Here is a 50785-nt window from a genome sequence, read left to right as displayed (position 1 = left end):
ATGTTTCAATAGCTCGAGGGGAGGACTTACTCGGTTTCGCCTGTCGGGTCAACAAGGCTTGTGTGGATGATGAGCTATCGGCCATGACAGAGGAACAATTTAAGTGCCTTATGCTGGTGAGCGGCCTGAAGGATGAAGAAGACCGTGACATCCGTGTAAAGCTTACGGAAATTACTCTGCAACAACTATCAGAAGAGTGCAACCGCATTGTAACACTGAAGGAAGACAGCGCCAAGATTGAAGCGCCCGGACACGATCGCGTTCTTGCCGTGCAAAGTGGAAAACCAGCTAACCAACGTTTTCGGCGGCCTACAACGGAATCGGGACCCAACACGGCGTGTTGGCTCTGCGGAGAGCTTCATTGGGTCCGCGACTGTCCTTTCCGTTCCAATAAGTGTAGCGCCTGCCACAAGGTCGGCCATAAAACCGGATTCTGCAAGCCGAACCGTTTCCGACGCCATTCCGAAAAGCACCATGGGTAGCGGCGTACAGCAATCCGGGTGGTCACAGTCGATGTCCGTATGGTGTCGGTTTCGAGATGCAGCTCGACACAGCTTCAGATATAACCTTATGATGTAACCAACACAACTTTTTTCGGAACATTTCCCACGCGGAACGGAAAGCACACGAGATTGCATGAACTCCAAATCCTATTGCTTTCCAATCGCAAGCATTGCACACTCGCTCATCTTCTTGGTTCTCCCGCTGCCTATAAGCTTCCCCCAGTCCCAACGTCCACCATCACCGCCATCACCCCCGCCGGTTTCATGTCAGTTGAGCATCCCGGGCGGTGAGGAGCTCCCTTTGTGATGGACCTGCGACGACACGAGCGTGCGGTGGTGGGTTAGGATCTGCGGGGAGATGGTTGAGCGGGGTGCCACGACGCGGTCCCCCTCGTTGGGCGAGTCCGGCGTGCGACATTGTTCTTTGCCTCCTGCGCGCTATTCCTTACAATTCCGAGCGAGACAAAGTGAGCGAACCGAACCGGAAGGTGTCCGTGGCGGGCGTTGATTCCATCCATCGGGAGTCCGCACCAGGTTACCAAGCAGGATTCATGGCCCCGGGGAGAAGGGAGAAAGAAAACGGCTAAACCGAAACGAAAACCAGACAGAGAAGTGAGATGAAGGAAATCGTAAACATCAGCGCAGTGGAAAAGTCAGCGGAAAAGGAAGAAACGCCGGTCGATTGACAGGACGTTACCACGTCGGCCCCAAGTGCCGCTTAACACTTTGACGTCCGCACAATTCACGGTGTCGCAACGCTTTACGACTAGTTCCTCCGTACCTGGTCGCCCTGTTCAATGATTCTTTTGATTATTCGAATTTACGTACGAGCAGCAACGCATCCTGTGAAATTTGTTTACTTTCCATTTGATGTTTGTTTACATCCAGTAGCCTGTGGTGCGTGTCAGGAGATAGCGTTGACAGCACACCAAAATGATGTGAGCGGATGAAAAACAATACGAATACCATTACACCTATACGTGTATCCAGACGGCAAGTGTTACGAATGGAGGCGCATGGTGCTTCATGCCAGATCCCGGAGTTTGTTCCGCGAAAACCTGGTATTTCCAGGTGCGCTCGAGAAGATCCCATACCACCTGTTAGCAAATAAACAGCTGTCAAGAGTTGACAGATGCGAGGGTAACCTAGGTCCCGAGTATAAGGAATGTAGTTGCTGCCTATATTGGAACTCAGCAGGCCGGACAACGGATTAAAAGTACAGGTCAGCCCTACGATAAGCACTGGCCAACGCAAGAAGATAAGGAAAACTCAGTAGCTGCGTTACAACGTAAACGTTGCTGGTTGTGGAAGTTGGATGAGGAAATGTGCAGATTTCAGTCGTGCTTGTGCTTGGTGAATTTAATTACACTGTACCCATAAATACTACAATACAAAACATGATGAAACATTCTGCTGTGTACTCACTTTTTTGGTGCGTGTTTAGGGTGCGACCGCACAATTTTGACCATATCTCGGGTACCCAAACTCGTATCGCGGCCAAATTACATCAAAATGAAGAGGATAGTGCAAGAAACAATCCCTCATTTTTACTTTTTTAAAACATTGGTTCCTTACAAAGTAAATGGCCTTTGTAACTATTTTAGCCTGCTGTGTACTGACTTTATGGGTACAGTGTAGTTGTATTTCGTTACATTTCCTGCCAAAAGTTTTTGAAAGAGTTTCCAAAGTGTATTTTCAAAGTCTTGATCTCAGAACGAAAAACGAAAAGGGTGATGAAATTCGTGTTCGACTGAACTCAGTGGAGTGAGTGAAGCCACACCCTATGTGTCAGTATATAGTGATAACAAGATAACACTGCGGATGGATTATGTCTGAGCCGGACGTACAGCTAAGTTGGGTACCTTGAACGGGTCTGTTACAAAGCATGTTGGGCAGTCGACGTGTAGACCTCGAGGCAATCGATCACGCCTCATTTTTAGCTCCTTCAATAGAGTCACCAGATCACACTGTTCTTGCCAGAGAAACGCGTACACCGAGTGGTAACATTTTGGGTGGCCAGTGTTTTCAACACAGAAACTTCAACACGACCTGAAGTGTGGCTTGGTACGAACCATACTCATCCAGAAGAAGTGCGCCAACTGGGATTCTTTTCCATTCGATTTTTCACTGCGGGTAGTTGTTCAGTGAACCTAAAAGTGAAATATCTGACAATTACAGAATTATACGAATTCGCATCGAAAAGACTAAAGTAAAATCTTCAACATCAGCATAAACACTTAAAGGCGTAAGTGGAGCAAAACGTCCTCTAGAAGCTAAATTCGCAATTGTACAATTTTCGTTCGTCTTGTGTTTGGTGGATTTATTTGGTTGTCACCTTATTTGCGGCGAAAGGTTTTTTAGAGTGCTTTTCTACCGCTTTCGAAGTGTTCTTACAGCGATCGTGACTTTGAAAGCCGCTCCCTATGGTAGTCCGCAGGTGATATCCAGAAAATCCGCATACGCATGTAGAAATCGAAATCAACTGGAAACTGTTATCGTTGAAACATTGACAAAAAAGTGTTACAGCTACTCAAAGTGGTCTGGTAATAATCAGACTGGGGTTTTGGTGGATCAGGCAAGGAAGAGATAACAAGTGATTGCAAAAAAAAAGCATCGGCTGTATCAGCGACCTAATGCTGGAAGTCATTCCCTGGTAAGCCTGACAAAGCACAGCGCAATCTCTGACCTGAACGGTGCTTCTTAGCTTATGTGATTTGTAACGTACTGTTTGCTATATTTTCGAATCTGACGTGATTTTGTGATGAATTAACGTTTCAGTGACGTAAGCAGCTACGCTGAGTGCAGATATTTCTACAGAAAATCGTGGGACATACCACTTCTCCAAAACTAGCTATCATAAAGAACGTGAACATTGTAAATTGTTTGTCAACTTCAGTGTAAGTAAAAGAAATGCAAACTCAGTATGATTTACGTAGATACGTTTCAGGAAGAATTATTCTATTTGTAGCAATTTTATTTGAAAACATGGGATCATAAAAATATTGTCCATTCGCGCAACGGAAGTTGGAGACAGAAAAACTCATTCTGCTTTGTCCTTTCGCTGCTCGGTTTTAATTGTGTTGAGGTACAAATTATGTTCTCAGTGTCTTGAGAACGGGTTGTCTCTTGTGTCATATTTAAATTTTATCATCGTGCAAATTAGATCCTTGGATTAGCAAACTCCCATGGTATCCAGGGATTCCCGAGCTTCTGTGCTGGGGGGCATCGTATCTCGCCGTTAGTTGGATTGAATTAGTTAGTTGAAGCTCACTTAAGAAAATCACTGAAGTAAGCTTAAGGAGCAATATTGGCTAAGCTATCAAATTCAATCATTTTGGATGTAGATATTTTGTCGAGTCGCGGGTTAGTTCCTTTGCACTTTATAAATGCTTTAAATATTGATGGTGAACTCACTTCTGTAGTCGTCCAAAATGTTGCACCTATCTTTTGTCAAAGAGTCAGCACCGATAACAACATCGAGGAACACATTCGTGCCAGGGTGCTGGCAGTCAACGGTGTCATATTACAGTCGTACTCGTCCACTCTCGATAGCTGTGAAGACGGTCGAAGCCGAGACTATGTCGGACATTCACAGACCCAGTGTTCGCATACGCTTACGATACATGGACTCTGTCTAAACCTGACAACACGCTCTTTGCCGTGTTCGTGCCCTGATCATGGTATCTCTAGTGCTCTGATGTAACCTACGAACAGGGCGTTTCAGGATACCGGGGGTATGTACAACAATGCACAAATATGGAGCTCTGGTGATAGCTTGATCGCAAGTCGGCGAGCTCGCGAATGTAATGTCTACAACGGAGGTCGTCCCGGAGTTGGAGTCCTTGTGGGTAGGCGGCATCAGCAAATCCTGAGCTGCCCTGCTATTTTGGAGGTTAAACTGCACTACTTGGTGCATTGTTGGTGATTCCAGAGTACTGACCTTGCCACAGTGGAAACATTGCCTCCACCGATTCTCACTCTTGCACGTCTCCGCGAGGTGGTTGTATCCATCACACCGAGCGCGAAGGACTCGTCGTTTCTCGACCTATGCAGGGAAGCGACAAATCAGCCTAAGTTAATGTTGCTTTCAACCGATCGCGTGCACTCACCATACAAACTGACCGCGGTCTTTTTCAGCTCTACGATTCGGCTTTCCCAATCTCATCACAAATGGTCGAATCTTAGTGCCGTAATTTGCAATCATTTTCCTGGCCTCTCAAATGTGCTACAGTCTTTTGCTATTCTGGCCTTTAGCTTTCTCCTTATCCTGGAAGGTTCGCTTTCGTTGGGATGGTTTGCCGTTGGCGCTGCCAAAGAAACTTAGAGTTAGGCTAACCGGCTTTGCTTGCCAGTGTTATCAGCTTAAATTTTGATTGAAATTTTGAAAATTGACTTACGATATTATCATTCATCTTATCAAATTTGCAAAAATAAATGAAGGAGTGTATAATTTTGGTACGAAAATACAACGCATCTTAATTAACAAGAAATGAAGCATTGTCGGTCTCAAAGCTGAGCCGTGTAATAAATCATTTGTTGCTTACATAAGCAAATTGTGTTAAATTCTTTGTTGTTTACTTTTTAGAATCTTTATTTGTTTGAATATCAATTTGATTCGGAGATAGATGCTTATTCTATTGTGATTTTGAAAACAAAAATACGTTAATCAACATAAAAGCTAAATTTATTCTACACGCCATACAATATAAGTTATTACATTGAGTGCTGCAAACAATGAACTAAGTTTCTTAAACGTCTCTTTACAGGCTATAAAAACATAAGGAGCTGAAGTTATTTTACGTAACGGGTGAGGAGAAGAAAGAATCGATAAAAATAATCCTTACACAAGGATACTTGACGCTGATTCGACAACAGCATCGGATCTCGGCAGTTTAAATCTAGAAAATCAGCCAGCAGAGGTTAACTCGGATAAAGCAATGGATCCATCCCAGCAAAACCCCGTAGTCCCCGCTTCGCCAACGAACGATGGTGCCAGCAATTCTGGAACGCTCGATAAGAGCGATTCTAACAACACACATGGAGGAAAGGATAAAGCACCAAATAACTCCAATGCTTCTGCAAAAAAAAAACATGAAGGAATGATAAACAATCTGATTGGTGCAACCTATCAGCAAATGCTGTCCATACCGGTCGTATGTCGAGTTGCTACGCTGATTCGAGAAGAAAAGCTGTTAAACTTCACAATAACCAACGAAGATGACATGGGCGGTTTGTTTGACGACATCCTATTTCAATCCGGCGATGGAGACCTTTTCATCCAAGCTAAGCACAAGGAACATAAAAGCTACACCATCACATGGAACGACCTTCTATCGGATGCAAGTGAGCAGTTTGCGATTAGTAAGTACTTGAACTCTTTTCTACAGAAGACATGGGATAAGAGGGAAAAGCCGCTCGTACTTGCGCTTTGTACAAACATTGGGCTACACGAAGATGTTAAAATGTCTCTTAAAGAATACAGTTTTGCCGAAAACTTAGAAGTCGTTGATTCTATTCTCAAGTCTTTCACCAATGATGCCTATAAAATTGATTTGAATATCTTGAAAATCGAAACCAAAACTAAATTATTGGACTACTTAAAACAAAATTCGGAATTAGGTACCCTCGCAAAGTTGATTGCACAGCATATTTTCTCGAAAAAAAATGTAGATTTTCGCAACGATTCTGTTCAAACAAAATACCGATCTATCATAGAAAACGAGATTGCCACAAAGAAAAGTAAAGGCCCCGAATGTTACGAAGTAAACGCAGAGTTTTTCAATGGAAATATGGAATTTGAAAGACTTTTTGAACACGAGTACAAACTGCAACAACAAGAGCAACTCATTCGGGATGATATAAAAAAGAAAGGCATTACACTTAAAAAGGCAAACCCAACGGAGCCTGAGGACAATAACAATTCAAAACGAATCTGCAATTCGGATGTATCTGATCTTGCAACTCATCTAGCCCAGCATATTTACCACCAGAAAGATATTGATTTTCAGATTACTGTATTCCAAAAATACCGATATGTCATAGAAAAGTTTGCCACAGACAAAAAAAAATGTGAAGGTTGTTACGAATTCGATGAATACCATTTCAATAAAGTAGGTTGTAAGGATTTCAAAATGTTGTTTAATGTGGAGTATCAAAACCTGCTCAAACCAGTGCTTCTAGACATTTGGGAAGATGTTCAAATAAAAGGCATACGGCTGAGAAAAAAAGAAAAAAAAACAGACAAAAGTGGCAAAAAAGAATTACAAAAACAAAAAGAAAACTCTCAAATCCAACCATCACAACAAGTAAAGGACGAATTACCAAAACAAATAGAACATGATCAAATCGAGAAGTTTTTTAAATCATTTATAATAGTTTCCAGTACAAAACACGAGGAAGACCAAGTCGTTGCCAGTATTCGTGAAAGCGAAGTGTTACCCGAAGACATAAAAGATCCACTCTCTTTGACGTTTACTTTCAACAAACTTGGGATGTGGATAATGGAGAGGATGAAAGACAAAAGCAAGAAGCCTATAGAAAGACAGGATATAGATGAGTTGTTCAAGTATATTGAATTATTGTCTCAGTTCTCGCAATGCAAAGGTATATCAAACTTTAACTATAACAGTTCATTTAACTTGGGATTCCAATGCAAACAGGAAGTCTTGCAACAATTCCAATTATACAAAAACCTCCTTTCGGTGCTTGCAAAAGTGAAAGATAATGAAAATGTGGAATTCAAAGTGGATATTGATGTGTACAACTACCCTTCGTGGGTTGTACCTCAAATTATAAAGTCTATCGATTCCAAACTGGATTTTTTATTTTTAGAAGACATACAGTTTGAATCACGGAAAAGGCAGATAATAGATTGCTTTCGTGCGTTGAAAAGTCCACTTATTTTGGTGATTGAATGCAAAAGTTTGCCCAATATTAAAGAGTATATAGAAGGGAGGGTTGAGGACATGTCATCAAAAACAATCAAAAAGATTATACTTATCGGTAAAACTGATAATGTTACAGGGATTGAAAGGGATCTTCTTGTCCGAGATCTGACGGACGAAAGTAGAGAACAAGTCATAAATCAAACCAATCAGTTCTTTGGAACCGAAACATCAACCAGTGTGCTTTTCCATGACGAAGATAAACTTTACTATGTTTTAGATGTCCTACAACTTTCCAGTGGGACAGGAATAAAATGTAATAAGTTGAAGGAAAACTATGAGACAATTAAAGAATTATTCATTCATAGAAAATGGAAGCGATGTGATAAAAACGAATTACGGGAAACTGAGAGTTGGAGCTTTTGGGATGCTAGAAAAGAAGGTACAGCTCTTACCCAACTATTTCCTAACAGTGAAGCTGAGAATAGCATCAGTTACGAAACATTTTTGGATTGTAACAACGAAAAGTTTAACAGGATGCGATTGCATAGAAACAGTGAATACACACATCCACCACCCGGTGTTGACGGCCGTAAAGTGCATCTAATTTTCAACGAAGCCGGATCGGGGAAATCATTCTACCTTACTTGGTTAGCTACGAAGCTGCAGGATAGGAGGCCTTTATGGTGGATTACTAAGTTCAATCTAAACGAATATTGCATGGTATTCGATCAATTGCAAAAAAGGGATGAATGTGAAACTATGGAGGAACTGATCTCGATCAGATTTCTTTGTCAGCTTGTCTGCTTAGCTTGGTTTGTTGATAACATGTTTCTAATGGATTCAAATGATAAATTGAATAAGGCTAAAAAAATTGCGGAAACACTTGATTTTTCGAACGGTTGTTTGAAGCTGGACAAAAACAAAACGAAAACCGTATCATCTGAGGAATTAATATTACTTCGAATATTTGAACAAAAATTCAACAGCAAACAAATCGTTATTTTGATGGATGGGTTTGACGAAATCGCTCCACATTACAAGACGGTGGTGCTTAAATTATTATCCACGCTTAAAACCTTTGATGGAATATGCAAGGTGTACCTGTCTAGTCGTCCGTATGGTTTGAGAAACGAAGTAGAAACCGCATTGAAGAACTGCGAATGCTACCGTTTAGAGGAATTCGACCAAGAAGATCAACATTCTTTTATTGGTCGATATCTTTTAAAGAACTTTGACGAACACAAATCATCGGACGATAAAAAACAAGCAATGACATGTGCTGTTGTTCTTTTAATTTTAGCAAGTATGCTGGGAAACCTTATGGAAATCCCTCTATTTTTATCGATTGGAATAGACCTGATGATGCCTATGGTAAAAAAGTATATAAATGTAGAAGAAAAAACAATTTACAAACAAATCATAGAAGATTGTGAGAATATTTTTGAACCTCTCAGCATGGTGGAAAGTTTTGTTGAAAAGAAGCTTAACATCGTGAACATTGAGAAAACGGGTTCAACTATTGCTAGTTCTAAAACGCCCGAGGCAATGAATAATGCAGAACAAAAACTAGAAAAAATCAAAGAAACTCACGCACTCTTGGCTTTGTACGCAATTTTGTACAAAGATGGTATCGAGAAATTATTGACGGTTGAAACTCAAAACACTGCACTCCGGTACATGGAAAATGTTAAGAATGGTTCAGAAAAATTGGGTCTAATCGAAGGAGTAGTAAAAATCACACCAATCTTCAATCACAGGTTATTTGCAGAGTTTTTTTCTGCTCTGTGGTTTTATTCGAATCAAAATGTTACCGGTGTTAAAGACTTTCTGAAACGTGAAATTTATGAGTACACGTTCAGAATAGAAATGAAGCAATTTTTAGACAGAATGATTTGTAGGAAAAGTTCACTTCATATGGCAGTTCTTGATGGTTCAAAGGGTAACATGGAGAGAATTTTAACTGAAAACCCAGACTTCATTACTGCAAGAGACGATTGGGGAAGAACTCCGTTGCAACTATCATTCTTACTTCCTCCATCTGAAGCCAATAGAAAAATTGTTGAATTCTTATTGCATTGGGTTGATGAAAATAACGCGAATATACAAGATACATATTTCGAATGGTTTCCATTGGATTATGCATATTGCGCTGACATCCCTTTTACTTCTTCTTTCAACTGGAAAGCCCTAACCAATTATGAAGGTCCTGATTGGCACTGGGTGCTGACATTATTAAACAAAGGAGCTTCCATCGATACTCCTGAAATGTTATCTAGATTTTCTAAACAACAACGTCACAATACGGTCATCGAAGTGTTGATCTATGAATTCTGTACAGACAGAATTTACACAGCTAAGTTTGAAACGTTTTTCACGAAACTAGTAAAGAATTTAGGATCAGAAAAAATACTAAATTTGAAGTTATCGATGGATGCGATGAGTGACATTTGCTTGATGAAAAGGGATTCGAAGTTCTTTAAAAAATTTAAAGAAATAATAGGAAAAATGGCGGAAGACTTCTTCGGTGATGTACCAATTTTAAAGTTTTGCGTCGTGATTGATTCTGTAATGTTCAAAATTATCATTGAAAACTCAAATGGTTTTAAACTCAAACGACGTAATGAATATCATTTCAAGTTAGCATTAAAATATCGTTCGATTAATGTTCTTCATTGTTTGATCACACATCATCGACAATATTTGAATGTTATAAAAGACAATTTTAAACGAGAGTTGTGGGAATTGCTTGCATATTTGCAAAATGATGAACAGAAGTTCAAATCTTTTTTCCACGAATATTGCACTAGGCATAACATCATTTGCCGCGAAGACGCTCTACATCAATCTAAAGAATGGAAGAGAGGATTTTCATCAAAACACGAGCTTATGGAAATTTTTCCTACAAAGTTTGAAATAAGAGACAATACCGGTATTGATAGTGGTACGGAATTTTTGATTGCACGAGCATTGCACCTTGAGAATGTATCCGCAGTCGAATATTTATTGCACAAATCAAAAACAGATTTAGACAATCGTTTTATTAGGCAAATTTGTCTAAACTGTAAAATTGAGTGGCGTTGCCAACGCTCCTATCATTTTCTTCTCGATAACAGCGTAGATCTTACTGGCGCTGATGAAAAAGGTAGAAATTTGTTACAATTTGCGGTAGGTTACGGTGATTCAAATTTGGTAAAATGTCTCATGGAACATTACGGTTTCCAACCGAAGGAAATAAATACTAAGGAAAACAATTGGAACGCTTTCTTCTACTGCGCAACAAGTTTCAAAAGGGGAGATAACAACGTACGAGCTGATGGTGATGATGTTTTTGATGATGATGATGCTGATGGAAATAAGTCACGGGATTATAACATAAAAAATATCTTCGATTATATGCTAAACAAAGATCCTATGGATTGTTTTAATCAATTGGATGTGAAAGGAAAGAGTGTTTTTTATTATGCAGCTAAGAACAACAGGAGGATTTCTAATCATATCATTCAAAGAAGATTTGAGAAGCAGTTGAAGGATTTGAACTCAGATCAGATTACTGATTTGATAGAATTACTTAAAGCAAACGGCTTGAATGCAAAGGACATATTAGAACATCTTCCAAACACACATTTAGATGATGAGACGAGATGTACATTGATTTGTGACACTCTGAAATCAATCGATGAACTTCAATACCACGATGAAAATGGTAGGAATCTTTTACATATTGCCATTATGAAAGGTAGGTTTGTTTTGGGAAAATGTCTTATTAAAAACTATACTGTTAATGTTAAGGAAATCAACAAAAAAGAAAACAATTGGAACTCTTTCTTCTACTGCGTGTGCAAAAGTAAAAATGCTGCAAACAAACTGGAAATATTCACTTATTTGATGGAGAAAGACCCTTTCGACTGCTTCGGTCAACTGGATTCGATGGGAAAGAGCGTCTTTTGGTATGCGAGGGCTTATAATGAAAAAATTAGTGTGGATATTTTCAAACGAGAGTGTAAATTGCAGGAACATCTTCCTATAGAAGAGCGAATTCCTGTGTTGATGGACAAGTTAAAAAATTCTGACCTCAATAGCTACGACAAGATTCTTCAATTTGAGCAAATTAATTTGGTTGATGAAAAGTCGGTAAAGATCATTTGCGATTACTTGAAAACAACTGGAGAACTGCACTACAGAGCCGTCAAAACGAACAGGAATCTTCTGAACATCGCTTGCATGGAGGGTTTATTAACTTTGACGAAATGTCTCATTGAACATTATGGTTTCGATGCAAAGGAAATCAACAAAAAAGAAAACAACTGGAACGCTTTCTTTTACTGCGTGTGCAACAGTAAAAATGCAGCAAACAAACTGGAAATTTTCACTTATTTGATGGAGAAAGACCCTATCGACTGCTTCGGTCAACTGGATTCGAAGAGAAAGAGCGTCTTTTGGTATGCGAGGGCTTATAATGAAGAAATTAGTGTGTATATTTTCAAACGAGAGTGGAAATTGCAGGAACATCTTCCTATCGAAGAGCGAATCCCTGTGTTGATGGACAAGTTAAAAGATTCTGACCTCAATAGCTACGACAAGATTCTTAAATTTGCGCAAAATAATTTGGTTGATGAGAGGTCGGTTAAGATCATTTGCGATTACTTGAAAACAACTGGACAACTGAACTACAGAGACGAAAAATTGGGCAGGAATCTTCTGCATATCGCTTGCATGGAGGGTCGGTTAACTTTGGCGAAATGTCTCATTGAACATTATGGTTTTGATGCGAAGGAAATCAATAAAAAAGAAAACAACTGGAACGCTTTCTTCTATTGCGTGTGCAACAGTAAAAATGCTGCCAACAAACTAGAAATATTTACTTATTTGATGGAGAAAGACCCTTTCGATTGCTTCGGTCAATTGGATTCGGAGAGAAAGAGCGTCTTTTGGTATGCGACGGATAATATTGATGAAATTGCTGTGGATATTTTCAAACGAGAGTGTAAATTGCAGGAACATCTTCCTATCGAAGAGCGAATCTCTGTGTTGATGCACAAGCTGAAAAATTCTCGCCTCAATAGCTACGACAAGATTCTTAAATTTGTGCAAAAACAATTTGGTTGATGAGAGGTCGGTTAAGACCATTTGCGATTACTTGAAAACAACTGGAGAACTGAACTACAGAGACAAACAATGGGGCTGGAATCTTCTGCATGTCGCTTGCATGAAAGGTTGGTTAACTTTGGCGAAATGTCTCATTGAACATTATGGTTTTGATGCGAAGGAAATCAATAAAAAAGGAAACAACTGGAACGCTTTCTTCTACTGCGTGTGCAACAGTAAAAATGCTTCGAACAAACTGGAAATATTCACTTATTTGATGGAGAAAGATCCTTTCGATTGTTTCGGTAAACTGGATTCGGAGGGAAAGAGCGTCTTTTGGTATGCGACGGATTATAATAAAGACATTGATGTGAATATTTTCGAACGCGAGTGTAAATTGCACGAACATCTTCCTATCGAAGAGCGAATCCCTGTATTAATGGGCAAGTTAAAGGATTCTGACCTCAATAGCTACGGCAAGATTCGTAAATTTGAGCAAAATCATTTGGTTGATGAAAAGTCGGTGAAGATCATTTGCGATTACTTGAAAACAACTGGAGAACTGGACTACAGAGACGAAGAAACGGGTAGGAATCTTCTGCATATCGCTTGCATGATGGGTTGGTTGACTTTGGCGAAATGTCTCATTGAACATTATGGTTTCGATGCGAAGGAAATCAATGAAGAAGAAAAGAACTGGAACGCTTTCTTTTACTGCGTGTGCAACAGTAAAAATGCTGCCAACAAACTAGAAATATTTACTTATTTGATGGAGAAAGACCCTTTCGAAAGAAAAGAAGAGAAAGAGCGTCTTTTGGTATGCGACGGATAATATTGATGAAATTGCTGTGGATATTTTCAAACGAGAGTGTAAATTTCAGGAACATCTTCCCATCGTACAGCGAATCCCTGTTTTGATGGACAAGTTAAAAAATTCTGACCTCAATAGCTACGCCAAGATTCTTAAATTTGAGCAAAATCATTTGGTTGATGAAAAGTCGGTAAAGATCATTTTCGATTATTTGAAAACAACTGGTGAACTGAACTACAGAGACGTTTACTGGGGCTGGAATCTTCTGCATATCGCTTGCATGGAGGGTTGGTTAACTTTGACGAAATGTCTCATTGAACATTATGGTTTCGATGCGAAGGAAATCAATGAAAAAGATGACAACTGGAATGCATTCTTCTATTGCGTGTGCAACAGTGAAAATGCAGCAAACAAACGGGAAATATTCACTTATTTGATGGAGAAAGACCCTTTCGATTGCTTCGGTCAACTGGATTCGCAGGGAAGGAGTGTCTTTTGGTATGCGACGGATAATATTGATGAAATTGCTGTGGATATTTTCAAACGAGAGTGTAAATTGCAGGAACATCTTCCTATCGAAGAGCGAATCCCTGTGTTGATGGACAAGTTAAAAAGTGCTGGCCTCAATAGCCACAAGATTTGTAAATTTGAGCAAAATAATTTGATTGATGAAAAGTTGGTAAAGATCATTTGCGATTACTTGAAAACAATTGAAGAACTGCACTACAGAGAAGAAGAATTGGGTAGGAGTCTTCTGCATAGCGCTTGCGAGGAGGGTTGGTTAACTTTGGTGAAATGTCTCATTGAACATTATGGTTTTGGCATTATGGCAAAGGAAATCAATGAAGAAGAATAAAACTGGAACGCTTTCTTCTACTGCGTGTGCTACAATGGAAATGCTTCAAACAAACTGGAAATATTCACTTATTTGATGGAGAAAGACCCTTTCGACTGCTTCGGTCAACTGGATTCCGAAAATCATAATGTGTTTTATTATGCTTTGTTGAATAATGTTCACGTTGCAGAGTATTTTATTATACGCAAGGAGTTGCCTGCAAATAATTCTGTTTCGGTTAAAGAATGGGCTTCGATGTTTACAAATCGCTTTAGGGAATCAAACCTAACGAGGACGACTATTGATAGGTTTTTAACAGATTGGAGGCAATATTCTACTTTGGACACAAAGCATGAAATTTATGTCGAAATTAAATCAAATTTGGGAATAATGGATTGACGTGGAATTAACAACAAGCACAAGCGATGTGATTTATATTAACGAATTCTGTACATCAGTCGAGATAAATATATGCGGCCGCAAAGTCAGATACGTTCAATTTGATCGTTTTGTTAATTTTAAAATAGAAATATTGTAAATTTGATAAAACATGAAGTAAAATATCCATGTTAAACAAAATCTAATCATAGCCAAAATTGTACAAAAGCATTGTTAATGTAAGTACAAGAAACTTGTTGAGCAATAAACTCGCCTTGATGCACTACCTCCTATAAACAACATGCATGATAGTATTTAATCAAAATATCCGAAAGGTGTGTAGATTTGTGGTGAGTTCTTCGTTCACAGGAATTTGGTAAACCTCTTCAAGATTCAAAATCTGTAAATCGAAATGTCGATTTTTCTTATCCACGCTAAGGACGTTAAAGTGTGGTTCTAGTTTATCAACCCTCCTATCGGTTCCTTCGCTTTAGGTGGGCATAGTAAGTATCAAGTAGTTGTCCAGTGTCTTATTTACCTATTTACCTTTTGAACGTTTAGTTTTCTTTCTACAAGGAGTAATTAAATCAAAAGTTCCCGGCCGATCAAAAGCAAACTCCCCGATCGGATCCTGGGTCATGTCCACTTTGGAAGGGATTTCGTGGGCCGTTTTCGAGTCGAGATCGTGTAGCACTTCCAGGTTGAGCTTATCGTCGATGTGGTACCTACGATCGCATCTCGTCTTGAGGTTCACGTGCAACGTGGAGGCCGCCTGGACATGAAGGGAAATAACTAACAATGATATTTCCTAGTTTTTCCGGATTTCTCGATGTATGCGTTACTTTTACGGTGCTCGTTTTACAAATACAGTTTTGCTTTTTTTCTGCATTATTATACATTTTACATTGTAATTACGAAGTGTTAAAGTTACTGCAAGAAGTTGTACAGACAGAAGGTATTTACAATATTGAATGGTTCGTGTCTATCTTTTCTTTTTTTTGCTGCACCTCGATTTTGCTGATCAGCTAGCGTCAACAAAGCATTTTAGGATGAACTGTAAAACTATGCGATAAGAAGAGCCGACCACTGAACAAACACCGGAGGTGATCAAATCACTAATGTGTTTGTTCGTTTTGAACATTTCGTTCCTTAAGCTAACTCTTGGTCACTATCATATTCGGTTCTATTAGATCCAACGATTGGATGCTTTTGGTATTTCACTGAAGTAATGTTAGTTCTGACGCTCCTCGATTAAACCAAGCACACCAAGTGTCTTACTATGCACCTTTATACAAGCCTATTCGTGCAGAACAGATGCCAATAAATTAGTAAACAGTCAAGTATCTACATGTTTCAAATGCTAGATTTTTACTACCAATCTGCATTCATTATTGGATGTCCTCATGATTCCCTAACAATGCAAACAGTAAATCATTCTTCTACCAGCAGAACTACAGCCATATTAAACCAAATACTTTCATCGTTACGTCTACTTCTTACGTCTCGACGGCGTGGGTTCGAATTCCAACCGAGACCGGACCCTCCCCTGTACGAGAGGACTGACTATCCACGTACAACAGGGAAACAAGTCTCGTAAGCCCTTAACGGGCAGGCATGACCAACAAGGTCGTTACGCCAAATAGAAGAAGAAGAGAAGTGAGGTTTATCTTGCATTTATTATTCCCTTAAGCTGTTGCTACAGTTCCTCATCTTTAAACAACATTTAGTTGATTGTTAATTTTATCTGGAGGGGAGGCAATCGTAAGGAATCGAAGCTTCTACTCCGGTTGAATGGTCGCGAGTAACGCCAGGAATGGCTCATCAAGATGGCCCCGGATGAACACCTCCGTCCTTCCCTCATCGTCCACGGTGATGGTGGATCCGGAACACTCGCCCCCGGGATCGACCGGATCCCCTCCACCGCTGATAAGATCGCAGTACGATCCCTCGTCAAGGCACGTGTACACTGGAGCCTTGAGCGTGAGCGAGACTTCCGCATTGAACGCCACAAATCCGACCCGATCGCGACAGAAAGCGATCTGGTTCTGGCCATTGTCCACCCAGCTGACCACGCCGGTTCCGTTCGTGGCTCGCCGGAACCGTACCATCTTCTGCACAATCGGCCAACGGTGCTCGCAAACCCACGGTTTCTTGCAAGGTTCGCCAGCATCGTGGAACTGCACCGGTTCGATGTTTCCACGGCCATCGCTCGGAGGACCCTCCGAAGGGTCGCTGAAGTCGTACGAACTGGTGATGCGTGCCACTCCGTACCGGTGGGAGAGCATAAAGGCCAGGGCGATCTGGTACGCTCGTCTATTCTTCACCGATACCACCCAGAGGTCTCCATCGGCATCGGGAAGTCGTTGTAGCGCTGGACTGGAGGCGTAAATGAGCGCCTTCTCCCGGGGGACGTAGCCGAGCCTGGTACCAAGGTGGACAAAGTAGTGAAACGGTTTGCGCCTCAACAGCACGTCCCCGATGTCGTATGCGAATCGATCGATCGCGATCATGCCGAGGTCGGCGTACTCGGTCCAAGTGACACCCGGAGTTCCCGTCCCATGGTAGGATAGATCGTAACAGACGAACGGACGTGTTCCGGGCGAGAAGATTCCACCAGCAACGCTCAAATTGTGCACCCGATCGAAGATGGAGCGTAGATCGTGCGGCCACATGTACAGCGCGGAATCGACGAAGAACCCCGCCACGCCGAGCGCCAGCAGACGGTTGAGAAAGTCCACAATCCGCTGGCGAACCCGAGCCAGGCCGTGGTTCAGATCGGGCCGATCCTCCTTCCAGCAATGGCGCAGTTCGTGCGGATCGTGTGGATTCACAATCCGGCAGGGGTCGTTAAAGTCACCCGCGCTGTACGGTGCGTCCGGGTAGTCGCGAGTGGTCGGGTTGACGATCGAACCGCCCGTCCCTCGGATCGAACCCTGGTTGTTGACTGTCCGCGCCATATGGTTCAGCACCACCTCAACGTAAACCCTTACACCGGCCTCGTTGCACGTTTCCACCATCGAGCGGAGAGCCAGCTCCGATCCGGAGCGACTCACCAAACGGTACGATACGGGCTCGTACCGGTCCATCCACGAGTCACCGTCCCGTACCTCGTTCACCGGAGAAAGTTGCACACCGCCAAACCCACTCGGACCCAAATATTCCCGACACTCCCGGGCAATGTCTTCGTAGCGCCACTCGAACAACTGCACGATCGCACTGTGGCCTGCCTTGAAGTGTGGATCGAACTGTCCCGTCACCAGCGAGATGGCCACAAACCCAATGGTAAGTGTCCGCATCGGGAGGAACGTCATTTTCACAACGTTAGCACATGCGACTGATCGGAACAACTCACAAAACCGGCCATTAAATGATGCGCTGACATGATCGTACAGAGTCGATTGCGAGATGAGCTTCAGATTATTGTTATGTAAAACAGCTACTCCGACGTGCGTGGATGCGGAGCCATGGCCAAGGGCAGCAAAATGGACGGTGTTAGTCATTCCGACTGAACTTAAGTGAGGTTATGGTTGTAACTTTCACTGCCCTTTGTTTCCACCGCATGTAAGATACAGCAAAATTAAATGTCCCGGATTGTTTGTGGCGCGTAACACTACGCAAACATGTTTCAACTGAAGAATAGTATTTATAAATGTATTTTTACAGCCACTTCAATTACGTGGGATAAGCATGACAGGTGAATTTTTTAAATGAAGGAGCGAACACATTCCAGAAGGCTCATACGTTACCCTTGTGGGGGTTTTATCTTAAGACATTATTCCACAACATATATGTTTATACATTTTTTTTTTCTATTTTACAAAATGATTGTATGTGCCTCAGTTCTAATTATCTGGTTGTGTTTTCTTGGAGAGTTGAGTCAATCAAATAAGCGCGTTTGAGAGATAAGTGCTTAATTATTTCAGTACATATGTATATCTATTAGTAGTTTTATCGACGATAAATATGTATAAGAAGTCTCATAATACTTGTGCTTTTAGTCAATCATTTGAAGTTAGTTATACCGAAAGATCGTATCATCCAATTCGACTAATGTTATCGACCACCTTTGATTGCTGCTCATTGAATCGCATGGTTCGATCGTGATCGATCGAGAGCTGTCTACGGCAAGGCATTGACCTACACTCTCACTCCGGATTTGTTCGCTTGACAGCAGATAGCTCCAGCGCTGGCTTCCTGGTTTCTCAACCCGGTTACACCGAGCCAACTCGGCTCGATAGCGATGGGGAATAGGGAGTCGCTTCGGTTCAATGCACGTGGAGTAGTTGTTGAGCTCGTGGTAGAAGTTGTGCGTCCAGAACTGCTGCTGCTTGAGGCCATCGCACGGAGCCATCGAAAGCGTTTTGGTGGCAAAAGAGCGCGTCAGACAGAGGTCCGGCGACAAGGCAGCGTTGCGTACTTCGCCTCGGAATGCACCGGGTACGAGCGGGTTCGTTATCTCCGGGAAGTTTTGGAGGATGTAGTTCCGAAAGGTGCCACACTGGGCCCGTTTCCGGACGGCCTTCCGTTCGTCGACCGACCCGAACAGATCCTCAAAGTACCGTGGAACGCCGTAAACGTCGAAGATCACTTGCCGGTACTCGTCCATCCACACTTCGGCCAACCGCATCGAGTTCCGTAGGATGACATCAACGTTGACCCGGTCAAGGTACGGATGGGTACGTTTCCAGACGTGTGCTACACGGGAGCACGGTACGATCACCATCCGACCGCCGCACATCCAGCTCTTCATCGACAGCTCAATGTTCTCGATGCCGTAGATATCGAATCCTTCGTCGTACCAACCGAGTCGCTCGAAAAAGGCTCTTCCGATCGTGAACAGTCCTCCGGCCATGGCGGGTGTATCGAACGGAACGTACGGGTTCGCGTAGCGCTTCATCATCGCCGCACGACCCCACCATCCGAAGTTGAGATCCCACCGAAACGCACCAACTACTCGGGGAGCAAAGTCTGTCTGCAGCTCCATGGACATAGGGTCGATTTGATCGATCGTCGGAATGGCGATGGTATTCTCGTTAGCTGCGACTTCTCTTAGAAGAGGCTCTAACCATCCTGTTCGGTGGAAGGAAAGAAATGTACAACCTGGTGCACGACTGGCGATCTTCGCACCTACCCACGGTACACTCGACGTGAGCGTCGAGAAAGGTGATGATCTTTTCGCTGGACGCCTTTCCCCCAAAAACCTTGGCCGCGATTAGACCTAACCTTCTAGGAGCTCGTAGGATGCGCACCTTTGGAAAGTCTTTGAAATAGTCATCCAGCCGGGTTTTCAAACAAGCTGGAAAGCAAGCAGAGTGTTTTCATCTTTTATCAATTTAATTTTTCTTCACTTACGTGCAGTTGAAAAGTCATCGACGAGCAGGATTTCCCGAATCAAATGAGCCGGCGTTCGGTCGAGGATGGAGTGCACGGACCGTAGCAACACCGACCAAGCCTCGTTGTGGAACACCATCACGATCGAAGTCGGTGGCAACGATGATTCACTCTTCCCTTCCTGCACGCGACACCACGGAGCTCTCACGTCGGGCAACCGTCGCCGGACGGACATGAGGTCCGATGCATACTCGTTGTAGCCAAACGTTTTCAAGCCCGCCTGGACTAACTCTTGCACGGAGGTGTCGTTAAGGTCCATGATTACCGGGCGTCCCATATCGCCGGGAAGCTCACCGGCCTTCGTTATGTTGAACTCATGTGTTGGACGAGCGCCATTGTCTGGATGTGGTATGCTATGATGCTTCAAATTTAACAAGCAGTTCTTGTACACTATGCACGCCACGGCGAAGAGTATCAAGTAGCTCGCTACCGAAAGGAGCTTGCGTGTTGTACATCTTCTGGGCATAGTTGTTGGAAGCTAATTGACACTAAAGGCTAGTGTTTCTCACAACCTCGAGTTATACTGACTCGAAAAACGGCCAGGGTCCCGTTTTTGTACACCTACAGGAAAACAAAGCAAATATTGTCGTCTAACAACGTAGTTCGTTGTGTTTTCAACTTTTGGATTAAATATGCTTGATGGTAATCATCCAATGCAAGTTGTCTCAGTGCCCATGTGAACCCATTTAATGACAACAACTACATTCGTTCATCCGGGCGGTGATGACGAATTGGGTGCACATAACATATTTCGGTTCTACCGTCCCGAGAGAGGTTCGGTTACGAAATTTAGCCAAAGGTTTTTCATCGTTGCACATGGTTATGGTTGCTTACCCAGGCCAGAACGTAGTACCGGGGACGCAGCTGTTCCTTTACAGTGTGACGTCAAGGAATCACATCCGGGTTTGCAGGAGTTTACTGGTTTCTTCACTATACCGAACGATGGTGGAAAACAGAAGACATGTAATAGCTATGTGGTCTTTTCATTTTCGGTGTCGAATTTTTTTGTAGAAAATCTGAATCCTTTCTAGTGGCATTGTTTTTAAACTTAACTTTATTTTGACAAATTTCTTTGATTTGTACAAATCCATTTATCATCATGAGTCCAACTCGTTTCACTATCAATGCTCTCGTTTAATCGCAATAATTTTTTTGTTTTATTTTCCCACTGTTGCCGTACCTTGTTAGAGCTGAAAAAAGTCAAGTTTAATATTGTCTGCTAGTAATATTTATGTAAAAGAGGTATCACTCGAAAAAATGACTTCGAAGTTATAGCGATGGTGGTACTGAATAGACAAGTTACAATAACAATGATTTCCGTGTAAAACTTCATGCCTAGTTCTTGAAACAGAAACCAACTTAAGTTTTAATCATACCTATACAGCTTCATCTGTAACTTCAACAGCTTCATCAGTAACTTCTTACAGATGCTCCCCGCATTCCTTGCGACTTTCAACGTTATCAATTACTTTTGTCCCTGCGTCGGGTTGTCATCAAGGATTAATTCATTTATTGATGACATCTAACATTTTCCCATGTGGTTTTATGTGACGTGGATAGAAGTGGACAAGTTATACGCTTAAGATTCATAAATAGACAATTAAAAGGCCACTCAATCCCTAGACGCTAGTTTTTCTTCAAAAACTCATACTCTACCTGATTAACTCGCCACTGCTGATATTTGCTGGTTACGTTACACTCTTCCATCATGAGTGAGTCATTTTGTGCCGCTTGCACCGCTAAGCATTGGTTGTGTTTCGTGCTCCAAATTTGTCCCGTTTCATACACGTACATCCACTCCTGGTTGCCTCGTCTCCGATGGCAAGTGATTGCTCCCAAGTGTGTTCCTGAATATTCCAAACACTTCTTGTATGAGTTGATATCCTGAAAGTAGCTATGGCTCCAGTACTGTTCCTCCCGCCCGTCACACTGGGACATATGCGGAACACTACCCACAAGTCGTCCCACGGCGAGACAGAAGTTGTTTCCCAGGGCAACATTGCGCACCTCACCCCGAAACTGACCTAAGATGGCGGGAGATTTGAGCTCCGGAAAGGCACGCTCGAGGTAGTACCGGAAGGGTTTACAGTTGGCACGCTCCCTTGCACGCTTCCGGTCGCTAACCGACCCGAAGAGGTTCTCTGTGTAGCGTCGGACACCGTTGACATCCAGCACGACCTGGCGGTACTCGTCCATCCACACCTCGGCGAGGCGGACGGAGTTGTACAGTTCGACATCCACCGTTAAGTTGAACAGATACGGATGGGTCCACTTCTGGATGTGGCCGACCCGCGAACACGGCACGGTAAGAAGGGTGCCTCCGCACATCCAACACTTCATCGACAGCTCAATGTTTTCCAGTCCGTAGATGAGGAAACCTTCGTCGTACCAACCGAGCCGCTCGAAGAACCCCCGATTGATCGTAAACAGGCCACCGGCCATGGCCGGCGTTTCGAACGGCTCGGAACGATGGGCGTAACGCTTGTGCAGAAGATTCCGATCGCACCAGCCAAAGTTGAGGTCCCATTCGAACGCACCCGCCTGCAGGAGCGAGTCTTTGGTTTTAAATTGCATATCAATCTCATCGATACGATCGATCGTGGGGATAGCGATCGTGGTGGAGTTCCGAGCCACCAGATCCAGCAGTGGTTCAATCCAACCTGAAACAGAAGCAATCAGTATCAACCTCCAGAGGTCAACGAATTGACAAATACCTTACCCTTCGTGCATTCCACATGGGCGTCGAGAAAGGTTAGAATCTCCGCCGAGGCCTGCTTGGCGCCGAACATTCGCGCTCGAATCAAACCCAACCGTTGCTTTGTCCGACGGATTTTCACCTTCGCGTACTGTTGAAAGTATTCCTCAAGCGGTGTCTTAAGGAACGCTAGCGAATCAACCGAAAAGTGGATTTAATTACCTGTGTAATTACTCGAATCTAATTGATCACAACTTACGAAAGTGTGATCCATCGTCTACAAGGATGATCTCGCGTAGCAGATGGGGCGGGGTCCTATCGAGCACCGAGTGCACGGAACGTACCAGGACCGACCATAATTCATTGTAGAACACAATCACGACCGAGGTGGCAGGAAGCACCGAAAGCAACCGGTTCGGCTCCAAACACCATGGATCCCGAACATCTGGCAGTCGCCTCCGAACCGACACCAAGTCCGATGCGTACTCGTTGAGTCCGTACCGTCGCAAGGATCGGTTGATTTGGGCGACCGTATTGGGGTTCGTTCGGTTGACAAGAACCGACACTCCCAGGTCACCGGGTGGATGAGTCACATCTTGTGGCATGGAGCTGGATATATACTGGTAGTAAGCTTTCAAATAGACACGTCGAAGTTCTACTTCATAGCGGAAGAGGGTGTAATTTAACAGTAAAACAACAGCACAAAACGAACAACAAATTATTCGTTGTTGTAGAAACCAAGAACGGAACAAGTTCCCCGACATTACGCACGAAATCTTCCCAAGTTTTTCTATACAACTCAATCGACTGTACTGGTTTGTGAAGCCGTTGGAACTAGTCAATTGCGAACGATCCAACCTAAACTCTACCATATATAAGAAACGTGTCATTCGCAATACAATGTGACCTCTTTGTTAGGGAAAAGTGTGTTTGACAAAGAGAGTAACAAGATCGAAACACATGGTTGGCGTCATCTTGACATCCGTTTATTGAAATGGCTCCCAAAACTCGTACTTCACCAACGTCACGTACCACTTTTGATGCAGCTGGTCGACGGCGCAAGGTTCCAGCTGGACTGCGTTGTTCCTGGAGCGGGTGTCAACTGCTAGACACTTCAGAGACTCAAGATTACGGAGCTGTCCATTATCTACATCGTAGTGCCACGCCTGAGAACCACGCATTCGGTGGCACAGGTTTTGCGTTACTTGAACTCCGTTGGTTCCCACATCGATACACCGCTTGAAGCTGTTCAACTCGTTGTAGAAAGTATGCGTCCAGAACTGGGTCTCGTTCCGGTTATCGCAGGCGGCCATAAAGGGTGCTTCGTGTTGATGCGCCGTCAAACAAGTTGCGTTCCCTAGGTCGGCATTGTGCACCTCACCCCGGAACGCTCCCGGCACGATAGGGGACGGCATCTCCGGGTATGCTCTTTGCAGGTAGTTGCGAAACGGTTGACAACCTGCTCGCGCACGAATTCGCTTTCGCTCCTGCACCGATCCAAACAGGTCCTCCCTGTAGCCGGGAATCCCGTTGACATCGTACACGATCTGTCGATACTCGTCCATCCACACCTCGGCCAGTCGCACCGAATTCCGGAACGTCACATTCAGGCGCCCGAAAGGATCGATGAAAGGATGCGCCCGTTTGCGGATGTGCGCCACGTGGGAACAGGGCACGGTGAGGATCTTCCCGCCGCACATCCAACCTTTGATCGAGAGCTCGCTATTTTCCATCCCATACACCTGAAACTGTTCGTCGTACCAACCGAGACGTGCGAAAAAGGATCGTGCAATGGTGAATATACCACCGGCCATGGCTGGTGTCTCGAAGGGTTCGGCTGGGGCCTGCTCTGGCTGCGGTCGGGACGGGAGGCTCGAGCGGTACCACCAGCCAAAGTTGAGATCCCACTCAAACGCCCCGATCAGACCGGATGACACGTTCCGGATTAGATGCATATCGTTGTCGTCTATACGGTCGATCAGTGGGACGGCGATTGTCGTTGCATTCTTTATCACTTCACCGACCAATGGTTCCAACCATCCTGTGATCGAAATCGAAAGGAAGTTCCTTTGTCTACTAAACTTCAGCGGAGAAAAGTCTTCTCACCTCACCTTTGGTGCACTCAACGTGTGCGTCAAGAAACGTTAGCAGAGGTGCGGTGGTGTTTTTCGATCCGAAAACCCGTGCCCTAATCAGCCCTAACCTTTCCGGGGCCCGTAAGATCCGCACTGCAGGGTATGGTCTGAAATATTCCTCGAGTCGCGTTCTCAAGTGTGCTGATATCGGAATAAACACCAGAGAGCTTTTAAATGCATATCCGATTGATCGCTAGCAAGGTAACACTTACACAGATAGGAACAGTCATCGACTAAAAGGATCTCATCAATCAGATGTGCCGGAGTGTTATCCAGCACGGAGTGGACAGTTCTTACCAACACTGACCACGGTTCGTTGAAAAATACTATCACAATAGATGTTTTCTTTAACCGTGGAACTTCACGAGTGCTTCCCTTACACTGAGCAACACGAAGATCTGGCAGTACACGCCTCAAAGACATCAATGTGGCTGCGTACTCATTGAACCCATGCCGTTTGATACTCGTCTCCACAAGGGAAGCTACTTCTCGGTCGGAATAATCCAACTTCACTGCACTTCCCAGGTGTCCTGGTGGAGAATACGAGCTGGCGAGTGATCGTAACGAGTGATCGTTGGAGTCTAAGGTTTCTTTCGCTTTGCTGCGCCCTGCGCTTGAGATGAGATTCCATCGTTCGCTAACCTGAATCACCGTATCATCATATATGTGAAAGAGAAGATTCAGGCCAACAAGAGTTATCAAAACTAACACCACCGAACAATCACAACATCCGATGTGCGGTGATGGAGCCATCGAGTGTTTGTAGCAGAATTTAAACCTAAGCTCAAACACGGTGCATTCAGTTTGAGGACCACATTTGCACTAGAATTTTATCGCATTTTCGCTCGCCTCTTTCTCGGAAGTTTTCCGTTGTTTCATTCAATCATGCCATTGTGTACTAGAAGACGGTTTTCTGTCACCAGGTTTATCGTAGAAAAGTGCTTCAATTGACGTCTTTTTCGGCAATGTATCAGAAGAGGTCACCTCTATGTGTTCTACAACGTCATTCGTCTTGCAAGAAAAACAAGCTGAGAAATTTTTTTGCGTACATCTATCCATACCTTCTATACTTAGTTGGAGAGCAAAAACAAAAATGTATTAGATGAATCCAAGGCATTGAAATATATGCTATTTTGACCTAATGTCTCAGGGTTTCATTTGTACGTGGCATTGTTTACTTAAACAGACTTATTTTTATTGCTTTCGATTCGAGTTGTCACGTTTTTTTCTGCTGGGCTTCGATCAGCATTGACACATCCAGCTCGATGAATTTCACCGGCCACTTCTGCTCAGGCTTCAGGGCATCGCAGGTAGTAAGTATGATCGTGACGTTCGTCCGTAGATCCAACGAGAGGCACGTCTCTTGTTTGACACTTAGTATCTGTTGTGTGTCCACCAGGTACTTCCATGCCTGATTTCCTCGCGAACGGTGGCACTGGTACACTTCCACTTTGCTGCTGACAGCATCTATGCAGTTTCTATAGCTATTCAGCTCCTGGTAGTAGTTGTGTGTCCAGAATTGCGATTTCTGCTGGCCATCGCACGGGGCCATACCGAGGAACGCGTCCGTCCTGCGGTACGTCAGACAGCTGGTATTACCGAGCGCCCCATTGTGCACCTCGCCACGGAACGCACCCGGCACCAGAGGGTTATGCATTTCGGGGAAGGCATTTTCGAGATAGTACTGGAATTTGGCGCATTTCGCTCCCTCGCGAACCGCTTTGCGCGTCGCGACTGAGCCAAACTCCTCCTCCAGGTAGTGTGGAATGCCATAGATGCCGAAGATAATGCCCTTGAACTCATCCATCCACACCTCGGCCATCCGGATCGAGTTCGCCCGTACCACGTCCTTGCTTTCTTTGGCGAGGTACGGATGGCCCGCTTTTTGGATGTGGCCCACTCGGGAGCACGGTACCGTCACCATCTTCCCACCGCACATCCAACTCTTCATCGACAGCTCGATGTTCTCGATGCCGTAGATATCGAAGCCCTCGTCGTACCACCCGAGGCGATCAAAGAACTCCCGGCTGATCGTAAACAACCCTCCGGCCATGGCGGGTGTATCGAACGGTTCCATCTTGTTTTCGTATTTTTTCTTCTGTGACCATCGACCCCACCAGCCAAAGTTGAGATCCCAATCGTACGCCCCGACAAACGTGGGTGCGTTCTCCGTTCGGTGCTTCATGTTGTTCTCGTCGATCCAGTCGATCGTTGGGATGGCGATCGTGGTGCTGTTCTTGGCAACCGGGTCAATCAGTGCCTCCAGCCAACCTGTGATCAGTGGTAAATGTGACATAAGCAATGATTCTATAGTTCCGAGGACGTTTGCCCATTGTCTCACCTACTGTGACCTCGACGTGTGCGTCTAGGTAGGTAATAACCTTCGTTTTGGTACTCTTTCCTCCAAACATTCTGGCCCGGATCAGTCCCAGTCTCTTCGGGGCGCGCAGAATCCGTACCTTTAACATTGGTGCAAAATACTCCTCAAGCTGTGTCTTCAGATGAGCTGCAAAGGGGGGCAAATAGGTTAAGTTTCTTACTATTACGCTTTAAACAAAAGGCGAAGTTGGGTCTTTTTCAACTCACGCAAATTACTGAAGTCATCCACGAGTACGATCTCGCTCACCAAATTTGCAGGCGATCGATCGAGGATAGAGTGCACGGTACGGACGAGCACGGACCACGCCTCATTGTAGAACACGATCACTATAGAAGTCGCCGGTAGGTCGGTTGGGTAGCGGCCAGCTTCACGGCACCAGGGATCTCGCACGTCCAACAACCTTCGCCGTACCGACATCAGATCGGACGAGTACTGGTTGAGGCCCTGGTTAACCATACCGTTTAGGATCATTGTTGCCACCTCACTATCGTTGTTATTGACCTTCACCTCGGTACCGAGGTCTCCGGGTGGTACCGGATACCGTGGGTCTAGTCCGATCGTTGTGTAGACGTACGTGTACGTCGTACCTTCCGTCGGTGTAGTGTCGGTGGTGGAATTTGTGTCGACAGCATCTCCATCAACGACAGCAACCGATCCTTCGTCCTTCGACTGCAGTGGATACACTCTTCTGACCACGTCCGCAAACCGTCCCCGGCCACCGTTGTAGAACTCGTTGAGAAACAGATACACCAACAGCACGACAACGCTTACACTCAGCACAAATGTCTTCCGGACGCCTGTGGGACGCATTTTGCGTGCGAGCTCGTTTGCCTTCCGTCGATCGACAACTACCGCCGGCTAGATAGGTTGCCGGTGGCTCCGGGTGGCCCTACAAAGTTCTGGCTGCCCCGACACCTACACAGACACACGGAATTAACGAAAAACGTCTACATGAATACTGGCCGAGACACGTCTAAGCACTGTCCATCCACAATGCTCCACAACACCTCCAACGAGGGTCTGTTTGTGCAGTTGGCACAACCGATGCCGAAGCCGTTCCGATAATTTGTCAACAGCTCACACACTGTCCCGATCAAGCCAACGTCATTTAGGCCAATGTGCCTCGAATGCAAACCCTTAAGATGCTGTGTTTTTCGGAAGAACGAACCGCGTCAACCGAGCCCGAAGTTATCCAACGGTCGTAAGATAAAGCATCGTAAAGAGCCGCTATCGCTGTAAACAATAGTTCGGGTGTGTTTTAATTTGAGGGCCGGTAGAAAAAAAGTGCGATATGATTTCGCCAGTTAATAAAAAAACTGCTCGTTTCGAGTTGAGCCACAAACGTCTGATAGGAGCAGAGTGAAACCTATGATGTTATTCCCAACGATTGTTATACATTTGCATGTTTTAAATTGCCGTCTTGCAGTTGAGGCAATGTTTGGGTGTTGAAGCGTTGTAGGGAAAGAAAAAAATGATACTTGAAGAAGGTTAGACAATACTGTTTTACTGTTGTCTACATCTAGCTTTGTGCTAATTATGTGCGGAAAATCACAAGCTACGCTAAATACGTGAGGTAACGCACTAAAAGCAGCTACTTGGATAATATTATTGAAAAATCAGTCGAAATCGATAAGGAACAAGCATTGCCGTTCCGGTCAACCACTTTAACGATTATTTTCAACGGCTCGCACTTAGAATACATAACTATCGTCTGAGTCAGTTTCAACATCATTGATACGGAAAGTCCGTTTAATACATGTACGCATACGGGCAGTGTAGCTCGAGTAGTGTATCTCGAGGAGTGTTTTAACTTTAAATAATAAAGCTAGCTGTTCCACTTTGGACCACACAATCGGGCATTGAACCCAGTCACGGACTTGTATAAGAAGATTCTTATATCGTTGATAAACTTAACAATTCGTTTCAACAAAATAGATTGTGAATATTTTCTACTGCTTATTTACTGAACTAAATCACGATAATTTATTATAACAGCCACAGCAACTCTTTAGTTAAATTTAATATAACCTGCACAACAACCAACGACAAACTGTGCGAACGTTTCCGTTTGGCGGGACGAGTTGGTTTGCTAACCTTCAGCAAAATATCGGCAACATGCAACCGAAACCTCACGTTTGGTAAAAGATAGCACACTAAGAACTAACTTCGTTTGCGCACGTTGTCTGTGGTTTTTGCGCTTGTGCACCCTTGCGTCACTTCAACATGATGGCACTTCAATGTATGCTTCTGATTATCGTTATCTGTTTCCATTTTTTTTTAAATATTTCCAGACCGTCAAGTTAGTTAAATGTTCTGCCCATTGGTTTTGTTTTTTCTTATGCAGCACTTTGCGATTGCACCGTGATGTTGTGCTTAATGGAATGGCCGTTTTCTAGGTTTTGTTTTCACTCTCGGTACGCTAGAATGCATTAGACAGTGTGTTCTTTTGGTATCCATGAAAATGTATCAATCCTGTTGTTGCACCTACGCTATCAATTAACCCTTTCAAACATTCCAAAATCACTTTACTTTGCGCGCTGAAAACATCAAACGACACGCCAACGACACCGTCGCTGATAACGTCTCCTTTATCTGATATCGATCTGACAGCTGTCAGATCTATCTACGGTTTCCAGGCAGATTGGTTTTCTCATCAATGATGGTCCAGCCATCTTATCTGCTGAACACGGTTGTAATGGTACCTTCATGACACCACTCTGAGTAATTGAGGCATCCGCTACCGAATTGGCAACGCCGGTGCACTGTTGCATTTGATGACGTAGTTAAAAATACTCGACACGAAGCTAGTTTGGTTCAACTTTATCTTACACATTTTATTTTATATACATTTTATATTACACAGACAATACCGCTTCGAATCTCTACACTGTTGGGGCAACTGTCGGGATGTGATGCGTGCAGGATGCTTGTGTGTCTCGTACTCAACTAAATATGCGCTAATGCGTCCCTTCAAACCGCTTCCGTCGCCATTTTCACGATAAAAAGCTCTCAAGCGTTCGTTAGCCATTGATAAATGTAAACTTTTCAAACACATGAAACACGTGATGGCAAAACTAAGCAAATTGACGCTCGATTGATATAGGCAGTACCCTTCTGCCGTCTTTGATGACCTGATTCCGTCCGATTGGGTGGATGGATGGACAGCACTTCAAGTCGACGTGCGTTAACGCGTGATAAGCCTCGACCGCCTCTATCCACGTCGTTGGCGATGCTATCGGAGGTAGATAAGTAGGTGGCGAAACGATTAGGGGCTTTTCGGGTTCGAATTGAGCGTGTGCGATACGACACCGAAGGCTTGAGCCGGAAACCGCGAGGTACGTTAGGGTTTCTTTTGGAACGGCGTAACATCCAGCTCGATAAACGACATGGTCCACCGTTGGGAGTCCCTCTGCGGGTCGCACGTTTCCATCGTGAGCGTAACGTTAGAGGACGGGTTGAGGGCGAGACACTTGTCGTGCTTGACACTCTGCAGTTGGCCGGTATCGGTTTGAACGCGCCACGCCTGGTTGCCCCGTCCCCGATGGCATCCGATCATGGCGAGAGTCGTCCCGGTGTAGTCGATACAGTATCGGTAGCTGTTCAGTTCCTGATAGTAGTTGTGGGCCCAGTACTGTGTCTTCTGCTTGCCATCGCACGGAGCCATCCCGAAGAAGTTACCCTCCCGTCGAAAATCCAAGCAGTAGCTGTTGCCCAGCACGACATTGTGTACCTCTCCGCGGAATGCACCCGCCACGTACGGGCTGCGCATCTCCGGGAAGGCGTTCTCGATGTAGTACCGGAAGTTGCGACATCCGGCCCGCTCCCGAACGGCCTTCCGTTCAGCGATCGGACCGAACTCCTCCTCCAGGTAGTGCGGTATCCCATGGATATCGAAGATCACCTGCTTGTACTCATCCATCCACACCTCCGCTAACCGGATCGAGTTCGCCCGTACCACGTCCTTCTTCTCGTTGCGCAGATAGGGATGACCGGCCTTCTGGATGTGAGCCACTCGGGAGCACGGTACCGTCACCATCTTTCCGCCGCACATCCAGCTCTTCATCGACAGCTCGATGTTCTCGATGCCGTAGATATCGAACCCTTCGTCGTACCATCCGAGTCGCTCGAAAAACTTCCTATCGATCGAGAATAGCCCTCCGGCCATCGCGGGCGTATCGAACGGTTCCACTTTGTTCGCGTACTGCTTCTTCATGGACCAGCGACCCCACCAGCCAAAGTTGAGATCCCAATCGTACGCACCGATGTAGCCGAGTGACTTGTTGGACACCAGCGCCATATTCTTCTCGTCAATCCAGTCGATGGTGGGGATGGCAATAGTGGTATCATTCCGAGCTACCACATCGAGGAGGGCCTCCAACCAACCTGGTAGGAAGATTTTCAAACCAAACACATAAATCTTGTTGTCTTGATAATATCTTGGATCAAATCTTGAAGACGGTTCTAAAGAGTTGAAGACTTTTAGCCTCACCACGGACCTCGATTGAGGTAATCCGATCGAATCGAGCTGTCCAATTTCCTATATTTCACGCCAAAGGTGTAGTCCGGTTCCATTTTAGGTAGCTCTGTTTGATTGGATTCATTCGATCGCAGTCGGTGCTGAGGCTGCTTATCTATATCACAAGTTGTTATTTTGTTACCAGAATTCAACTACCATTCAAAAGACCAATGCGATAATTGTTGAACGAGAATTATCTCTTATCTGTCGATAAAACGGAACCGGATGAAACGTACCGACAGTGCACTCTACGTGTGCGTCCAGAAACGTAATCACCTCGGAGGTCGTATTTTTCGCACCGAAAATCCTTGCTCGAATCAACCCCAACCGGGCCGGTGCCCTGATGACACGCACCTTCTCGTACTGTTGCAGGTACTCGTCCAGTTCGGCTTTAAGATTTGCTAGAAATGTCAAGAGCCGAGCTCAGAATTAAACACCGGTCTCCTGAAAGCCATTCTTTATGTACTCACGCAACGTAGAACTATCGTCGACGAGCACGATCTCTTTCACCAGATGGGCCGGAGATCGGTCCAACACTGAGTGAACCGTCCGCAGCACGACTGACCATGCTTCATTGTAGAACACGATCACGATCGAGGTCTGCGGAAGGTTCGCTATGAAGCGGCCCGGTACACGACACCAAGGATCACGGATTTCGGGTAAACGTCGCCGAACTGACATCAGATCGGATGCGTACTGATTGAAGCCTTGCGTTCTGATGCCAGCATCGACCAGCTCTGAAACGTCCGGGTTGCTGGTATTGGCCACAACCGGCTGGCCCATGTCTCCCGGTGGCGTAGGATACCTTGCATCAAGTCCACGGGTTGTGTACTCGAATCGAAAACCACCGGCACGTTCAAGGTCATCTTCCACTTGCTCCTTTAATCCTTCAGTCGACGGTGTTAGACGTCCTGGAGTAGAAGGTTCTAGCTCACCCGTCTGGTCGCGGTAACGCTGCAGGAGCATACGTCTGGGTGTGCTTAACACGTCCACATCGTACACGTAGTACAGCACGAGCAGGGCCAACGACACTGTCACGCTTACCAGAACGGTCAGCGTGCAGCGTCTCGAGATGCCATTCCGCATACTGGCAGCGCAGATTGCAAACTAAACGTGTCCCAGCGTACCGGACTCCTGGTTGCTTAGGTCATTTCGGTATGTGTTCAGTTGTGCGCACTCTTTCGTTCGGAGTCTAACCGCTCCGTTGCACTACCGACAGGGTATCCGCACAACGACACCGAGATATGGTTTATGCGTCCGTGATAAGGCGTCGGAACGACGACAATCCGTGACGAAAATGTGGGAAGAGTTGACTACAGGGTGATTGTGATATTTTAGTGCTCTCTTAGGAGCTGGAATACCTTTATCCATTGTAATTTTAATATACATAGTTGAAATAATTGAAGGATATTCCAGCTGACTGCAAAAGATTACACAAACTGATTGAATGTAATTGGAACAGTAGAAATAGATAATAAAATGGACTAAACATTTAAAATTAAATGTTTAAATTGACATTATAATTCGATTTTCACAAGCCATACCATTGAAAAATAAAACAAGTAACAAACAATATGAGCCAAAAATCGTAATCGAAAATAAATTATGTTAAATCTGTACATCTTAAAAATACGGCAGCATATATTGATGATTAATGAATAATTTTATATTATTGTTCATAATTAAATATTGTGCCATGTTTATAATCAATTATATTTTCCTTCACAATGCGTTTAATGCTGCTCATTTGTTTCATTTTTCAATCTTTTTTTCAAGTTTTTACTCAATCGAAGTTATGTCAGTTTTATTTCTTTCGTTCCTATATTCAATTACGTATAATTTGTACCCGGTTGTAAACAGTTTTTTTTTCTTTATTGTATTTGATTTCACTTCTGCATTTCACATCACGTTTCGTTATCGACTTCCCCCTTGTTCTGCAGTTTCCATAATCGTAAGAGCACTACTGACGCTGTTTGCTTTGAGGTTGTAAACTACCGATACCAACTGTTCCTACATGATTTCATATTCTAACGACATCAGCATTTGCCCTTTAACGCTTGTTGTCGTGCTAATTGCATTGAGAGTGCCATACCGGGGCGACCCACCGCGAACAGGTGGAACAATTGTGCAAATAATTACTTTTTTATATACGTTTTCCCTCTCGCGGTATGTGGGAAGCTTGCACACACTTTCTTATCTGTTCGATTCTGACGCCTCGCTAAAAAAAGGAACAATCTTGAAAGATTTGGATAAAAACGTACTTGTCCCTGAACATTGCACCTTCTGTTTTCTATTTACAAATTTAAACCCTACTTAGGGTTTGAAGCCTATCATCGGATAGTGCCATTGTTGAGATTGCTGGCTTGGGTCGCACTTGTCGATGATCACCTTCCTCGATGCCTTCTCGACCGCCAGACACGTTCCCTTATGCTTTACGTGCTCAAACACGAGTGTGGTGTCATTATACTTCCACTGCTGGTTACCCTGCGCCTTGTGGCAGTAGAACATCAGCAGCATGTTGGCATCATAGTCCAGGCAGTGGTTATCGTTGCTGATCTCCCCGTACATACTGTAGTACCACTGCTGATTCGGTTCACCCTTCTTGCATCGTTCCATGGTGGCGGCATTCTTGGGCGCATCGAACGACAAACAGTGGTCATCCTGCGTCGCTTCGTTGGTGAATGGACCGTGGCCGGGCTGCTTTCTCAGCAGCTCATCAGTCATCTCAGGGAACACGTTGGCCAAGTACCAGTGAAAGTCTTTGCAGTGCAATCGCTGGCGGAGCTGCTTGCGCGCCGATACGTCACCGAAGTCACCACCGTACTTCAGACCGCCGAACATTCCATACAGAACCTCGGCGTACTCGTCCATCCAGACCTCCGACACGCGTACTGAGTTCAACCGAACGACGTCCTTTTTCATGTTCTGAAAGTGATGGAAGAATCAAATTTTTTTAATATCTCTGATGAGCAGACTAGATGAAAGAGTGACGTACATTCAAGTAAGGATGTCCCGCCTTCTGGATGTGGGCGACTCGGGAACACGGCACCGTCACCAGCTTGCCCCCGCACATCCACGCTTTCAACGACAGCTCGATGTTCTCCCCTCCGTACACGTCCAAGCCCTCGTCGTACCAACCGAGCCGCTCGAAGAACTTCCGGTGGATGGAGAACAGTCCACCCGCCATGGTCGGTGTCGGGAATGGTTCCATCTTGTTCTCCGGCTTATGCACCCGGTCCCATCTTCCGCGCCATCCAAAGTCCAACCCCCAGCCCATCACACCGTAGAACCCGGGGGCACGGTCCGACACCAAAGCGAGGTTATGCTCGTCGATCCAATCGATCGTCGGAAGGGCGATCGTTTGTGGATCTCGCACAACCGGATCTAGCAAGGCTTCCAACCACCCAAAAATGCACTCGCAGTGCGCGTCCAGGAAGACGAGGAAGTCGGATGTGGCATTTTTCGCACCATACAACCGTGCACGGATTAGTCCCAGGCGCTCCGGAACGCGTAGGACCCGCACCATCGGGTAAGAGACCCAGTACTCCTGGAGCTGGGTGCGAAGGTTTGCTACACTAGGGAAAACGTTGTCCATCAGTTGTCTTTCAAAACAATTGACCACTAGCCAGCTTCTTACCGTGAGTGGAGTAGTCATCGACAAGTATGATCTCTTTGATCAGCTCCCTCGGAGATCGATCGAGGATGGAGTGAACCGTTCGGAGTAACACCGACCACGCTTCATTGTAGAACACGATCACGATCGACGCTTGCGGCAACGATGTAAGCAGGCGTTGTTCGGTGGTGCACCAAGGATCTCTTATATCTGGCAACCGGCGATGCACCGGTATCAGGTCACTCACGTACTGATTGAACGCTTGCTCTTTGAACAACTGATCCTCCAGCTGGCGTACTTCATCGGTGGCGTTCTCCAGCTTCACCGGCTTTCCCATATCTCCCGGTTGTTTCACGTTCCAGTCATCGTCCGGTACCTGCGTGTATTGCTGCCGGTACTCAAACACCTCATACTCCGGTATCCTTAACACTTCATCGAATTGAGCGGCCCCTTGGCCAGCGAGCTGCGTTTGCAGCTGGTGCGTTTGTTTAAACTCCTCCAACGTTGCCAGCCGCTCGGAGTACTGGTTGTGGTAAAAGAACAGCATCACCACGCAGCAGAACACAGCAAACGCCCAAACCAGGTCCCTCTTCGAGGTGAAGCATCTCTACAACAAAGAGAAAGGACGAAATGTTACCATCCACCTAGCCACCATTGCACGAGGTGTGTCCACTTACCCCGTACATTGTGCTCCTATGCCCTTTCTACGGGTCACCGAAGCAGAAACACTGTAGCTGGCAACGGAACGACCGTCACACTGACGTCGCTCACCGGAACACTACACAACCGAAGCCCATAAATGATCTAATCGAAATATACAGCTTTATCGATTTTGCTGCCGTACATTTCGATTTATCAGCGTGGAGGCTTTGTACAGTGAAGACCTCTCGATTCCACAAACACACTGCCAAAAACGCAGCGGTAGAAAATGGAAAACGTGTGCCTTTGAAGGCAGAATCGGCGCTTGAACTCCGCCAGGCGGCAGATAAGAGAACAACCACAGGTATTCTTCGTTGTTGATGATAAACCGCTTCACGAAAGAGGATACACACACGTCGGGCTGTGGTGCAGTGTGTATCGAGCCTAAAAGCCAGGCAGCCCGTGCTTGTTCAGGTGAAATTGAGTTTTGGAAATGCTCGTAGTGAACGTAGCAGTCATGGGTAGCACTGTGACCTACACCGCACAATCGAAGCATTCTTGAATGAAACAACAATGGTAAGTGATTGTGCAACGGGTAATGTATGTGGTTATCTTCCATCACGTTCACCCGACGAACAGGTTGATATGGTTTTTGATATAAACTGCGTGGTGTTTGTAATACGAACTCCGTTACACTTGAGACATTTTTCAGATATGACTTGGTTGCTTCTTTTCAGGCACATACATAAATAAATAGATAGGACGTTCCGCACGTTCTCGCTCTTGACCCGCCCCTTTGAAAGCTTCGAAGCTCATCACAGATTGTTCGGCTGATAGTTCTGCATTAGCCAGCGCTGGTCGCGCACGTTCGCGTCGCATATTGCGAGCGTGAACTCACCACCGGTCCACTGTAAGCACCGATCGTACGTGAGCTTTCGCAGTAGAAAGGTCTGCGGATCCCAGGTCCACTGCTGATTACCACCGAGCCCGTGACACCGGACCATGTCCAAGTTTTTGCCGTCGTAATCGAGACAGTGATCCTCCCGGGTGACCTCACCGGTTCGTGTCAGGTACCACAGCTGGTGACCTCCCCACCCGTGACATCGAGCCAAATTTAGCTTCGTCGGCCAGTCCAGACAGGTGGGCTGGCTGCTATCGGGGTTTCCACCGAATCGGATTTCGCCCCGTGTGACGGCTTTGCTCGGATCGAACTGCTCCGGGAATACGTTCGCCAGGTACCAGCGGAACGGTTGGCATTGGAGCTTCCGGCGAAGCTCCTTCCGTGCGGATACGTCCCCAAACTGGCCCCGCTTGTCACGCCCACCGAACGTCTCGTAGAAGTAGTCGGCGTACTCATCCAGCCACACCTCCGCCACCCGGATGGAGTTGCGTTTGATCAGCTTGTACCCTCGGTCGACCTGGCGTAGGTACGGATGGCCCCGCTTCTGGATGTGGGCAACGCGCGAGCACGCCACGATCTGCATCCGACCCCCGCACATCCACGTCTTGAAGGAGAGCTCCATATTCTCGCCACCGTAGATCTGCATACCCTCGTCGTACCAACCGAGCCGCTCGAAGAACGCCCGATGGATGGTAAACAGCCCGCCGGCCATGGTCGGTGTGTCGTACGGGGCAGCGGGCTGGTCCACCCGGGTGCCATTGCCTGATGGGACCGCCGTCCGCCCCTCCCGGCTGCGCCACTGAAAGTTGAGCGTCCAGTCGAAGGAACCATAGTAACGGATGGAGTTCTGCGCGTTCAGGGCAAGTGTGTCCTCGTGTATCCAATCGATGGCCGGAATGGCGATCATCGTTTCGTCGTGTGCCACGTGAGCGACCAGTGCTTCCAGCCAGCCTGAAGCAGTTGCAATTAAACGAGGTGGTTTTATCATCAAATGCCTTTCCTGGCGCCTAATTATATTTGGTTTACTTTAAAATCGCACGCAAATGTATTTTACGGCACGATAAAGAAATATATGCCCCTGCATGTATGCAACAGGTGCTACACTGAAGATTTTTCGGTTAAATCCATACATAGCAGTTTAGTTAGTCTACGTTCAAAGTTTGATAATACGGGAAATGTTAATAACCGTATGCGTTTGTAGAGGTTTGACAAACCTGTGTACACTTTGTAACCGTCCCGGACTTACCGTCTATAACTTCACAGTGCGCGTCGAGGAATGTAAGGATGGATGCCCGGGCAGCTTTCGCACCGATTAACCTCGCCCTTATAAGTCCCACCCGTTCGGGCGACCGGAGAACGCGCACTTTGGGGAACTGCTGGATATACTCGTCCAGTGGATCCCGCAGGTGACTCATCGAGGAGAAGTCGTCGACGAGAAGGATTTCTTCGATCAACTCGTCCGGTGTTCGATCGATCACGGAGTGCACCGTTCGAAGTAGCACCGACCACGCTTCGTTGTAGAACACGATCACGATCGACGAACGGGGTAACGTGCCCGGACTGAGTCCACGCTGCCTTCGCTCCAATTCCTGGCTACGGCACCAACTACTTCGCACGTCTGGCAGACGCCGCCGGAGGGGTATCATATCCGACACGTACTGATTCAAACCCTGCTCGTCCCAGCCTTTCTGCACAAGTGCGCGCACTTCGGGGGAAAGATTCGACGGTAGGATCACCGGCATTCCCATGTCACCAAGCGAGAAATCGGGATCGTCAGGATCGTCAGGATCGACGGGTTCAGCTTCAAACTTGCCAGTGGATTCCGCATCCTCTAGCTCGCGACTTCGAGGATCGTGTTCCACTTTGGTGATCCAAAAGGCAAGTCCAACGAGTGACATCACTAGCACAAAGAACAAATGCTTGGCGGTAAGCATTGTCGCGGGAGGGACGAGTTCCGAAGGTGTTTGAATGACTTTTTATCGACCACGTCACCGACGCACGGTTCGCGGCATCCGCTCCATTTCATCGCACCCACAAGACTGAGGCCGGGAACTCGGACGCGCTTCTGGAACGATAAGCGTCGACGAGGTGACTTCATTCGCACCACACTCGGCACCCCGATTAGTCCCCTGCAGGTAAGAGACGGATGACCAGGTCGAAGTCTCTATGAATAAAAAAAGGCCCATGCAGGTTTTAGAACATGCTTGTTTCTCATTGCAGCTGATAAAGCTTGGTCGTGAGTTACTGATTGAATTAAAAAAAAACTGTAAACATTTCCTTTCCCCCCCTTTCTCGAAACGAAGCGAGATAAGTGGTACCGGCTGGGATATGGATATCGAGAGGAGACCGATTCCGGACAGCGAACACAGCCCGTGCCGAGGGTACCTATGGACGAGTTCCGCAACGCTCGACATTTCGGTGGCCTTATCTTTGCCCCCGCAAGTGTTGATGGTATCTCGAGCGGGCAAACGTTCCATTCTAGGTACGTTATATTAGCGAACTGATAAGAGTGCCATACACTCTACCTGGCCTGGCACCGTACTAATAGACGGTGTTGTAAAAGACCATTTTCCAAACGTTAAAACGATCAACCTAAGAGCTACTGAACTGTGGGAAGTTGATAATAGTGCATACAATTGTTGACTTCAAGTGAAAGTCGGTTCGGTGAAAGAAAGCTCACCGGAATCCCACCATTGACTACTGAAGTTTATTGACTTTACTTCCCTAAGGGTACGAAGAAGGTTGATAGTGCCCGCGTTATACACACAAGACAATTGGAAGCAATTCTACTAAACATGGCCCTGCTTTGTTGTGTTTGACCTGGTTTTAGTACAGCTAGTCAAACCCATCTTTAAATTTTACAACCTGAGGGGGAACGTAGATAAGCGTAGATTCAAGTAAAATATTAATTGCTCACGCAGATAACCGGTTCTGTTGGGTACGACAATGGCCAAAGTAAGCCTGCCTGAAGGGAGAAACTTTTTTCGTGTCTGTTATCGTTTTTCCCTGCTAATACTTTTTGGATAACCCAACAAAAACACGTTATCATTTTGACCGAAAATGCCGCCTCGTAATCTGGACAGCCTAGATGCTGATTAAGAGCTTACGGTAAGTACTCACTTTTATTGTCTTTCACTTCAATGGCAGCAGTGTTTGCACTAAACATTGCTCGTTGATCATTTAAAACCCGAAATATTTCATCAAACTTTACTTAACTTCGGAATCTAAAAGGTACGGGTTTATTACACCGTACGTTTGTTTACATTCTGACAAGATTACGCATGAGATTATAGGGTAGGAAAGCCAAAATTCTTTTTAACAGATTGAACAGCGGAATTAAACGATTATGCTAATCAAAACGTCGCATTTCAAGCAAAAAACAAACGAATTCATTAAGAAAGCCTTTCACGTTCGATAGTTTATTCGTATTGCCAGCTTCATCCTAGAGTGTAGAAGATAAACAGTTCTGGTGACAAACAATTCTGTTGTTGCTAAGAAAATTAGGGCATGTTTTAGTAACATATAATAACAAAATCCTACATGTAGTAAATATATTCATCTGTATTCACTGAGATCAAAACAAAAATTGGGGAAATTACAGTGTGCACTGAGATCAAAAAAGAAATTGAAGAAATGTTAAATCAAGCCGATTGCACCTAGTAGACTATGGAATGCAATTTGCTGCCTTCGAGACAGTCTATAAATCAATCGCAGCATACATACTTCGTTATTAGAGCATTTGTAGCGATTTATTACGGTTGCTCCAAACTTACGCAATGGGTATAATTCATTTGTTTTGCTGTTTAAGAGTAAAAAACGAACCGAAAGAGATCGAATGGATTGACGATTGGATAGAAGAGCTGAATGAAGAACGAGTGGAAAAGCAAAAGGCTAGAAATGTGGTTCTGGACAGAGTTTGGCAGCCAGTCTGCTATTTTAGGCCCAGAAGAAAAGAATTTGTATTGGTAAGTAACAGAAAAACTAAAACCTTCCCTGTGATAAAAATATACATTACATGTTTACGTATTTTCTCTTATTTCCAGGGCTGGCAACCTTCGCTTTGGGATGTTGCCGAAGAAGAAGACCCGAAGCTTTATCCTCAGCATTTCTTGTAAATATCAAAAACATTGCTTACAGCATTGCAGAGCCTTAAGAAGTCAACAAGAAGTTGAATAAAGAAGTTAATAAGTTTAAAAATGAAACACCACTTGCACAGCTTTACTTTTTAGTCAATATATTTTGCATTCCTTTTTCATTCAACATACACCGAATAAATGTGGATGTAGACATTGGATTTACTTTTGGTTTGTTGTGTGTGTCGTATTGTAAATGTGTGTTTTGGTTTACCTTCTCTATTCTGTGTGTCCTCGTTAGGTGAAGTATGATGGATGAGTCGTGTAAAGAGTGCGTTTCACAAATTTGCGGTCCTTGCTAACATATTTGGCAACCAGCACAGCCTTGGCCGTATTCCTGTTTGACACATGCACACACAGCAAGTCTTTCCAATTTTACACTTTCTGGGTTTTTGGGACACAGATTTGACTTTTGGGTGGAACTGATTAGTCTTGGGGGAGCTTGCTTTACTTTAAATATCGCTGGTTGTCGCCCCGGACTTGAAATACATCGAAGATGAATATTCTTGGAAATTTTGGACTTAAATGAACATTAAATGGATGTTGCCTTTGAAGGAGCTATTAGACGGGCGATGTTTGAATAGCATAATGTATAAGACGTTCATTCTGTCCTGCAATGATTCGGGTTCTTGGGGTCCATCGAGTCACAATTTATGTTTCGTATGTTTGACCTGTCTCGAAGGTCGACATCAAAGAACACGCAAATACACATTTAAATACTTCCACCCGCATCCTCACGGCCTTCCCTTTCTCTGACTGAGTATGTGTTTTATTGTAAGTGTGATTGTTTCTTCATCCGCCCTCCAGTTCTGTCCATCGAAACCACTATGTTATCGCATTATCAGTTCAGCCCACCACTTCCGGGCCAGGGCCTGTGCTTTGCCCGAACGTTCAGCGAAGCAGAAAGAGCCACATCGACACGAAAAAAGCGAAAGGATACAGTAATAGCGGTTACACAAGGGTATGGCGCCCTCCAGAGACGGTCCCAGTTGATGTTGTGTAGCTTTTGGTTTCCTCTAGCGAGGAGGAGCTTTTCTTTTGTGACAGAAAGTTGTGTCCTTTTGCTCGTTGACGTTCCCGGCTGGAAAATTCCAAATTTTCTTGCTTGTCCCAACGTCATCTTTTTGCCCTTCCGATGTACTTTGGCCACTAAAGTTGCTCTTGTTTTTGCTGCAATTAATTTCCTTTTCCCTGACCTGATATCGGTAGCAGCTCTACTGCCAACTATTTTATGTTTCTCTGTGATTGACTTTTCAACTGTTACACACCATTTGCACCATTTTCTTTGCCCATCTCCGTTCGCTTTAAAATGAAATGACTTTTAAGAAAACAATAGCATTAAAGATTTAGTCACTGCTCCTTTCTTGGACTTTCAGAAATTGTGTCATCTATGGTGTGAGTGATAAAAATTGTCCATCCGCATCACACATGTGGTCTCCTCTTATCCTGTTCATATTGTTTTAGTGTAATTTTTAATCTCTTCAAAATGTTGATAACACAGACAGATTTGAATAACGATTTGGTAGCCTTTTCTTTCGCTTTGTTCATCAAGTTTCCATTCAATTTTAACTGTGCACAAATACCGGTGTAACACGTTGTTTTTTAAACTTTTCGAATTACGAATTAGGGAGATGTAACATTTCTACGAATTTCCACGTACCGTGCCCTACTTCTCTTACGGTTTTGTAATTGTTTGAGGAAGAAAAACGAGTTAAACAGTCGTGCACTTGGGTGAAGGAGCTATAACAGGAGTAGATTTGATTCAATTTATTTCCAGTACGATTCTAACAATCGTACCGTTGGATTCATTTGTCTCGTGTTTTCATCATGTTAATTTTCCATTTTCATTCATTCGATCCGTTGTAACAATTAGTTTTGATTCCATCGGTAGAAGATTTGTTCCGCTATGCTTCACTACAACAAACTCTCTTACTCTTGCCCGGTTTCGTATTTTCTTTCACGCTTTTCACGCGATAAGCGCTGCTGATATACCTGAGGAGGAACGTGTTTGTTTTTTTTCCAACGTTGCTTCAACTGTTGGGAGCGTATCAGTGGGAAATGTGCAATCGATCGTAATTACTATCAGGTGAGATAACCGGACACCAATCTTATCCTGCAGCAGGTTTAATTCTGTCTGTTACTATTATTAGAATAATTATTTGAACACCTTTCGTTTGTAGGAAGTGTGTGTGCGCACGCGCATAAGAGTAAAAAGGAAGATGATTATTACTGGCCATCCGAGATTAGCCACGTTTTGCAGGGTTGAGGAAGGTTGAATTTTTGATTCAAATATGTTGAAAATATTTTATTTCCATAAAAAACCAGCTTGAATTGTTTCAAACTTGCTTTGGAATGCGTCACACGCTTGTGAGGAGGTCAAATACAATCAATTTTGTTGGAAGATAAACCGGGAAAAACATTTCGAAGTTTAAAATGTCTCGAAGTGATTGATATAAACATTAAGAAATATTCTGATACACTGACAAACGCGCTATGCGTATAAAATTGTAACTATTTTAAAGATTGCTATTTCATATGTTATGGTATTAAAAATATAATCAAAAGCGAAAATTGCTAAAGAAAATACATACTTGACATAATTCTTCCTAAAACAAAAACATAAGCAATTTCAATAAGATTCGTCAATAATGTTTTCTTTTAAAATAACAAACAAAACAGAAAAGCTTTTAACTTAATTAGGTACAATTTGATTATCAAAATTAGCAATTCCTTCATTGCGATCAAGTAACCCGTTGTAATTCTTCTTTACTTGTCCCTCTCGTCACGATATTGATTGCCACTTTCGAGCAGTTTTTTTGTTTGTTGACTGCCACGACAGTCCTTTAGAAGCTCTTGCCGATTTCGAGCAGTTTCTTGCGGCGACTGTCGCGCCGCTTGTGGCGTCCCTCGGCCTTGTCCCGCAGCTGGCGTCTCTCCGCCGACGGACAGATGGCGTCGGGCGAGCTGTCCACCTTCTTCAGCACGATCCGGAACGTGAACGTGTGCTTCGGGGAGGCACTGGCGGCGCGGCGCGGTGACGGCGGTTCGAACTCGCTACCGCTCGACGTGTCCAGGTAGCAGGACGACAGTCGACCACCGGATCCACCACCGCCGGTCGCTCCACCGTACGCTCCCGCTCCCGCCGGCACCGAGGGACGCGGCTCGAAGATGGCCGCGCAGCGTTTATCGGTGCAGAGGAAGCGGGGCGATTCGTTGGAGGACTTGCGCGGAGGCAGCGGGAAGTGCTGTTTCCCGTCGGTGGAGGAGTAGGGGCTTTTCTGGAGCGGGGTCGGATGCTGCTGGTGTTGCTGATGCTGATGGGGATGGTAGTGAGGTGGCGTCGGTTCGAAGATCGAATCGTAACTATCGCGGGAACTGAAGTTCGACGACGTTTGATTGGAGAGCGGCGATTTGGCCCGATGTGGTGCGGAGTAGTGGGTCTTCATGCCGCTGCCGGTGGCAAGCCCGCTGAGGCCACCGACCACACTACCCGCCACGCCTCCGCCGGATCCGGAGCGACCGAGGGAGTCCCGGCAGCGACCCGGTTCCGAGATCTGCTTTCTCGTTGGAGCGCGCGTGCTCGAGATGACGGAGAACGCCGAGCGGGGACTGGTGGAGCGATGTTGCTGCGGCTGTAGCTGCGATGGGTGGTGGTAGCTGTCCGCTAGGTCAAAGTGTGTCTCGAGCGAGGACTTGCGTCCCTCGGGGTAGCTCGAACGCTGGAATGTCTCCGCGTCGACGAGTTCGATCGAGGACTTCCTTATGTCGTACGGTGAGAGCGTCTTCTCGCCGCGTTGCGAGTTGTCCAGCTCAACCAGCTCGAAGCTGGAGTTCTGGTCCTCGTAGCTCGTCGACTGATAGCGCGAAATGTCGAAGCTGGTGTCCATGGACGAATGTCGATCGCCCGATACACTCGAGCCCGGCATCCGATCGGTCGTGTCGATCATCTCGAAGCTATCACCCCCGGAATCCAGCCGACTATGATGCGTACCTTCATGGTCGGTGTCACTCAGACTTCTCAGGTTCTCGAGGAACGGTGATCGCGGGGGATCGAATGACGCACGCCGCGATGGTGGCTCGATCTCGAACGTCGGACATTGGATAGCGTCCGGTTCACGGCCACGGCCACCATCCTCACCGGCCTCATCGATCGGCTCCTGACGGGTGAAGAGCGCTTCGAGCGACTTCTTGATCTCACTCACCGCGGCCACCTTCAACCGGCCGCCATCGCGCTCCCCCTCGTCACTATCCTGCGACCCGCGCGGACTTTCCTCCTCCCGAATCTGATCGTGCTTGATGTACGACTCACCGACCTTCTCGAAGTGCACACTCTCCAGCACCTCGAAGGCGGCCGCGTCGGCACCCCCGAGACCGGGTAGGATCGATACTGCCGCTCCATCGCTACTCTCGACATCGCTCACCTCGTCGCCGCTCGAACGCTTATCCCGTCCCCGCTTCCCGTCCGCGTGGCTACTCTCCGTGCCCATGCTGACCCCTTGCGAGAGTTTCTTGAGCGACTTCAACGACATCTTCGAACCGACGTTCTTCCACTTCAACGACGACATCAGCGGTTCGAAGGCGATCTCGGACATCTGCTTAGTGATCGCATTTCTTCCGGCGCAGCTCGACGACGCCTGAATGCTGGAGAAGGTGCTCTGACGCAGCAGAGGCGCGCCCGTTGTCGACTCCGTTCGTGTGAACGCCGCCGTAAACTTGCTCGTGCGCGTCGTCACCTTCTTGGAGGGTTTGCGCACGAACGCCAGGATCTCCTTCATGACGCTCGTTTTCTCTTTCTTCTCCGGTGCGCTCCCGGATGCACCCGAACCAGACCCCGAACCCGATCCGGACCCGTTCCGGCTGGTGCTGCTGCCCGGTTCCGGCTTCATCGGGCTCTTGGGACTCTTCGGACTCTTCGGACTGCGGCGACCCGTTTCGATCGACTTCTGCACGATCTCGTACGTCTCCGAGGGGTTGGAGATGGTGATCGGCGGGATGGTGCCGAGGGTGGTGGGGCTGGTGCGCGCCGACCGGGACTCACCGGGCCCGTAAAGGCTTCCGCCGAGTCGGGACCCGAACCCGACCGGGCTACGGCTGCGCTCCGGAGGTAGATGGATGGTTGGACTGGTACGCCGTTCCACCGACTGGTGACTGCTGAGCGAGTTCGGGCTGAACCGCTCCTGCTGACTCTGCAGCAGCTCCGAGTACTCGGACTGGAGGTTAAAACCGAGTGGACTACGGCGTCCCGAGGGCGATCGTAGCCCGGAAGGCGATCGCAGCCCGGAGGGAGATCGCAAACCCGATGGACTACGACGCCCGGAGAAGGACATGGCCGTGGGCGAACGGCGATCAAAGCTGGACGCGTACATCTGATCGGTGATCAGCAGATTCGGACTCTTGGGACGGCCCGAGGGACTGCGATCGTTCAGCATGCTACTGGGACTCCGCCGACCCTGGCTTAGGTTGAGGGACGCACCGAGGCTACTCTTGCGTCGGTGCGACGACCGGAGCGTACCCTGGCGCGACAGGCACGGACTCTTGGCCGAGCCGATCGAGCTGCGGTGCTCCAGGTGGGTCATACTGCCGACCGGTGACTTCGGTAGCGACTGCGGTGGCTGCGGACTGCGCCGCTGTTGCTCGCCGGCGCTAAAGTTCCACGGCGATATCTGACCGCCCTTGGAGCTGCGCTCCGAGGGGCTGCGGCGTGTGCGGAAGCTCTGCGACTTCGCCTTGCGGATCTTGGGCAGCGAGCGGGAACTGTCGGAACCACCGCCCTGGCTGCCGCGCGGCTGATGGAGGTGTTGGCTGTGGTGATGGTGCTGCTGGTGATGGCTGCCATGGTGCGAATGGTGATGGGAGGACGACGACGATCTGCCATGGTGGGAGGACGACTCTGGAGTTGGAGAGGAGGGGCCGTTGAGCCTCTGTTAGTTGCTGTGAGGTGGTCCACTAGCTGGATCACTGCTGCCACTAGAGCTAAGCGTCGTGTTCGAGCCGTACGGGTCGAGCGAACTCTGCACGGACATCGAGCGCCCGTGCGACTGGCGCGCCCGCCTTACTCGGCTGGAGTTGGGGGAGAGCTTTCCGGGGTCCACACTTGCTGGGTCTGCCTGAAAGGCACGGAAGTTAGCACGAATGGTAGAGGGGTTCAAACTGCGATGCACACACACAGAGAACTGCTCAGAAAACCGTCTGGTCTATATCTGGTATTAGATGTACAAACTAGGATTCTTTTCGATTTCCTAGGAATCGATCCTAGGAACTGATCTATAGTAAGAAAGTTTGTTTGAACATTTCAACATTCTAGTGTCTTGGTTGTACATCTAATATCAGAGTATGAGTCCTCCAAAAGAGACGGTAAGATCCCTTTAACCCCTCGTTCCGCGAATTACTCACCTGGTACGCAAGCGCGTTCATAATGATCGAGTACGGCACCAGCCCGAGCGGATGCACCTCGCGCATCAGCACGTTCGCCGGAATCTTGTGGAACTGAATGTACTCCAGGAAATTCCCGATGACCTCCTTCAGCGGCGTGTTCTGGTTCGAGTCGCAGTACTTCTTGCTCCACATGAGCGCCGCCTGGAACTTGGTGAACTCGTCCGCCCGCAGCTCCTCGCGCGCCAGTATCAGCCGGACGACGTGCTGCGGCAGGAGCGTAAAGCTGCCTAGATTCAGCACCTCGTTGCCGTGCTCGTCGACAAACTCCAGCACCTTCTGCACCAGGCTCTTGGTGCACTTGTACTGGATGTAGCGCTCGGCGGACGCTAGCAGTGCGCAGACCGTGTCGACGTTGATGCAACACTGCACGAACCCACCGCACGCCCGCCGCAGCTCCTCCAGCCCGTAGTAGTCGGCGGCGTTCATCACACCGAGCAGGGTGCGCGGCTGCAGCGTCACGCAGCCCGTGTGGATGTACTCGATCAGCTGCCGGAACACGTCCGGTTCGAACTCCTCGATGATGAGCGTCTGGTGCTGCTGGCCGGCCGGCTAGCCGTCAGGTCGCCACAAACGAAGAGAAGGAGGAGGCAAGCGAGAGATAGAGGAGGAGATAGAAAGAGAGAAAAAAAGAAGCAAACGGAATACCGAAGCTGTTACTATCGTTTCCATCTGGACCGGCTACCTCTTCGACTCGCAAACCGCAAAGGACGATAGAACGAAAACATTCACCAAAAAACCGTGCGGAACGCGGGGTAGAGATCGATTGATCCGCGACCGACCCGGCAGGAAGAAGTGAGCACGTTCAAAAGGGATAACACCAAAACCAACGAGTGTGTGTGTGTGTGTGAGTGGTTTTTTGTTCGATAACAACAATATCCACAAGTTGTGCCAATATTTGGTTCTGCAATGCATAGTGAAATAGTTCGACGTGAACCACCTGTGTGAGTTGAGCAGTAGTAGTGAGGTGAACTAGCACAGTGAGATGAGAAGAGTAACTACCGACTAGATGAGTCAGGCAGAGAGCTTGTTTTAGAGTGAAAGCAGTAATGAAGCAAAAGCGTTGACCAAATTAGTAAGTAGGCTGTGAGGTAAAGAGCTACAGAACGTTTGAAAGCAAAGGAAAACAGTTCAACATGCAAAGGTATTAATCGATTCCAGCAACCTAATTTCATGTTTAGTGTTTTTACGAACGATGCTATCTATTCATAAATTAACGTAAATAGTTTAGTTCTAGGTTTGGACATCACAATAACATTAAAGTTTGCCACGCTTAGTTTGAGGCTTTGATAGTTTTTTTATTCCTAGAAGAAATGTTACCTAAACAACGTACGAGCAGCAAGCAATTGCATTCCAATGCTCTATAATTCATGCAAAAACAGTACAACTGAGCGAAAAGCTCGTCGTACGCAAGTGAAAGCAGGAAATACTGGATAGTCAAGACGGTAGCAGAAAGGTTTCGGACAGATTGCGAAAAAGAGCGTGAAACAGTGAAAGATGTTGGAAGGATGGAGAACAACGAGAGCGTGAGCAAAAGAGGCAAGAGTTCTAACGAAGAAGTTTCTATCGAGTTTGGCACTTGTTCGGTTTTGTTGCCACTACAAATTTATTTTACCTCCGCAATGGGCGCTAGTTGCTGATTGAAGCCGCTTCTCTACAGGTTTGTTTTTTTATTTTGTGATGCGTTATTTGATGGACATTTTTTTTATAGTTTCATGTGGAGGGGGTCCATGGTGGTGTGGTTTGTTTTTTTGTGGTTGTACACCACCCTCCCACGGGACGGAAAATTGGAAGCATGTCGGTCGAACGGGTGAAAAGCAGTCGGCGGGTGGGAAAGGAGTTAAGCATATTTTTGATGTTTTTTTTTTTGTGTAAAGCAGGAGCATTTTTTTTTGTTCGCACGATCGGTACACATATAGAGGTGGCGTTTTAATTTTGTTTTTAAATAATGGCACACGAACGGGGTCGAGTTGGTGGGAGAGACAAAATAGACAAACGGTATTGGTATTTTGAATTATTACTTTGTAACGGTTTATTTACATGAAATCAAGGTTATCTTTGTTATAAATGGGAAACCAAAGGAGAACACAAAACATGAGTAAAGCAATAAACTTAAAGAACGAAATTGAAACACGGGAAACACGAACACCCGAAAGCAGAAATTTATTTACAGGAGATGAAGTTTTACAAAGCAGCAACGAAATGTAAAAGTTTTAATCAAAATTCGTTAACCATAAGCTATAAACCTGGAGAACTTAGGAACAAGGAAGGTGGAAACACTTTCCAAATGAAACAAACAAACGAAACCAGTAAAAGGTGTCGTGTGGCATGTCCGGCGCGTCGTGACTCACCTGTTGCGCCGCGTTCTGCAGATTGAGCAGCGGCTCGGAGGAGCGCTTTAGGAACAGGCGCAGCTTGTTTTCGCGCGGCGGCGGCTCCTTCTTGCGCTGGGGCGACGGGGCCTGATAGAGCATCTTCTGGAAGACGCGCGAGCGGGCCGCCAGCACCGCCTTGACCGCGCACACCGGCTCGCGCGTCTCGCCCACCAGGAACGTCACGTCGCACAGCTCCGGCATCGAGGCGAGGAACTTCATGTCCTCCGCCAGGCCGGACTTGTTCTCGAACGTCGAGAGGTCCGGCTCGGCGTCAGCCATGCCAGAAAGTGGCAACACTTCAGGCATAGCTGTAATTTCTATTGCTGCAAACGATAGAAGCGGTCGGTTAGTCAGCAAATTTACATATACAAACTTTAACATCCAACGATTCGTCTTAATATGTACGCATTTGAACAGGTCGTGCAATTAAGTGAATGTTTTGAAATGAAGACTCCAAGTTCAGTATTAATCAGATCATCGTAGTAATTTTGAGAAAATAAAACTCTGCTTTGCCATTTAAAATATGTTTTTTTTTTAAATCTTGTTGGTTTAAACCATTTTGTGTTGTAACAAAACAGATATTATTTATGATTTATTTCTAAGCCAGAATATAATCAGCAAAGTTTTATTTTTAAACACGATAAATATCTTTTTCTTATAGAAATATAGAAGCATTTTATATATTTCTCGATCAAATTATGTTGAATAAAAGCATGTTTTGTCGTGTATGCGACTTTCCTTCACTGTTAAGAAATATTCAGTCTGTTTTTAATATACTTCCGTTACTATTTAAAATTACTGATTTTATCAATGTAAAACATTTCAAATTATTTACACATCCATTTGCCCTTCTTAGCCAAATGTTATGGTTTTGTGACTTTAGCAAACACTCCATTAGAACTGCCATCAGAGAGTCAATTTAATTTCACATTTTGCAACTATCCCATACGAAGGAAAAAAACAACATGGTTGCAACATATTCAATCGAAGTGAGCAAACTTTCCACTCGATACGCAACAGTTGGTTCAATCAAGAAGATGGCCTCGCGTTTCAATGAAATCCCTGCAGCGTGTCCG

At 45.8% G+C, this 50785-nt stretch overlaps 10 protein-coding genes across 12 annotated transcripts; all 10 read right to left on the bottom strand.

Annotated features, from left to right (window-relative positions):
* Positions 1-16277: 16277 nt before the first annotated feature.
* Positions 16278-17810, bottom strand: LOC131269249 (alpha-amylase 4N-like). The gene has a single exon (XM_058271589.1). It carries the CDS (start codon positions 17808-17810, stop codon positions 16278-16280), a length of 1533 nt encoding a protein of 510 aa, XP_058127572.1.
* A 701-nt stretch (positions 17811-18511) lies between these two features.
* LOC131269236 (putative polypeptide N-acetylgalactosaminyltransferase 9) lies at positions 18512-20356 on the bottom strand. Its single transcript, XM_058271581.1, has 3 exons — positions 19852-20356; positions 19631-19795; positions 18512-19569 (listed from the first exon to the last, which is right to left on the bottom strand). Exons 1-3 carry the CDS (start codon positions 20354-20356, stop codon positions 18512-18514), a joined length of 1728 nt encoding a protein of 575 aa, XP_058127564.1.
* A 1160-nt stretch (positions 20357-21516) lies between these two features.
* LOC131269226 (putative polypeptide N-acetylgalactosaminyltransferase 9) lies at positions 21517-23190 on the bottom strand. The gene is made up of 3 exons (XM_058271570.1): positions 22845-23190; positions 22610-22774; positions 21517-22550 (listed from the first exon to the last, which is right to left on the bottom strand). Exons 1-3 carry the CDS (start codon positions 23188-23190, stop codon positions 21517-21519), a joined length of 1545 nt encoding a protein of 514 aa, XP_058127553.1.
* A 381-nt stretch (positions 23191-23571) lies between these two features.
* On the bottom strand, positions 23572-25473 carry LOC131269216 (putative polypeptide N-acetylgalactosaminyltransferase 9). The gene is made up of 3 exons (XM_058271559.1): positions 24933-25473; positions 24697-24861; positions 23572-24626 (listed from the first exon to the last, which is right to left on the bottom strand). The coding sequence occupies exons 1-3, from the start codon at positions 25471-25473 to the stop codon at positions 23572-23574; spliced, it is 1761 nt and encodes a 586-aa protein (XP_058127542.1).
* Positions 25474-25936: 463 nt separating this feature from the next.
* On the bottom strand, positions 25937-27910 carry LOC131269206 (putative polypeptide N-acetylgalactosaminyltransferase 9). Its single transcript, XM_058271547.1, has 3 exons — positions 27307-27910; positions 27062-27226; positions 25937-26991 (listed from the first exon to the last, which is right to left on the bottom strand). Exons 1-3 carry the CDS (start codon positions 27908-27910, stop codon positions 25937-25939), a joined length of 1824 nt encoding a protein of 607 aa, XP_058127530.1.
* A 1998-nt stretch (positions 27911-29908) lies between these two features.
* LOC131269195 (putative polypeptide N-acetylgalactosaminyltransferase 9) lies at positions 29909-32702 on the bottom strand. Its single transcript, XM_058271536.1, has 4 exons — positions 32552-32702; positions 32087-32482; positions 31853-32017; positions 29909-31483 (listed from the first exon to the last, which is right to left on the bottom strand). The coding sequence occupies exons 1-4, from the start codon at positions 32700-32702 to the stop codon at positions 30441-30443; spliced, it is 1755 nt and encodes a 584-aa protein (XP_058127519.1). The 3' UTR covers positions 29909-30440.
* Positions 32703-33929: 1227 nt separating this feature from the next.
* Positions 33930-35915, bottom strand: LOC131269186 (putative polypeptide N-acetylgalactosaminyltransferase 9). Its single transcript, XM_058271525.1, has 4 exons — positions 35907-35915; positions 35254-35836; positions 34612-35186; positions 33930-34541 (listed from the first exon to the last, which is right to left on the bottom strand). Exons 1-4 carry the CDS (start codon positions 35913-35915, stop codon positions 33930-33932), a joined length of 1779 nt encoding a protein of 592 aa, XP_058127508.1.
* A 768-nt stretch (positions 35916-36683) lies between these two features.
* LOC131269178 (putative polypeptide N-acetylgalactosaminyltransferase 9) lies at positions 36684-43500 on the bottom strand. Its single transcript, XM_058271512.1, has 4 exons — positions 43494-43500; positions 38805-38933; positions 38016-38741; positions 36684-37720 (listed from the first exon to the last, which is right to left on the bottom strand). Exons 1-4 carry the CDS (start codon positions 43498-43500, stop codon positions 36684-36686), a joined length of 1899 nt encoding a protein of 632 aa, XP_058127495.1.
* Positions 43501-43745: 245 nt separating this feature from the next.
* On the bottom strand, positions 43746-46738 carry LOC131269169 (serine-enriched protein-like). The gene is made up of 2 exons (XM_058271500.1): positions 46682-46738; positions 43746-46637 (listed from the first exon to the last, which is right to left on the bottom strand). The coding sequence occupies exons 1-2, from the start codon at positions 46736-46738 to the stop codon at positions 43746-43748; spliced, it is 2949 nt and encodes a 982-aa protein (XP_058127483.1).
* An 88-nt stretch (positions 46739-46826) lies between these two features.
* LOC131259374 (serine-enriched protein-like) lies at positions 46827-50015 on the bottom strand. Of its 3 annotated transcripts, XM_058260850.1 has the most exons (4): positions 49686-50015; positions 48950-48988; positions 47296-47886; positions 46827-47009 (listed from the first exon to the last, which is right to left on the bottom strand). In XM_058260850.1, the coding sequence occupies exons 1-4, from the start codon at positions 50013-50015 to the stop codon at positions 46827-46829; spliced, it is 1143 nt and encodes a 380-aa protein (XP_058116833.1). The 3 variants fall into 3 exon arrangements, with proteins under 3 accessions (XP_058116833.1, XP_058116834.1, XP_058116836.1); XM_058260851.1 differs by lacking the exon at positions 48950-48988; XM_058260853.1 differs by lacking the exon at positions 48950-48988 and having other exon boundaries at positions 46955-47005.
* Positions 50016-50785: the final 770 nt, after the last annotated feature.

The sequence above is a fragment of the Anopheles coustani genome, chromosome 3 (assembly GCF_943734705.1).
Source record: "Anopheles coustani chromosome 3, idAnoCousDA_361_x.2, whole genome shotgun sequence".
NCBI lineage: Eukaryota > Metazoa > Arthropoda > Insecta > Diptera > Culicidae > Anopheles > Anopheles coustani.
This window is presented reverse-complemented; position numbering and strand designations above follow the sequence as displayed.

Excerpts from the sequence above, each read along its gene's own strand:
- LOC131269216 (XM_058271559.1), bottom strand. The coding sequence starts at position 25,473 with ATGGCTCCATCACCGCACATCGGATGTTGTGATTGTTCGGTGGTGTTA. Across the intron at positions 24,862-24,932 it reads CGATGACTGTTCCTATCTGT|CACACTTGAGAACGCGACTC; the intron begins GTAAGTGTTACC and ends TTCCGATATCAG. Across the intron at positions 24,627-24,696 it reads ACACGTTGAGTGCACCAAAG|GATGGTTGGAACCATTGGTC; the intron begins GTGAGGTGAGAA and ends TTTCGATCACAG.
- LOC131269226 (XM_058271570.1), bottom strand. The coding sequence starts at position 23,190 with ATGCCACAAGATGTGACTCATCCACCCGGTGACCTGGGAGTGTCGGTT. Across the intron at positions 22,775-22,844 it reads AGACGATGGATCACACTTTC|CGTTCCTTAAGACACCGCTT; the intron begins GTAAGTTGTGAT and ends TTGATTCGCTAG. Across the intron at positions 22,551-22,609 it reads CCATGTGGAATGCACGAAGG|GTTGGATTGAACCACTGCTG; the intron begins GTAAGGTATTTG and ends CTTCTGTTTCAG.
- LOC131269206 (XM_058271547.1), bottom strand. The coding sequence starts at position 27,910 with ATGCGTCCCACAGGCGTCCGGAAGACATTTGTGCTGAGTGTAAGCGTT. Across the intron at positions 27,227-27,306 it reads GGATGACTTCAGTAATTTGC|CTCATCTGAAGACACAGCTT; the intron begins GTGAGTTGAAAA and ends CCCCCTTTGCAG. Across the intron at positions 26,992-27,061 it reads ACACGTCGAGGTCACAGTAG|GTTGGCTGGAGGCACTGATT; the intron begins GTGAGACAATGG and ends CACTGATCACAG.
- LOC131269195 (XM_058271536.1), bottom strand. The coding sequence starts at position 32,702 with ATGCGGAATGGCATCTCGAGACGCTGCACGCTGACCGTTCTGGTAAGC. Across the intron at positions 32,483-32,551 it reads GCGTTACCGCGACCAGACGG|ATGACCTTGAACGTGCCGGT; the intron begins GTGAGCTAGAAC and ends AGCAAGTGGAAG. Across the intron at positions 32,018-32,086 it reads CGACGATAGTTCTACGTTGC|CAAATCTTAAAGCCGAACTG; the intron begins GTGAGTACATAA and ends TGACATTTCTAG.
- LOC131259374 (XM_058260850.1), bottom strand. The coding sequence starts at position 50,015 with ATGCCTGAAGTGTTGCCACTTTCTGGCATGGCTGACGCCGAGCCGGAC. Across the intron at positions 48,989-49,685 it reads TGCAGAACGCGGCGCAACAG|AGAAGCGGCTTCAATCAGCA; the intron begins GTGAGTCACGAC and ends ACAAACCTGTAG. Across the intron at positions 47,010-47,295 it reads TGAACGCGCTTGCGTACCAG|GCAGACCCAGCAAGTGTGGA; the intron begins GTGAGTAATTCG and ends CGTGCCTTTCAG.
- LOC131269249 (XM_058271589.1), bottom strand. The coding sequence starts at position 17,810 with ATGACGTTCCTCCCGATGCGGACACTTACCATTGGGTTTGTGGCCATC.
- LOC131269186 (XM_058271525.1), bottom strand. Across the intron at positions 35,187-35,253 it reads CGATGACTACTCCACTCACG|CAAACCTTCGCACCCAGCTC; the intron begins GTAAGAAGCTGG and ends TCCCTAGTGTAG. Across the intron at positions 34,542-34,611 it reads CGGGACATCCTTACTTGAAT|AACATGAAAAAGGACGTCGT; the intron begins GTACGTCACTCT and ends CATCACTTTCAG.
- LOC131269178 (XM_058271512.1), bottom strand. Across the intron at positions 38,742-38,804 it reads GAGTTCCCGGCCTCAGTCTT|TCATTCAAACACCTTCGGAA; the intron begins GTGGGTGCGATG and ends GTCGATAAAAAG. Across the intron at positions 37,721-38,015 it reads GCACTGTGAAGTTATAGACG|GCTGGCTGGAAGCACTGGTC; the intron begins GTAAGTCCGGGA and ends CAACTGCTTCAG.
- LOC131269236 (XM_058271581.1), bottom strand. The coding sequence starts at position 20,356 with ATGCCCAGAAGATGTACAACACGCAAGCTCCTTTCGGTAGCGAGCTAC. Across the intron at positions 19,796-19,851 it reads CGATGACTTTTCAACTGCAC|CTTGTTTGAAAACCCGGCTG; the intron begins GTAAGTGAAGAA and ends CTTGCTTTCCAG. Across the intron at positions 19,570-19,630 it reads TCACGTCGAGTGTACCGTGG|GATGGTTAGAGCCTCTTCTA; the intron begins GTAGGTGCGAAG and ends TCCACCGAACAG.
- LOC131269169 (XM_058271500.1), bottom strand. The coding sequence starts at position 46,738 with ATGGCAGCCATCACCAGCAGCACCATCACCACAGCCAACACCTCCATC. Across the intron at positions 46,638-46,681 it reads ACACCTCCATCAGCCGCGCG|ATCCGCAAGGCGAAGTCGCA; the intron begins GCAGCCAGGGCG and ends TCGCTGCCCAAG.